We start from the raw sequence: 72,089 nt of genomic DNA, 5'->3' as shown, positions 1-72,089 counted from the left end.
TCCTGAGTCACACTGACAAGAATAATAAATAACAATGTAGGAGTGCAAAGGTGTGAATGAAATAAGCCAATGTTAGTCACCCATCATTTTATTTTATTTTATTTTTTAATTTGGTGACAATCCCTTGGAGATAAATACACCTTTCTTCAGGAAGAAAACACACAACATTTAAGTTTAAATCTTATGAAAAACTTAGCTGAGATACTGCAGTCATATATTGCATTGAGGTAGATTTCTGAAGTTAAATTCTGTACAGAGAAACAGATGCTCAGTAAATAATACAGATTTATAGAGGAGGACCTGAAAAAAAAATAGCTGTTTAGCATTATTTAAATGTATATGTTTCTATGAAGCAGCTATTTTGGTGCCATTAAGGCAATGCTTGCATTCCTTGGGGAAGAGTGGGACCAAGGCCAGACATCAGCAAGTGGGTCTTTGTACTTTCCATCCTCATCACTGGCTCCTGCCCCATAATTTATCTACTTTGGAGTGCTGTAGGAACTGGCAGTCCATCATTCAGCCCAAACTGGATTATGAATTTGCAACATAATAACCCACACTTTGATGGGTTTTCTAATACATTTAGAAACAACCGGATCCTCAGACAATGGACACGAATGCAGCTATATCTGAGTGACCCTGGATTGCATGAACTGCCTCCTAAGGCAGAGCACTCTCATTGGAAATGCAGTTTGAATTGAATTATTTCTTCTGAAAGCAACGTGAGCTTTGACAGTGACCTCAGTGAGAGAAGGAGCACGCAGTACCACAGGCAAGGTTTGGTGCAGAATCTCAAAACCTACCTTAAAACTATGAACAGGAAATTTCGAAGACTTTCAAGAGTCCAAACCCTGATCCAAAGCCAGCTTCAGTGAAAGCAGTGTGCGCTCACCTGGGAGGGAAGCACTGAGCCGCGCCGTGTCAGAACTAACGGACAATGACAGCAGCAAACATCCAGACATCAGTAGAGCAACACGGGTCCTCTTGCCATGACACTCTAAGAAACATAAATATCAGTCTTGAACTAGCATATAACACATTTTAACCTGTAGAGAGAGCATAATATTATCTGGGGATATTTACAGCAAAGATATTGCTTCTCATCTATTGATATAAAAAGTAATCTTTTCTCAATTTCAGTGAGAGCAGGATCAAAACTATGTTCCTTCAGCAGACTGAAGAGAATTATTTAAAGAATGTAGTAAATATTTGCATACATTATTACTATTTTGCAGGTGTCATAAATGACATTATGAGTTCTTGAATGTAAATCTAATAAGCTGGTTGATTTTTAAAAGTATATGTTATTATTGTTCAATAAAAAAAAAAAGACTGAAAGCATCACTGTTGCGTCTATCCATTAGTGACAGAGTAAGATCGGTGACGGCAGAGCCACTACGCATGCAGGCTCAGCACAGTTTTGCTCCCGAATCCATAGAAGTGATTTTACACTGCCTGCATCTACTTGGGTGAATTTGCTGGGGACCATTCTTTGCTGAAGCTGAATGGCAGGGAACGGCTTGTGTCCAGGATGGCTTGTGTCACTTTCAACCACCTCCACCTCCAACACAAGGCATCTGGGCCCAGGTTGCCCACTGGGGATGGTCCCTCCCTGGCCGAGCACAGGAAAGGTCTGGGAGCCCTCTTGCTGGTCAGGCCACTGCCATGCCAGACACCAGCAGCTGTGATTCCTTGCCACTGTTCGATTTACCATATGGGTGTAACCTATAGATTCACACGTGGCAAATAAAGGATGAAAGGAGAAAGAGGGGGACATCTGCAAACTGGTTTGGGATGCTTTCTTTTATTTTCCATGCAATTTATAAAATGCTTTTATATTTCCTCAGCTGCTCTTGTGAGAGATTGCTCCACACACAATAGCTTCCAACATGAAATTATAATGGAAAAAAATTGTACCTGTTATCATTTGAAACTTCTACCTGTTAGTACTAGTGGCAGTGAAATTAATGTCGTAGAAGAAATGATGAAATGATGATCATGGGACCAAGGGCTCTTAGCCTGCCTCTTTATTTTCCACCCTTTCATCTTCTGACCTTTCTTTTCTTGTCTATCCTGGTTTCCCACTGCACACTCCCCTGTCTTTGCACATGTGGATTTTCTTACACATTTTCCCTTTCTTCACCTAACCCTGTGTGTTTCAGGCATTCTCTTTTTAGCTGACCTTCCCTTCCTTCACAAGCCTCAAATTAGGTAGTGTCCTGGTTTCAGCTGGGATAGAGTTAATTTTCTTAGTAAGCAGTGGGGTGCTGTGCTTTGGATTCACGATGAGAATAACTCTAATAACACACAGATGTGTTAGCTGTTGCAGAGCAGTACTTGCACAGAGCCCAGGACGTTTCAGCTCCTCGTGCTGCCCTGCCAGCGAGGAGGCTGGGGATGCCCCAGGAGCTGGGAGGGGACACAGCCAGGACAGCTGGCCCGGGCTGGCCAGAGGGGTGTCCCACACCGTGTGGTGCTGTGCTGAACAATAAACTGGGGGGAGCTGGCCAAGGTGTGCTCTTCCTTGGGATATGTCTGGGCATTGGTCAATTGAACAATTACATTGTGCACCACTTGCTTTGTGTATTCTGGAATTATCATTATTATTGTTGTTGTTGTTATTATTATTATTATTACTACTATTATCATCATCGCTTCCTTTTCTGTCCTATTAAACTGCCTTTATCTCAACCTATGAGTTTTTACCCTTTTTTCCCCCACTTCTCTATCCCATCCCGCTGTAGGAGGAGGTGAGTGAACAGCTGTGTCATGCTCAGCTGCCTGCTGGGTTAAACCACAACAGTCCTTTTTGTGCCCAATCTGGGGCTTGAAGGGTTGAGATAATGACAGGTCTGATCACAGCATGTTAGAACAAATTTGTTCTAAGCGTTATATTAATTTAATAGTTGCTGGTCACAATGCTGAGGTTTTGCTCTCTGAGTTGTACTTGTTCTCAGAGTTCTTAGGTAACACCTTACTGGCCGTCCACACTCCCTGTCATGCTGTTTATCACTTCTTAGGGCTGATTTATGGTTGTCATTTACTGTATTGTGCAACACTGGCTTATGATATGTAAGTATCATAAAAAGTACCAGTCATGCTGGACTAAAACTTGTGTGAAGTTGCAGGTGGGCCACCAGTTCATGAAGTGACCAGGCCGAGGGCTGCCCAGCCTCTCCACTCACAGCCAAGTCTTTCAGGGTTGTTTTGGGGCACAGCACAAGCATCCCTGCCACCTCCACTGGTAGGTGCCACGCACAATGGTTCCCTACCTGCTGGGAAAAAGAACGGCAGTCTGGCTGGATGTGAGAGAGCTAAGCGCCATTATGAAGAGGATATGGGGCTAGAAGGATCTTCAGCCTGTCCTAGTACGACCATTTTAACTCTCTCCTATGTTATACTGTTCACTGAAGTTAGCAGCAGTGTTGAAAGATGGCTCTGCTTTAACTAATACCAGAACGGAGACCACCTACCATGCACTTACTGTGTGAAATTTTCAGGTTTCTGGTGTCCCATTATTTGCCCTTATGCGTTGACCAAGCCCAATCTCACCTTCTGCTTAGTGTGAGTCCACCCTGGCAATCAATAAAAGCTTTTTAAAGTAAGGGGAGGAAAGGTTCAGGAGGGAAGCAGATACCTTCACTTCTTTGCTATGTATTCCGATTTCATAGTTACTGTTGGACAGCATCAATATTGCCAGCCCCAAGCTTTCAGTTTCTGTTGGGAGCCAAGTCCTAGAAATCATGATACCAGTTTCAAAATCTTCCAGTTTTTGTTTTTGTTTTTTAACACCTTTTGGACGAAACAAGTGACTACAGATTTCTGAGTCTATTTGTGCACACTTGCAAGCCTTCCCCTGCAATTAAGTTTATTGTGGAGGAAATAAAGTCTTTTCCCCACCCACCACCCCCCAAATATCTTTTTTAGACCTCAACTGATGTTCTTAACAAATTCTGTGTGGATAGGTCCTGGCCTGAAAGCAAAATAGTCAGAAATAGGATATTTGTAGTACAGTTTTTAGGAGTGATAACATCTCCTGTTCTAAGACAAGCTGTATGTCTGTACAAGATTGCAAATACTTCAATATATAAATAAGAAAGGAAAAAAAAAAATCATAATACAGTGTTTTAAAACCAGAACCATTTTTGTTCCTTTTTTTTCGTTAAATGCTGTCCTGGAACTGTAATGTTGGTCCAGACACCATCAGTTTCCCAGGTGCAAAGTGGACCAGGACATACCAAAGTGCGGACTTGCATTCTCCTTGTGAGCTGATGTTTTTCTTATTCTTATAAAGCCTTATCATGTTCAAAGCTGAAAAATAGCAATGTAAATTTCCTAAATGCCTTCAGAAAACCAAGAACTCAACCACTGCCAGAAGAAACATAAGTTCCTGAAACTGGACAGTACTGCCTGGGTTTCCTTTGAAATAAATAAATAAATAAATAAAGAGAGGAAAAAAAAAAAAAGAGAGAAAAAAAAAAGCCATGTGCCTGAAATATGTAAGAAAGAACTATACAGGAGTTAAAGGGAAGCTGCATAGGAAGCAAAGCAAAGCCCAAAATAAAAAGCGGGAATAGAAAACTAAAAATAACAAACAGGAAAGTGTGACACAGCTGCAAGGGCTCTTGTGCATTCTCCCTCAGTATTGTACCTTTTTTTTTTTCAGGAACATACTAATATTGTGTTTGGATTTCAATGGCATTCCAATCCATTATTTGTTCTTCAAAAATAGATGTTTCTCTTGTGAGGAAGAAAGATTTTTTTCAAGTAATGTTCATATGATTTTGGCTGTCCTAATTTATCAAATAACACTTTTGTATGCCTGGCGTTTGCTCAGAGCAGAAGGACTGTGTGAATTATGTTGTTTCATGAAAAAATCAAATGAGTCTCATTAGAACAGTGAAGATCAGCTTACGCACAATTAACTGTTGCTCTGAATTTCAGTTGAGTATTTACTTGATAGCTTTCAAAAGCGAGAAAGAGCCAGTCTGAACTGCGACTGCTTTGGGAGCGTGGTGGATGGGAGGGGATCAGGGAGGATCAGGAGCACAGCATACTAATAAAGTTAAGGAAATCTCTGCCTTGTTCTTCATCCAAACACAGGTTTGTTTGTTTACACGGAGCATCTTGCCTAACCCACAAATGCACATGGTGCTGCTTGAGAGACAGGAAAGAATGCTTCAGCTTTCAGAGATCTTGCTGTATTATCACCTATATAATTGCTATACTCACCCATTCTGCGAAAATTAAGCCACGCAGCTGGGTTTTGCATCATTGGTGGCTGCCCAGAACATAGATACACAAATGACTATGCTTGAGTAGCACTGGTGCCTATTTTGGGAGAGCAAGAAAGCAAGAACATGCTGTTTTGTCAGCCCAAGGATAATCCAGGATTGTCCAGCCCTTGAACAGTCACAAACCCCAATGGAAACCACATTAAGACCTGCCAGACTGGGGATCATGGTGCCTGTCAAGTTGTCTGTTCCAACTTGTAAAATTCCTATTTTCAACAGACACAACAAAAACAGGAAATATTTACCAACTCTGCAGGTGTCAGGAAATACCTTCAAAACACTGCTGTGACCTGACAGTCCATTTAAATAGATATCAAGCATGTACAGAGGTGATAATAAATACATTTTCCTTTAAAACATATACTTTGGTGTGTTTGCACTAATGCATATGTCCCAGTAGATCACAGAGGCAAATTTATACTGTTAATCACACTCTGGTGATTAGGTAGTGATATGTCTCACAACACTTGCGTGAATGTATTTGTAAAAGGAAATTGAACTTGAAAGTGCATTAAAGATGTTTTGCACAGTTGAAGCCGATACAGCTGTTTGTCATTAAAAGTTGGTCTATGCTGGAAATATATTTTTGATGTATTATTTGAATTGTGGATGGGATATAGGCTTTTTTATTCCTCTGTGAATTTCAGATATCACTCTAAAAAGGTATATTGTTTGTACTGTAATGGTGTCTGCAACATCCTATTGTACAGGCTGTAATATAAAGTATTATATTGCATTGCAGCGTACTTATCTGTGTCTTTACACATCGGGGCGAAAAAAAACGGTAAGAGGTAGTAAATATATTGCTGGCTTACTGTTCAGTAATTGAGAAAATTAACGACTAAAAATGAGACCTACGGGTCCAGACCAGAAATAGAGTGCCATTCTTTTTCCCAGGACCTCTCCAGTACGCTGGTCAGTCTCTCCAGTGACCAGGTAAAAACATACCCGAGAAGGTAAGGAACCATCCTGCGTGGCACCTACCAGTGGAGGTGGCAGAGATGCTTGTGCTGTGCCCCAAAACAGCCCTGAAAGACTTGGCTGTGAGCGGAGAGGCTGGGCAGCCCTCGGCATGGTCACTTCATGAACTGGTGGCCCACCTGCAGCTTCTCACAAGTTTTAGTCCGAGGCAGGATGGCTTCCTGGAAACCCTTGTTTTTCTGGTATCATAAGTGATTTATCTGGGAAAGAGGCACCATCCAACCGTAGCCCCCAGCCCCACAGTGTTCATTCTTTGACGTGATCCCAGTAAGCCTCCCAGCTGCCCACAGCACATCAGCAAACACAACTGTGGGGCCTGCAGCCGGCCTGTTCCCCCTTGCCACCCGGCTAGGCAGAACCCACCACGCGGCTTTGTGGGTGCCTTTGCAGGGGGGTGGGTACTGAAACTCCCTTTCTAGCCACTTCAGTTTAAACTTCCTTTCTATTTTTTATTTTTAAACTCTTCTTTCTTTTCCTTAGGCTCTTAACTTTGCAGTAATAGAAAGAAAAGTCCAGGCTTTAAGGCAGCTAAAAGGCTGCATTTCAGGGGCAGGCCGCAGCAAAGTGACACAGCAGTGGCTGGAATTAATGTGAGGCAAGAAGACAATAAACCTAATTCTCCACATGAGCCTGAGCCTATAACTGGCTCAATGGCCACACACTGGCCTTTCTTGTGATATACTGGATAAGTATTCCTTCTTAGGACACTTAATTCCCTAGGATCAAATTGATATGTCAAAAACATCTCTCTTGGCTGATATATATGTATTACCTGGTTCAACATGTGAGAGTTTATGCCCACTCCATGTGTTACTATCCTGGAAACTGCTGCAATACCTTAGTTCTAAAATGTCTCATTTAAAAAAAAAAAAAAAGTTATGTTTTTAAACACTGGGATGGAGAGAATAGCTCTTACCTTTGTAATATTTTCCCCCATGATGTTAGGAGAAGCTGAAGAACTGAAAAACAATGTAGAGAGGAGATAAGCATATCGTGTCACATACGGGGACTCTTGCTCTACCAAGACATGATTAATTTTGTAATACATGGTGAATTTGGTGGAAGAAAAAAAATAGATATAATAAGTGATATATCCACATAAACTGACATTTTACTATGTACAGCATCTATCATCTTCCTTTTCCATTTGGGTTTGTAGGTTTCCAAATCCTTTGACTCCATCCTGCATCCAAAAAAGAAAATAGCAAAATTGCTGAAAGAGAAATAATGGGATCAGTAGCACAGCCTGAGGAAGATGAAACTGTCCAGAACTTCATATATTGTTAGTAGCAGGGAGAACCTGCTGCATGAAATGCAACCATAAACCTGTGTTAAACATTTGATTGAGATAAATGCCCTTTACTTGCATTTATGTGTATTTATTTGTGTTTATTACTTGGATATTCTTTATTTTCCTGCATGCATTTGAATATCCTTACTATCCCTTTTTTTTTCTGGAACTCCTTGGATTTTCAGCCAGGAGTGAGAAGTACGATCTGTCCATTATGTTGTGCAGGGAAAATAATTTTTTTTATGAATCAAAAAATGTGCTCTCTATTTAGAAAAACACAATATATCCTCACTCTATGTAAACAATCTGATCCTCAGGTGGAATGCAGCCAAAGGGTCTATAAATAGCATCCTTAATAAGGAAGGAGACAGAAGCGTTTAGAGTTCATCTGGCAGCGCTCACATACAGAGAAATAGCAAATGAGCTACCTGTAGCTCTTGCGCTCTAAAAAGCACCGAAGTGATTTATAAAGAAACTCAGATGAGGCTGTGCTGACCAGACAAGAACATTTTACATGTGAAAACTACCGCAGGGAGCCCGATGGATAATAAAAACCTTTCATCACGTTATGGTGCTTCCTTTAACATTTCATGAGCATCTCACCGCTGTTAGAGTGTTCCCCATTGCTGCTGTCATAGACAGGAAGGCACTACAGATTGCAGATGGCAAACCGAGGAAGAAGGAGGCCAGCTGTCCCACTCATGACTCCACTGGTACCCTGTGCCAGAGCAAGGTCTCCCACCAGACAGCAATTGCAGGTGACCTTTATGTTGGATTATCCTCTTCCATGAAGTGCTTGCAGAACATTTGTGAGGCAAACCTCCAATACTCTAATAATAAGAAGGATGCGTATTAGTCTGACTTCTGGTTTCTATGGTTTGGCATGGGGGGACTTGATTACAGTGGAGGATGTGTAGTTACTCTGTACCTTAGAGCCTTGCAATTTTAATGAAGAACCTCTAAGCAAGACATGGATAATGTTGGTTTGATTTATTTCAGCTCAGTAAGTTTGCAAAAGAGTCACGAATGCTTTCTCCAGCTCTGGCCAGATGTTTGCTTCTAGCAGGCTTGTGCATTTACAGAACTGTTTCTCCAGGAAGATTCATGTGAAAGCATTCTTGTTCACATAGATATTTTGGGACCAGCATTTCTTCACACAAATATGCTTTTAGATAAGACAGAAGGTATAAGTGAATTTTGCTAGTTGTCAGCTGCAATTAAATTTTATTTATTTCTTGGGGAATATAAATTAAATCACAGGAGGATCCTCTCTACTCCAAAATATATCCCTGTCCAGTATATCCTCCCTCCCTGCCCAAATATATCTCTGAGCCTGCTGAGACTTCAGAGGTGGAAAAGTCTAGAAGGACAGATAATAAAAACAATATCTGTTCCTGTTGTATTCCTCAGACATGCTGTAAAAAACACCACTGTATGGCCAATGTTTCATTTTATTTCCCAAACCATTGCAGTGGCATGGAAACCTGGAAGTCCTACTTCCCTCTTCAAAACCAGGCCTCCTTCTTCTACAAGGCAAACAACATCCTCCACATCAGAACAAAAACTGAATAGACAGACCATCAAAGCTGTGTAAAAGCAACAGCTGCCCGGACACATCCCAGGACAGTAAAGCTATTTACCCGAGGAGCCTTTCAGATGATTCAGGTCAGTTCTATTGTACATGGAGTTGACTCACGTAACTGCGAGACCTCATTGTCCCTTTCCCTCTCTGCTTCCCTCCTTTTGTTTCATGCCATTGTTTCTACGTAGACATTAAAATGCTTTGGGACAAAGACCATGTCTTCCTGTGAGCTTATGGAGTGAAGTACAAAGAAGTCCCAGTCCCGTGCGGGGCTGTTCAAACCCCATGCTGCTCCGAGAAAAGCACACACGTATTAACCCCAGTAGCTGAGCATGCAAATGTGTGCATACATACACTCGAGAAGTTAACATGCATGGGGATTTATCACACCTATAGCTCATAATCTTTATTCAGTATTCCTGATATTCCCTCTATGACTCAATAGCATGAGTTGCAGACAAGAAAAATCAGGCTAGCAGTATGTTCACATATATGGATAACGTTATATTACTGTCGTCTGTATTGCAGGAGCTCTTCAGGGTCCTATCCAGTGTTCTCTTCTTGCCTCTTGCTGTGCTAAAGTAAATTCAGTCTCTCTACTACGCTAATTTGTTTCTTCCTGCCTGATTTTTTTTCCTATTTCTTGTTCTAAAAAGATCTTTTATATTTTTATAACCAGAGATGTTTTTTCCAAGGTGTAGAGAAAGTAATTTCAGCAGAAAAACCATGTCTCCTTCACCTCAAATTCTGTACAACAGAAAGACATCATAGTCTAAAATTCATTATCTATTTCCTCTCCCACACCACAAGTTTAAATTATTTACCTTAATTTAATTTAATTTAAAATGTTTACTTTTTATTCTATTTCTGTCCATTTTTTCCTGATAAGGGTAAGTTTCCTTCCATGATCTGGAACACACAGTAAAGAAAACAGAGAAAAACAGAAAAATATTGAGCCAGTGTTTGAAGCCGAGAAGCTTTTAACGCTATAATGAAAAGACTATGTCCTGCACTGGTAATAAAAAATTGTAGCCATATCTACCTCTTGTATAATAACTACATCTTTATCTCTAAACCACATTTCCCTTTCCTGTTTAAAAAGAAAGAAAGTGAGACCCAAAATCCTGGTGCATCATAGCCAGGTTTACCCATCAGATGTGGGAGAGCTGGAAACAGACCCGGGTCTCCTGCTAATCCTTCAGATGTTGAAAATTGTCATTTTTTTAAAAAAAAACTGAAGCCAACACATTAGGATTTTTCTCCTTGAGAACAAATGGGTCTGTTTCTGCAGTGCTTCCCCCGTGAGTGCTTACAGAAGGCCGAGTGGAGTTTTGTATCAGGGAGTAAAGACTGCAAGAACAAGTCCCTTGGCCATGGTGCCAAGTTTCCAAGCAGCAGATGAAAATGTCTCCAGAATCTTCTCATTGCCATCATGCCTTCATGAAAGGTAAATATTTTTCTTTCTGATTCGTACACTTAGCACTTTCAAATGTTTTCATCAGCCCCATGATGTCCTCCTGTTTGAAATAAATGATTCAGTCACAAGTTATACTTGAGAAATAGTCTATTAATAATAAAGTACATTAAAAAAAAAAAAAAAAAAGCCAGACACCTTGCTTGAACTCAGACGCGTTACCAACTAAACAGCAAGTCTTCTTGTGCCTGAGGTTTTTCATTTACTACTCATTTTGTTAAAATGAGGCATCATTTTGTGAAAAGAACTGTCTTTGTGTCTTGCAAGTTGGAATTTTGGAAAATCCCCAATCCTGCAGAGTATTTCCAAGTTTGGAAGAAAACGGACTTCCATTGAGTACCCAACCATCCTTGATCTTCTGAGAAGAAATAAAAACATGCAAATATGCTTCCCAAACCTGTGCCCATGCTTCCCCCTTGCACCTCATTCACAGCCCTCCTGAATTGCTTTGGGCGTAGCTACATGAGCTGCAGAGGTGTTACCCCCCAGATGCAGCATACTGCCTGTACGTACCACAAACCCACAGTCCCACGTGGCCGCTCCTGGGCTGGAGGTGCCACCTCTGCAGTGTCTGGGCACCGCTGTGGGGTGATGTGAGCGCAGACAGCAGTGCTCTTGTGCATGTGGGTTGAGGGGAGGACGACCCATCCAAGCAGCCTGGCTGGGACGTGACAAGTGGGTCCTTCTGAAGTCCACCTGAAGCCATCTCTTAAGACAAAACAGACTAACCAAACCAAGAAAAGATTTCACCAACAGGCTGCGGTCAGGGTAGGCACAAGGGACGACCGTATTTCTGTGATGTGCTTTAAGACACATCCACGCTGCACATCTTGGCAGGGGACCAGCTGGGCTGCATGCCTCCCCCAGGGCTCACCCCACGGGCGTGTAATGAGAGCACGCTACAGGGCTATCTACACCTCGAAGGTGTTTTGTTTCAGCAATACTGGCACCATCCCTTCACCTGAGCAAGAAAGTACTTTTCCTGGCATAGTTGAAAACAGTTTGAAAGTGGAATAAGCTCTGCTGGCAGGAGGCTTTTTCCAGAATAACTGCATACCCATTAAGGCTTTTGTTGGCAATTTTCTTCAGGTTCAGAGCCAATGTCACCATGACGCACCAGCCCACTGTGGAGTGGCAATTTGATCAAATTATAACACCAACAAAGCCTGTTTTCCAAGGGGAAGAACCAAGTGCTCTGCTCTCTTCTTGTCATTAAGAATGAAATCATTTATTTACCTGTGCAAACTTCCCTGGGACTGTACTGTACAACCTCTGCTGAAATGTATCGCTTAGCTCATGCTGATTTAAATCTCCTCTTTAAATTGGATTTTTGCTGGATAGCATCACAAGAGTCCAAAATGCAATGGAAGACAGTGGGTAGGATCAAACAAAGAATCAACAAGCGATGCAACCTTGAAATTATGAATTATCAGTTTGGTATTTTTCCTTGAAATCAGCAGCAAAGGGTTCTGGGAACACTGCAGGTTTGAATTCTGCTGGGCATTTTTTCAGTAGTGGCTTCCTGAATTTTATGTGAAATTCAGTGAAAAAATAATGAAAAACATATATACTTGTATCATGACATAATTCACTCTAACTGCAAATATGTACTTTGTGCTTTAAAGGGAAGTTCTATAAATAAAATCAATGCATATTACTGTGATTATATATATATATTTTAAACTAAGGTCTGTTTTAGTGGCATCTATATTGTTCTTCATTTTTCCCAGAATGTTTTTGGTAACATTCATGAGTGATTTGTGGTTATAATAACAATGGGTAACTATTTACTTTTGAAAAGAAAAAAAAAAAAAGACAACAGATAAAGGATTTTCTGTTTCTCTTTTCATTGGTTTGTTTTCTGTGGAAAGGAAGAGTTTAATATTGTACTCAGAGCCAGAATCATTGTAAAATGACATTGGCACCAATATCTGAAAAATGTTGGAGAAAAACAAAGCTTAGGAAAAGCAAGAATAAATATTTTGCAAGAGAAGAGATAGTGGGTTTTTATGTTTTAAAAATGGACTCTCTGTGGTAGACCTAAGTGACTGGGAGTGCAGTTCTCCATTGGGACCATCTCTGACTGGTGTGTTTAGGTTTAAGCATATAAGTAATATTGTAATCCTTACTCAAATGTGAAACTTTAAAAAGTATTTGGACATTTCCCTCCTTAAGATGAGAGTGCTTTGCAGCTCACAAGTGTAGGGCACCATGAACATCTCTGGAATGAATGGACAGAGTGTCTGCACACAAACACTCTCATTTCTGTGTCAATATTCCTATTGTTATGGCTCAGCTCTCATTAGCTAAATAAGTCAGCAGAGGACATCACCGCAGCTGAGATGTCTTCAGCACTTGGACTGGAATAGACCTGTGTTCTCCTTTCTCAGCTAAAACTAACGCTGCTTGGAAATACTGCATTTAAGCATTCAAACTGGCAGAGTTTGACAGAGACTTTTTTGGGTCCCGAGATCACTGAAATCCTTAAACGGAGCAGAGTGAATTTATATCCACTTTTCTTTTTCTGCGTTGGGTTTGAGCAGTGTCTCAATGCGACCTTGATGTCTGCTGGGAAACATTTACTGGCAGCTTTGAGAGCCTCGCTCAGTAGGACGGTAACTCTTGGCTTTACGCTTTGCTTTGCTTGACTCAGGTCAAACTTCAGCCCACAATTATCTTCAAATCAACCTGTTCTGCACACTAAGGGACACTGTCTTCAGCCTTTCTCTTTGCCAACAACACAGTAGATGAGGGGAATGCACGTGTCACCCATGGGTATTTGCATATCTAAAATCCCACCTGTGTAATTGCCCTTTCAGGTAGACAATAGATTTTTTAACTGTAAAACTGAGATCTTATTTAGGGATTTAAGTCAGCACACAAGTCCACCTAAGACTGGTCTGCTGTTCTTACCCCACACTTTGGATGCACTGGAAAAGGTAATTGCCATTCTTTATAACTGTGACTGAACCCTCCTAGCATTGATTTCAGAACCTGGAGAAAATGTTTGCAGAGAGAGCACTCCATTTGCACTGCCTGTGGTGTTCTGGGTACCTCTGCATGCTTGAGTTCACAGCTAAATCACACTTACTTGATGAACAATGCAAAAACAAACAAACAAACAAACCAACAAAAAAAAAAACAGCAATGATGAAAAACTGCCAAAATGAGAAGAAGGGAAAGCACATACACTTAGAGGAACCAGAGTGGGACTTACCGCCCTGAACAGAGAGATGCAACGGAGACCAAGGGACTAAGAGAGGTCAATGGTGTGTCCAGTTTGTCTGTGTTAGTCCTAGGTCTACACATGGCTGCACAAAGCTATGGATGACCTGATCTAGTGATACTGAGCCTTGTCTGGAGTGGATGGGACTCAGGTGCTCCAGATGTCCCCTCCACCCAACACTTCTGGGTGTAAAACCTCCATACAGCTGCAGCCACAACCTCATTTACTTTCATGCTAAATCTCTATGCTCCTAAACCCACAACAGAGCTGTGATATCTACACAAATCTTCTAACCTATTTTTGTGTCCTCTAGAGGGTGAGAGGATTGTTAGCTCAGAACTCACTCTTCTTTACAGATTTTCAGCAGAACAGAAGAATAGATGGGCCGTAGATGTCAACTCTGCAGTTGTTTGAGCTAGGTCACATGAATACCATCCAAAGCTTTCAACTTAGATATATACCACTGCATTCTTTTCATTTCTGTGGTAAAATAGCTTTTGTAGGTATATCGAGGTTGGAAATGGTGAACAAATATCACTAGGGCATCGCTGATTTAATCAGCTGATTTAACAGATAAGCGTACATCCTGTGTGAAGTTAATCTTTCCCCACAAGATAATGAACTGTGGAAACAGGAGAGACTTGTGAGCGTTTAGTTTCCCAGAATTTGGATATATCTGAAAATTGGAAGGGCTTGTGAATCTAACATTTCTTTTTATCTAACATTGCTCTCCAAATACCTTCTAGCCTTCATCAGTTATCTAGATCATTTGTCCTCCTAACTGTGACAAATATGAGAGCAAACAGTTGGTCAAACAAAACCAACGGAAGTGGCCACGAGCATCTATGCAGAGAGAAAGGTGTCCCTCTCTGGTGCCATGATTTTGTCATGATCCTAACTGATGTCTTTGCTTCCCAAAGGCACTTAGCAATAATAGAAATAACTTTTGACCATGCCAGGAATAAATAACAATTAAAAAAAATAACAACAAATATCTCCAGAGAGATAATAAAAATACCCAAATCACAGACCATGTAGATATATAACAAAGTACAATCTAGTCTCACCATCTTGGTGGCAACGGCTCCTGAGGTAGCTAGCAGAGAACAAGAACCACAGAGCAACAACAACAAAATGGTCAGTGACTCAGAGAAATGATGCAACCTTTCCCTTCCTCTCTGCTGAGGACTGGGCCCAAATACCAACCCCAAACATTCAGTCCTGGAGGAACGAAGAGCCTGAAACTTCTTGGATGAAATGTAATTCCGACTTCCTTCCGTCCTGTCTGGAACTTAAATAGAAGATCTAGATTCCTATCTTAAACCCTTACCGAGGAAGGAAGAACTGTGTTAAAACTCTGAGCGTTCAGAGGGTGAGTAACTGCGGATATGACAACTGAATATGGAATTTCATTCATTTGTAAAACATTTTAATGGGGTCCATCTTCACCAGGTCGATCAGCTCTGATGGCAGGTTAAAGGACACTTCAACTGTATGAAGCAAATGCTAAGTCACAGTTTTACGCAGACCACGCTGTTGCTCAACCATAGCTAGGCCATTGAACTAAGTAGAAATCTGAACAGGTGCTAATAAAAGGGCAATATGCTGGAGAAAGTAAAAGGAGAACCCATTTAGAGGTCTCCGTGTGTCTCTCCAAGCAAACAAGGTCTTCAAGTGTGATATAAAAGAGAAGGAGGTGAGCTTGCTGGTGCATGTGGGAGTTCCTCTGTCAGTGGTGAGTTTTACTTAGGATGGAAAGAACTTCATTTGTGGGAATGCATGCTTTTATGGTTTGAGTGATAAATGTGCTTGGAGAACAAAAACAGATAGGAAGCTTTGTTGTGGATTTCTTCATAATTTTATTTTATTTTATTTTTTTTCTAGTGGGAATTTCCAGAAAGAAAAAGGTTTCTTTTGCTCAGGTTGTGAAATCTTAAACTGATGCTGCTGGGAGGGAATATGTCTGAAACAAACTGAAACAAATTGTTTTCAAGGCCTGGAATTACAGAAGATAAAATGTCACAACTAGAATAACCTTTTAACCTGAGATTTCTTAGAATTTCCTCATCCGTGAAGTGGCCAGATAACACTTGGCTGAGTTTACAGACGAGGACAAATTCACAGCAATCCAGTAGAAGCAGGACTGTGCTCTTAATGTGCTTAGAGAAAATTTTACAGAGCCTTTTGCATTACTTAGACTTCTGGAGAGAGTAAAAGTGAGTGTTTAAAGAATTTAGATAAAATCTGCAGGTGATCTAGAAGTTAAATACTCTGAAAGGAGACAGCAATGTACTTAAAAAAGTCATGTAACATGGATTTTTCTTCTGATTTTATCACGTACAGCTTTTGTTGGCTGATCCTTAGTAGTTCGCAGTGCTAGCAGCAGTAGTGAAGGAACATAATGGTGTCCGTCACTTAAAGCACAGCTATAAGCAGCAAACATGATGAATCTGCAGACACTAATAGGATACGGACATGTAGCCTTGATTGAGAGATTTTGCTCTAAATCTTACAAGACAATTTCTCAGAAAGATGCTACTTACCAAGACATGAACCAAAAATATAAAACTTTGAGGTTTTGGTAGTGAACCTGAATAGCTACTGTGTTGCTTGTGATATTCCTTGAATGACTTCTCAAAAGAATCTGCTGGCCAAAGCCAGCAGATCTATCTGTCCCTCGGTGGTCTTGCTTGTGTGGGTTCTGTGGGAGATGCTGCCATTTTGCCTCTTACCACAATATTTCTACAATCATTTCAAGGAAAAAAAAATCTAAACTTTCCAAACTCTGGTTTGATATTAAATTTCGTGGTTGCTCTGCTATAACTCTGTATTGCAAAATTAAGATACTACACAAAGGTCACTGGATAGGAGTGCAACACAGGTCCACAGAGACAGAAATAAAAGTAGGATAGCCAAAAACTGTGAAAAAAGATTTAAGATTTATGTGTTAGATATGTGTTACTACCCTGGTTATTATGCTGGTGCCTTTTGACATGCTAGTGAATATAATTTATACACTACCTTTCTGTAGAAAGTAAAGGGGCTCTCCACAAATGAAATCTTCATTTATCTATGAAGAAAAGAAATTGGCAAAGCATCTTGAAAAACACATTTTTTGGCCACATTTGCTAGTATTTGCTGAAAGAACTCTAGATTTTTGAATTACTTCTGTATCTGCACACGACCTGTATTATCTCTTCAAAGGACATAAATGCAAAACTTTCAAGGTTGTCTTCATAAACTTTTGAACCTCTTTGGCTCCTAAAAGGGAACACGATCACAAAAGAATTTTTAAGAATTATTGGAAACATTTGTCAGAATAGGAGACTCAGTAAGAAGGAACAACAACCAGTCACTGGTGCTCTGGAAATCCAAGCCCAGTTCACAATTCCACACTGCTAGTATTTGTGAGACCTCCAATACGATACCCGAGGAGTGTGATTAATGTCGTGTGCCTGTTTATTTTTCCCCTGAGAACCTGAAAGGGTAAAAAAAAGATCACAACTAAACAAAAGCATATCAATAACAGGAAACTGTTGGTGAGAAATACCCCGATCTTCCTGTAAATTCACGTCACCACATTCCCCAGGGACAAAGGTGCGTGAACAGCATGGTAAATAATTATGATTTAATATGAGGCCTTGCAATGCTGTTTACAGTTGAACAACAAAAAGGAATTGTTTCTCAAGGCGCAAAATAAGCAAATAATAGAAACACATATCAATATAATCAGGAAATGATGATGTTATGTCTGGGTCAGCTGCTGAAAACAGATTGCAATCTATCAAAGTATCAACCTGATATCTCCATGCAGCCCACAGAGAAACATCAGGGATGGGAGAGAGTCTTTCCCTCTTCTGCATGCCACTCATGTTACTTTGATCCAGTTATGGAGGTGCAGGAGACTGGCGTCTTGCAGAAGGCTCTCCATAGCTATTTGCACTTGCTGATGTTTAGGGACATCACTAGGGAATTTGATATATTTGTTGACAGCATCTGAAAGGATTTGTTGCATTTCATATTACAAAACTGAAAATAAAACACTTTATGTTAAGTGAGGAGGAGAGATTGTAAGGAATAGTAACAGCTGGTCTCTTTCAGGAAGATTATGTTGTTGAATATAGCCAGCAAATAGAAGAAAATCTCATTGCAGAAACATCACAGTGAATTTCAACAGAGAGGAGTGAAGCTTCTTAGTTCCTCATTAAAAATACATTTTAGTGAGAAATATAAAAAGCACATAGGATGTCAGTTTGCAGCAATTTTTCCCTACAGAAATATTTTTAGGGATGCCAAGGCAAAATCAGCTATGCAAAACCCAAACAGAGCAATGAGTCTTGAACAGAAGACTAACATTTTTAGTAGAAGGCTTAAAGCATTTAAAAATGCATTCAGTCCTTAGTTACAGATACATAATTCCAGACTATGCTCGTCAGATTTTAAAGTTAAGCAGGGTCAGGTCAGGTCAAAGCCTGAATGTGAAAATATCAAGAATTTTCTTAGTGTTGTCTGAAATAGCACCAGTGACTGTGGAAGACTTTTCTCCGTCACTCAGGGCTGAAATAAAGCATCAACACTTGCATCCTGTTAAGTACCAGCTTCTGGGACTTATAGACATTCCCTAAAGCTCCCAGTGATGGACAAGTATTTGAAGACTTTTTTTTTTTTTTTTTTTTTGCCTTTATCCATGCTATTATCTTCAGAAGTATTTTGGTGCTTAGCACCTATGTAAGTGTCAGCTCCTGCTGAATGAATCAGCGCATCAGCACAACTGCCATGAATAGGATGTCTAGGAAATAAGCAACAAGCTTTGCACAGCCTCCTTGAATTACACCATATGCTTTATCATACTCACTGCACATTGAAGCTGATGTTGATTTTGTTTGGATTGTGCCTGCTTGCCATCCCAAGCAGATGATTTTTACACTGTTGTCAGGATAATGCCAATCATCTTAACAGATGCTCGTGCTTTTATCTGTGCTCTGCATCACATTCCTCCGAGAGAAGGCTGCCAGCAACAAACAGGTTTTTCTGAAAGTACATAAGGGAACAATGGACAATAGGAGCTGTTTTATACCACTGGGTATAAACAAGAACAAAACCCAGTTCACATGCAATGAAAAACACGATTTATCAAGATGTAAGTTGGTGGCTGGTAGGCTGCAGATGACTTTCAGGATCTGACAAATCACTGGAGCAGGCTGCAGACATCCAGTTTGTTAAAAAAGTCACTGCTGGGGCTGGATGGAGCTATCTGTGTGTTTTAGGTTGATTCTCTAAACAGCCTTGGAATAAAAAAAAGCAGATGATTTCTATTCTTTTAGAAAATTCAAAATGCGTCATTTAAAAATTTTCCATATTAAACTTTTCAAATGTTCTTTTGAAATGACACTTCAAGACACTTCTCCGTTCTCCAAATACTGGACTAGGAAAAGGATATTGGTTTAAAAGAAATTAACGGTGGCTAGCAGATAAGCCGTCTTCCCCCTCTAAGGCAGGCAGGATGCTTAGAAAGTATATAACGATCAAGAGAAAACATCTCTATCCTCTCCATACCTCAAATGCTTTCATCTCCTCCCTCCCCAGCTGCCTTCCTGTGAGCTTCCAGGCCCCAGTCCCAGGGCTTGGTGGAAGACATGGCTGGATAGAGGAGAAAGAGAGGAAAGGAAGTGCTTTTCAGAGCTGGTTGGGAAAGGGAGGTGGTGTTGGCAACAGAGGTGTTATTTTTGGCTTTTGAGTTCTTAAAAGTATTCTTTCAATTGATTATTTGTCATGATCAAAAACCAAAGCTGAAAGTCATGCTTAAGGTCAAGCTCAGCTAAATGCAATTAAAAATGTTTTATAGCTGCCTGCTATCCCCTCTGCCCCCGAGAAACAAGAAATTAGTGCTGCTGTGGTAAATGAAGTTTGCAAACTCATCTGCTTGGTATTTAGGAAAAATGCTTCAAAATCCTTATGCTATAAGCAGACCAACTCTATTTCATCATCCTTACATTTTTTTTTCAAGGTAGACCCAAAACATTTTTCCTCATTTTTTTACTTATTTAGTCCCTGAATTGAAAAACCAAACAGTTCACACCATTCTGCAAGCATTTGTGGAAGAAACAAATACTTTAGAGCAAACTGCTTCTTTGACTGTTTTTAGTGTTTTTCAGAAAATCATTAACAAAGAGAGATAAACTATTTCAAGTTAAGCATTATTCTCCAGTAGTGGAAAAACAATGTGACAACCCTGCATGCTTCCTATGAATTTCTTAAAGCACCTAGTGAACAACGCCTAGGTATCAAACCAGCCCTGAGAACTAGAAAGGACAGCATATATTTTCTGATTTACATCTGTAGAAGTCAAGATGAGGAGAAGAGGGGAATGAGTCATCAGAAAAACTAGGAATGAATCACATACATGTTGGTAAATGGATGGTATATAATACCCTTAGATTTTGATCTTTTGCCAAGAGCTGTAGGTAGTAGATCCTGGAACACACCAAAATATTTGCAGACAAATGTGGTCAAATATCCCAGCTTGCTGTGCCTATATCTCAACAAACGCAAGTTTGTAAAAGTTACTCATAAAATATTGTCTCAGTATTTCTTACCCCTTTTTCATGTTACTCTTCCTGTTGCTTGTAATATTAACAAGACAAAGAGAAAATGAAGAGCTCTCTCTTTTCTGTTGGTAGGATCTGTAATTTGACTTAGCACTACTAGAAAAAAATAAGAATTAAACCCCAGAATGCTATGTTATTCAGTTAGCTCTCTGGATCAAACCTTTGCCACCATGGTAACACGTGGCAACACCAACACAGATGCTCCGATGGGATAAATCAGCATTGCTGCATTTGCTGGAGCAAAACTCAGTCAGTTTCTGTCTCTACTGGCCTTGGGATCCTGTTAGTCTGATGCACAAGTTCTGCAAGGAAAAGCAAATCACTGTAGAGTTCAAATGCCAGTGATTAATTATTGGACTTTTTTTCACGAGTCTAGATGATTCCCACAGCATCGCCATTCATATTTACAAAGATTTCTTTGCATGATACTGCTTTGATGTCTGCCACATCCGTGCTGGCTTGTGCATATCTTCACTAGTCAGTTACCAGTTACTCTAATTTTAAAAGCAGAAATACTGGATGACTTTGTGGTGTCTTTGACAAACTGCAAGTTTAGTACAAGTTCTTCCACTGAAAATTAACATAGGAGGGAGGTGTTAAACTGTCAAAATACCACAATTGCTTCATCTGGCCATCCGAAACAGCAGCAGCCAGGGAATATTAAGTTCCAAGACGTCATACCCTTTGGTTTCGATGTGTACAACTCCTAACGCCATTCTCTCAGCAGGTGAAAAGATTGCCTGGGTTTTGAAAACAACTGAGCACACAGCAGTTTGATTTGGAGCTGGAAGGAGCTGGTGGACGCTCAACAGTTCAGGGAAAAAGGGCTGGAAGCGCTAAGGAAATTCTTCCTTCTGCTGGACGATAGGGAGCTCAAGCCTTGCAGGCCCTGCATGGTGGTATTGTCAAAAGAGGTGAATAATAGAATAAGTACATTTCCCTTTGTTTTTCTTTTCTCTTGAGTGCTACTACACAGGTGTGGGAGTATCATACAGAGAAGATTATATATCAGGGAAAGGAATGCTCTCACTGGGTCTTTTTTTTGAAGTCACATTGCATTTAGAGGCTTCTGAGCAGTTGCAAAATACAGCCCCAACTCTGCCCGTACTGGTAAAATCCCTATTTGACTATCAGGTGGAGGATTAAAACTACCTCGGTGAGTAAAACCAAATGTTATGAACATTTTTACAATAGATGGATTCTGATGGTCAAAACAGCAGGTACTCATGAAGTCAAAGAAACTTGGACTGCTATGATCCATAGGGATTCCCTTTCCTACTTCTAATTATTTTCATTGGATCACATGGCTAAAAGCTGTGGCTTTTTTTTTTTTTTTTAATTAAAAAAAAGCCTCCACACCATATCTGAGGGAAAAATGACTATCTGCAACATAACACTATTCAAATGTCAGCTATCAAATGACTAATTCTGTTTTTTCCATATGAAAAACCACATTCACACAAAGGAAGGCAACCAATTGCTTTCTTTCAAAACTCTTCACTCTTTAAGAATTACAAAAATATCTCACTTGATCTATCAAGCATTTTATTTTATGAGCATCAGTTTTATAGTCCTGAAACGGAGTCAGAAGCGGTTTGGAAAAAATTACTCAGACCTGTAAAATGCAGAGCAGTGGGGGGTTGGATTCTGCTCTTGTTGTCAGTGGATTTTGAATAGTGGGATTTGACTGGATTCAGTGGTGCCACTCGAGTACAAGCGAGGAGGGAGTCAGGCAGTCTTCATGGGCAGTCTATTCTGTAGGAACCACCCACACAAGGAGTTAGGCTTGAGAAGTCCTTGCAGGGATCATATTAGATTTGGCTGACCTCTGCCACTGTTAATGGGAAAATTGGGACGATACTGGGAAAACAAAACTTGTTCTAGTTTTGGGACATTTTGGTCAATATCTGCCTCAAAGGGGTCTCACTGGCAGCACAAGATCAACCCTGCCAGAAGAAGCAACCTTGTCTCCAGAAAATTGCACAGCTGTGTGCTGAGAACACAGAGCTGAGAAGAGCGCAGTGGAGATGCATGTCTATTTTCCTCATATCCTGGGCAAAAAAGTGTAAGGAAGCCAAAATAAACCAGACATGCTGTGCTTAAAAGTTAAAGTATTTGCAGAAGAAGCATGGCTGGAGTATGCTAAAATAAAAAGTTTTGTTCTTCTACACAAAAAATAGAGCTTCAGAAAATCAAACTTCATGGGCAATGTGAAGAAGAGCGGACATACTTTCCCTGCTTTCGAAGGGAGACAGGACTGTGACTGCCTAGGAAATAATTATAAACTGCCTATGAAATAATTATAAACTCTCTGTATTACCCCAGCCATAAAGAAGATGCTGATAGACAGTAGAAATAAATGATCAGTGAAACCTCTTCTGTTTTCTCTTCTTTCCTGTACCTACATCACAGCCACACACATATCTAGTACCTTCAAAGCAGACAGGAATGAAGGTAAGGAAGGAAACAAGGAAGCAAGCAAAGAGGAAAAGCAAGGAAGCAAGCAAGTAAGAAATTCTTTCACTTCTGCTCCTTTTTCCACTTTTTTTTTTTTTCATTTTCTTGTCAACAACTCTTTCTCTTTATTTTCTTACCCACCACCCACAACCCTTTCCAGACCTCCCTGATTCCTGCAGAAGTTGGACCGACCACGAGCACCCAGGCTCTCTCTGTTTTGAAACAATTCATCTCTGGTTGCTTGTGACTCCCGTGGTGCTGATGTGAAGAATCTTTTAATTTGAAACTGTCTCAGGTAGTGGACATATTTTCAAACCTGCCTGGGTACAGTTCAGGATGTAGTGCTGGCAGTCGGCTCATCTGGCCCTATTTCTGTTCTCAGCGCTAACTCAGGTCCACTTGCCGTCCAGAGTGCTGCTGGGTCTCCAGGCTTCTGTTTCAGCCAGCATATCAATAGGTTGCTCTGGCTGGGAGGACCATACCTAGTGCTTAGCTTGTCACTGCAAGTTTGGAGATCTCGTTTAAAACAAGGACAGAAGTTTTACTAATGCTGATGGTGCTGCTGATGGGTTGAGCACGGCTGGAAAGTGTGGAAAAGTCTTCTGAGATGAGAGCTATCATTTCTGAACTACTGAAGAGAAAAGCAACCCCTGTCTTCATAGGACCTTGAAGGACTAGCTGAAGAACAGCAGGACCACACAGATCTGAGACGACCAGTAAAAGATGAAAGGAATAACTAAATATCATACTATTTGATCAATATTTTGCATTGAAAGGCATTGCAGATTCATCCTACCATCACCTCTGATCAGACAGGGTTTGCACTCACATTTCCTTTTATACAAGCAGTCCTTCGTGAACACAAACGGGTGATTTGGCTATGGCAGCTCTCAAGGGTGAAACCTGATGTCTCTCAGAAGAACTTTTTGCCATACATTGTTTTGTGCCAAACTCTCCTAGCTGAATAACAGCAAGGGAACAAGCTTCCATCAGGGATCAGCCTAAAGCAGATGCACAGAATGGCATGTGACCAGACTCAGTTGGAAAAAAACAGAAGAACAGTGTTACTGATACTGGAGCAGATGCAGCCCCTACCTGAATGGGTGGCTGGGCAGGCGTGTAGGAAATGTGGGACTATGTGCACTGACACTGGGGCAGGTGATTGTTAGGTTTATCGACCGCTTACACACAAGGTGGCTAAGGAATTAAAAATCCAGTATATCTCCTATAGCAGTCTACAGGTATACTACCTCAAGATATTCCATAAAATGGAGTAGGTACCATTGCCACCATTTACAGATGTGAAAGTCTGTGCTTATCCAAAACTGTAACTCATGCTGGTTTCAGAGTATGTCTTTCTCCCTCCCAGCTCCCACAGGGCCACCCAAACCACTAAAACATTCCTCAGTCGTAACAGTGCAGAGTGAACTGGCTCCCATTCAGATGGTCTGGACAGTGGGGTGGGATACAATAACCGGGCTGCTTCCAAAGTGTAATCTCAGGGTTGAATACCACACACCAGAACGAAGTGTTCACAGCGGGTTTATTAGGGCACTGTAGGATCTGCCAGACAGGATGAGTCAAACATGCTTGAAGTGTTAAGAGGTGGCTTTAAAAACTGATCTCCTCCTTCTTAAGGAAATTAAGGGATTAAAAATTAAAACAATCTTGTTCTTTTTTGTACGAGGAACTGACCTGGCTGGGAAACACTGAGAAACCTGAATGGATGACAAGTTAGCCACAGAGTGACAAAAACTGAAACTGTGAAAGGACTTGTCCCTCCATCCTGCAAAATCTCTAGCTGTTTGGAATCAGCTTTTACTGGTGACCACGTCACCTCAAGACCTGCCATATCTCCCTGTTTGTGTGTGTACAAGATTCAGACTTTCTGGATTAAATCCCAGCCCTGTCAATCTCAACGAAAATGCTTTTCCTGGTGTTAGGAGACCTTCAGTTCAGTCCTATTGTTTGTTTTCCCACTCAAGGACATACATCTCTGAGTTTGTAGCGTCTACTTGATCAAAGATGTTAATTTAACCTTCTTTTTGATGTTCTTCTTATCTCTTCTTCAGTCAAAGTCCTTCCTGTACTTTCCCGGATCCTCTCACCTGCTCCCAAACACCTTGGCACTGAGCCACCAGCCCAACCTTCAAATCCCACTCTTCCAAGTTCACTTCTGTGGCAAACCTAAACATATATAAAAAAACATTGCACAAACATATCCCCAACATATCCAAAACCTAGATACTGTTCTAGATACTGTCCACTTTGCAACTCAGTCCCCCACACCTCATTTCAGTCTACCATTTTACTATTTTATTATAGTAACCCACTGGGCTACAGTTGTTTCTCAACTGCTTACCAGAGCACTTCGGATACCCAAGGCAAATAAATGTTTATGATGAAGTGACAAAGGAGAACTGGCAGAGTCCTTGAGATGAGGCAACTTGTTTTGGTATGGCAAAAAACTAACAACAAGGCTTTGAAAATGCATGTGAAATAAACGGTGATGTCCAAACATTAAGGAATAAAGAGGCACAATAGTGCACATGATGCACTGCATACTAAACAGGTTCCAAGTTCCTACAAAAAGTGTGCTAAATCCTACCACGGCACAAGGCCAACACCAGTCCCCGCGGTGCTTCACACATCCAGCTTTGGGAAGCATGGTTGTAGTCTGGCAATTCCTATCAGGCTGAACTGCCGTGGAGAGATGGCTGTCAGCACAGAGAGAGAAAACTGCAGCCTCCGGATAGGAGAGAGATGACAGCCATCAGGGTGATAACGGCAAGGGTATGGGGAGCCAAATTTACGAGAGGAGGTTAGGTGAGCTAGGCTTGCTCAGCCAGGCTGAGAGAAACCACTGCTCTCTACAAATACATTGAGGAAAGGTCTCAACACCAAGGGGCTGGTAACTGTTCTGATGAAAAAGTAGTGTTGGCAGAAGTGAGATACCAGCTGCCCGTAAGGAACTTAAAATCAGAAGTTTCCAGACCATGAAGATAACCATGTCATGTGGCAGTTTTGTAGAGGGGGAGTCAGGCTTGGGACAGGGATGAGACCAAGCCATCTGAATGTTTTTAAGATAGAGCTCAATAAGTGAAAAACAGAGATTATTACATGAGGTAATGTCTGCAGTAGTTGGGATTGGGATTTAATGATCCAGGTGGTCCTTTCCATCCTATGCTGTTATGCTTCCACAGCCAACACTATTCTGTACCCATGGCCAACAGAAAAAAGAGCTCATTACTTCCAATGCAAGTGCTTTAAAAGAGCAAAACAGTCAAAATTGTGAGGACTGTGAAAATACCTAGCATGAGTCAGAGATAATTTAGCAAGCCCAGCAGCACTTGTGTAAAATGGATGCACGACAGGAATCCAATTCAGATGTAAAAGCTACTATCAATGGAGGGTATTGATTTACAGGAAGAGACAGCTTTCTGCATAGTAATGGTGTGAACCTACTACAGCTGCAATTTGGTAAGTAATTTCAAAAGCAAAGCCATACAAAATACATTTGCAAATGCACTTTTTAAAATAGGCAACAAGAATTGGAGCCATGCAAGCATGAGAGCATAATGGCTGTAAAGACAGCACTCATTTCCAACGATGTTAAAAGCAGCACATGCAAAGGCACCAGATGTTTAGACAGGATAACAATGATGCTGAGGACAATTCTCACTAATCTATGATTCACATGGCGAAAGAAAGATATATTCCCATTATTGGAAGAATCTGGATTGTTTGCACAGGCAAATGAGAAAAACAGGTCAGTATAGATGAATATAAATGATTTTCCTAGAGAGTAAGGGTCTGACTGAAGATGTATGAGTTACAAACAACAAAGTTATTGATCAATCGGAGTAGCATAAAAAACCTTCAGAAACCAAAAAGATTAGTAAAACTGTAGAAATCAGTGAAGCAAAGTGCATCAGAAAAGAAAACAAACAAAAAAAAAACAACTTAAAAGGCAACCTGTATGAAAGGTTCTTCTCAGTTTCACTACTTCTATTCAGTATTCTGATACATGTTGCTTGTAAATGGGCTGCTGCAGTGTCTGATCCCTAGGTAGTCACTAAATCAGCCATGCCACGGAATTAGATGATGTTTTTCTCTAAAACCTAAGAACTTAATTTCCTCAGATGTCCTGAGGGAGTCCACGTGCCACTGCCCTGGAACTGAGGCCTTCCCTGGGGATTTGCTTCTCTCTTCCAGCGTGCTGAAGCCAGGGGAATGAAAGCATTTTCTTCAGCACCATCCCCTCAAGCTCCTCTCCCTCCTTTGACCTGCACAAAGGCTGAATTCTAGTCGTCTCCCTGTGCTAAGATAATTTGCATAGTTTTGCTGTAGTTATTTTTCTGTTTTTCCTTTGTTGGACTTCTGGCTGACCGCAGGTTGTTTTGCTTTGGCAGACAGGGGTGAAGACCTTGTTCAAGACTCCCAGTTCCGAGAGATTCCCTCTGGGGAAACTTCTGGAGTCAGAAGCTTTACACAGGTTCCCTCAAAAGAAATGACCTGAGAGTTGCATATGGATCTGCAAAGGAGAGGACGCTCAACTACAACACTTAACACTGAACTTGGGGCAAATAAATATTTTCTTTACGCCAGTGTGACTGTTCAGACTCTTGCACTTATGTCTGTAACTATCTGAGATAAAGAAACACATCTCCACATACTGAAACTGAACAAACAAGAAAAATAACACAAATTAAGGATGCTGCATCATTCAGTGCACTGAATGAATTCCCACATCTGTTTTAATAATCACAGATTTTTTAATAACACTTATTATGCAAACTAATATATTCATTAGTATATCTTGTAAATTAAGGAAATGTGTTGCTAAGAAATGATTAGAGGTTGTGCTCAAAATCAAAATAAAAAGAAGGCAGTTTTAAGCTGCTGTTTTTAAAATAACTCTGGGTGGGCAGATTCTTATGCCTAATTAATTTGAGCTGGTACCCCAAAATTCAGCTGACATCACTAACACCCTCTGATAGCACTACCAGATTTTCTAAGGACCTGATTTTCGGAACCAGTAGGCTGGGTGGGCTGTGATGATCTAAAGATGTTCTGTCCAAACACAGTATCCGGTGTCCCAAAAGAAAGGCACCAAACACATGTACCTTTTCCTGTTAACTCCTGAATGGCCTCCACTCCAAAGCTGCCTATAGGTCACACTCTGGCTCTTGGAGTTTCTTCAGGATTGTCAGGAGAGCATCCCCAATCCTTACCACAGGGGTGAAACCGCTACAGTACCCAGCCATTGCAATTAATCTGGCACTATGGTTGATCTTTCACTAGAAGAGACCACATATAGAGCACCCTGTGTTTGCTAACACATATCCTGTGGGGATTAAAGCAGAGTCTACACCATAGCAGCCTCATAATACAAACTCATGCGTCTTCATGACATGTTTTTTCTAAAACTGTGGTGTGCTGTCAGGAGGTGCGTCTTTCAGTGGGGCAGTGAAGCAGCCATGATAGCTGAAGCACAAACATGAGGAGAGCAGGTCCATCACACAGCCTGTACACACGGATGCAAACTGATTACTTGGGCCTTATTATGCACAGGGAAAAAACGAGGAGGAGGAGAATGCCTAGGCCCACACCCCATGATTAGCTAAAGAGAGAGAAAGCACAGCAGCAGGCCTAGTAGGTGGCTGTGATTTTCCTCTTGCCCTTGTAACGTTACTACATCTCTTTTGGGCTGACCACATGAACAGTCCAGGGAGGGCTACCATTGAGAACTTCTCAATGGCACACCATTGCTGTGCAACGGGCACTGCTGCCCACCAGTGTCATCCCACCAACTTCTTGTCTGTGTCCTGCAACAGCAAAACCCCTTCCTCCTGGTAGCAGCTGCAGCCTCCTGTACTGAGCCTCTCATGTTGTGCCAGTCTGGCTGAACCAGAGGAGTATTTTTGTTTTCTGGATGATCTATTATGGAACGCACCTTCAAATCTCTCTAATAGAGCTCAGTCAACATCAGGAGAGGAGCAAGACCTGAGCTCTCACTCTGTGATGTCTTGGAAAGGGCAGGGATTGTATGGAGAATACCTGAAGCAGGCTAAGAAATCTTGGTTTGAGGCATGAGCCACCAAGGGGAAGAAAGGCCAACACTACCCTCTTCCTTTGTACAGAACACAGCTTATTGCCTTGCTTTAGGCTATCTCACTGGCACAGGATGAACTTTCATTCTGAGCTGCTGAGGACAGCCAGTCCTGGGCGCACACAAGTTTCTCTTTCAGACACCTAAAACAGAATTTTTAAAGTTGCTGAAGTGGTTTAGGAACATGCATGGATCAGCATCCCACAGTAACCTGTGCTCCCAATTCACCTATGCAGTTCTTGGAAAATTATATTTATTATAAATATGTAACCTGATCTTCAAGGTAAATAAGAGTTCAGTTGTCCAGCTTGAAAATTTACATGGTCTAACTTGCGTAGGATCACAAGATAATGAGGGATCACAAGAAGAGCACAGATTTTGTAGAGAGATTTTGTATCTCTGGTAAGACATTTCACAGAAAAAAAATCTAAGAGACTCTTTTACTACATTTTGAATGGTGACTTTAAATATTTTCTTTACTGGAAAAATAACATCCTTATTAACAATGCCCTTTTTAAAATTCACTTGGCTTGGTAAAGAATCATTGGAAAACTTGGAATTTAGAATTTGAATACCATTTTATCCCACTTGAATCGAATGACCTCTTCATTTTTCCAAGAAGCTGTATTTTTAAGAAGCAACGTTTTTATTTATAAGGTACTATTTAATTAAGAAATTGTTACAGGAATAAGATTATCTTGCAGCCTCAGGACTCCCTCTAGTGTCTTTACAGCCAAGCTCTTTATGGAACTGCATGGACCACTGGAGTTTTGTGTCTGTTTTTGATGACTACGGAGCATACATCAGTAACTTCTCATTTGCGTCTAACTTGCCTAGAAGCTTCAGTCCACTGTGTTGACCCTTCACTCAGAAAATCCAGGTGAATATTTGACACCTGATACAGTATTAAATTAAAATTAAGACTGAAATAAATAAATAAATAAGCCATTTTAATGCAATAAATTATTCATTTTCCACTGTTTTTTTTCTAAAGATTATTAATTTCTTCTGTTTAGCTGGAAATCTTTAAGTTATTAGGACAGGACATCTCCTAACTGCTTGCAGGCAGCATTCAATCTTTCCCATCAGAATAATTAATATTTGTCTTCTCAGTGTTTGTTATAATTACACTACTGTCATATCAGCATAAATTAACCAAAACCAAAGAAAACTGATATAATTTTTTTCAAAATGTGGGGACAGTTTTGGCTTCTGAAATTGGTTGAAAACCTATGAGGACCCTAAGAAAGTCTTGGCTGCAGCAACAATTTGCAAAGAGTACTGTTCGTTGAAAATTGAATAGAAACGAATTTCTAAAGTAGTTTCTGGTATGACATGAAACTGCTTTCTTCTCGGTAAAATCTTTATCCAACCGAATCCAATAGAAAGAAATTGATGTGCAGGGTATTATAGAGCTCAGTGATACCATGCATTCTGCTTTAACCAATAGACTGATTGACTGTCACCTGCAAGCAAGCTTATCTTCATTATTAATAGGAAAGAATATATTTACTAGCTGGAAAATTTTTCATATTTTCACAGAAATATCACTTTGAAGACATAAGAAATCCTTCAGTAATGAATGCCAAAGATGATAAAAACAAAACAAACAAACAAAAACCCAAACCAAACCAACAAACCAAACCAACAAAAATAAATAAATAAATAAATAAAAGTTTTTCAGGAACTGCAGGTATAAGGCTTAAAATCAAAGAATTCAGATTTACATTTCTTAAAAAAACCCACAAGTCTCACTGAAAGCAAGTAGGACTTTGGGTTGGAAACTCCTGAAGGACTTAAGAAAATGTGGCTTAAAGCTATAGGTCACTTGGGCCATTGTCAGAATGTGGCCTTTCTTTTCTCAGAAGTCTCTTAATACTTGTTTTGCATGGCATGGAAATACCTGCATGAGTCACGGCATCACAGGACAGCAGAGGCTGGAAGGCACCTCTGGAGGCTATCTTGTCCGATTCCTCTTCTCAAAGTAGGGTCACCTACATCAGGTTTTTCAGGGCTGTGTCCTGCAAAGTTTTGAACATCACTAAGGATGGAGTCTCTCCGGGAGACCTGTTCCAGCGTTTGACCACCCTCAATGTGAGAAAGATTCTTGTATTTAAATGGAATTTCTATTATTTTTTTTCCATTGTCTTTTATCTTTCCACTGGACACTGCTAAGTCTGGCTCCTTATTCTGCACACACTCTTATCAGATATTTGTACCCATTGATGAGATTCCCACTGAGCCTTCTCTTCTCCAGGCTGAACTTTCTCATATGTCAGAGTGGATTACTTTTCTTTGGACAAGAAGTAATGTCATAATGAGCATACTAAAAAATATTAATTTAATGACAAAATTAGTTCAATGATTGCTGAGTTACTTCATAGAGGTACAGACAACATTAACTGACTGAGTACATTTTTGTGACTATATCAGTGTAACTACAATGTGGAATAGACTTTAAATTGTATATACCTTAAAACAAATGTATCATGTCCTCCAATTTCATCCTATGACATGAATCACAAAGTATTTAGAAATAATGTCTAGTTCTACACCTCCGCATGTACAGGATACTGCCATTTACCTGTCTCTTGCCTCTCATCCAAATGTCTTGCTCAGCACTACCTTTCCCCTAACATGGTTAGAGAAGACAAATACTCCTAACTGGGGATACATTGTCATACCTGTGCAACACATGGTCAGTGCAAAAGCAATTTTTTTCCCAAGGTTTTCCATCAGGAGCACAGAGTTTCACTGCCACACACCTGCAGGCCTGCTTTTCCAGCTTCAGTCACATTATGGATCTTTATTCCATGCTATATCCTTTTTGCTTTTGACCTTCTTCTGCCTTTGAGATTTTTAATAAATCTGTTAAATAATATCTGGGTGAAGATCACTCCCTATGATTTCCCACTGGACATGGCTTTCCCCCAAGTACATTATTCTAAAATTGTGAAGACAGCAAAGCCTGCCAAAAATTGCTGAGGAAAATCTAGACTAAATGATGACTACAAACCTCAAAGGAAGAGAGGAACCAGACGGCTGACCCAGAAGAGATTCATTCCATCACAACTTTTCTTATTTCTGCAGCCTTGGAATATTATCTAGGTTACTTATTCTGCTTATTTAGTGTAAGATTTCATCTCACAAATTCCAGTTCTATGTGTAAGTGGAGTAACAAGTTAAAAAAACAACTGACCTGTTGAGACACATTAGAAAGCACCCTGCCAGCTGATTATATCAGAGAAAATTTTATGACTGCAAGGCTGTTCCTGGCATGGATGATGTATGCAACTGAGGGTATGTCTGCATATTTGAATTAAGTATGATAAGTGGCTTATACACAAGTAGTTCAAATATGCTCTTAAAAAAAAATTTAAACTAGAACCTTGTGCTTTCAAGTACATGGCACCATTGATAAGGTGCAAAATGCAGAATTTCCTCTGTCTAGTTTAAGTTCTGTACAGCTTATAATCATTTTACTTTGCTTTGTCTACTTGCTATATATTTATTCGACAATAAAACATGACTTACTTCTTTATGCAAGTATGATTGTAGTTACGTACCATATCTGGTATAAAAAGAATTAGTAAGAAAGCTGTATATAACCTGTATAATACTTCTTGTTTCATGATTATAAAAGGCAATAGTATTTACAAGGTTACAAGTACAACATACCTCGAGTACTTGCTTCTATTCTTTGAAGGGACTTTAAAGGCACTGTGATGTGCTGTTTATTACCTGTTATATGTCCATTTCAGACTTCTTTTCCTTGTATGTATATAGCACCCTCACTAGAGTATTCGATCAGTGTACAGTTTAATTTATTTATACCTAAATAATTTTCTGAAGTACAAAAACCATAGTTTATCAATTTTAGACGTGAGGATCCGAGTCATACAGTGCCACCAGAAATTAGCAATCCAAAACTAAATTTTTGAAACAAAATGAAAACATAAAAATTACAGGTGAAATGTTTACTGACCCACATGGTGTGCTTAAGACAACTCACCTACAGCACAAGGGCTGTGTGTGCCATCCATTCCCAGGACTGTCAGTTAATCATTCCCAGGTCTGTGGTTAATGGGTCGCATATCCTGAGAGCTGGTTAAAGCTGGAGAACCAAAGGGGCCTAAAGGTTGGACCTGGTGACTGGGGACATGGTTTAGTGGGTGACATTGACATTGGCGGAAGGGTGATGGTTGAAACAGTTGACCTTGAAGGTCTTTTCCAACCTTAATGATTCTATGATCTTGTTAGGAATGATGTGGAGGGGACACCAGAACAGATCTTTGGAAACGTGTGAGGACAAGGCCACATTTGGGAGTGCTGACCACCAGTGGCCCCTTCCAGCCCGAGTGATGCGGTGATGGTGGCAGACTTTAAGTGTTTGCTGAGTGTTAGAACACAATAAAAACAGCGAGTGCTCTGCACAGGGCTTCACGTCCTTCTCCTCCTGTGCTCAGCTGGAACAACCGGGGAACCGCCGGCAAGCCCTGCAACGCGTCCCGGGCGCTTGAAGGGAAAGAAAACTATGGAAATAAAGCGCGAGGAGCCACCCGTATTTCGGAGGACGCCCCGGGGCCGGCCCTCCACCCGCACGGTGCCGCCCCCGCCGTGTTTCTGTAGCGGGAGGCGGGACTGGGTGCAGGGGGAGGGCGGCGAGCTCCGGGCCGGGCCCCCGGTTCCTCAGGGCGGCCGATGGTGCCCGGCCGGTCAGCGGCATGGCGGGCGGGCCCAGCGCCCCGCTGCTGGCGGCGCTGCTGCTGCTGCTGCTGGCCGGCGGCCGGCCGGCCCTCGCAGGTAGGGGCTGCCGCCATGTCGCGGGGAGCCGCCGGGCTCCGGGCAGGCCGGCACGGCGCTGGCTGACGGGGAGGGGCGCGGTGGGGCTTCGTCTGCGGGAGAGGAGCCCCCATGGAGGGGCACCCCACGGGGGTCAAGGCTCGGGGGCTGGGTCCGGGGATCGCCCCGCCGCAGCTGCCGCTGCGGCGGGGCGATCCCCGGACCCAGCCCCCGGCGTGTGAGGCCTGCGGTGGGAGCAGCCGGGCTTACCTGGCAGTAGGCGTGCAAAAATACCTTTGTTTTCGACAGCAGGCGTTTTGGGGGGGGAAGGGGGAAGGCGTCTCTGTAAAGGGGAGGCCGAGCCTGTCAGCTGAGGTGTGATTCTCTTTTCGCCTGCTGCAGGGTTGATGCTGGGACCGGACAGAGTCCCAGAGTCTTTTTAATAAAAACAAATACCAAACAACTGGCATGAAATTCTTTTTTTAACAATCGTGAGTATGACTGGAATTATGTGCCATGAGGAAAGCTCTAAGGCATGTGCAAAGATATGCCCTGTGGTTCCTCTCCCCGTTTTGGCTTGCAAAAAGCCTTGATGTTCATTACCAACCAGTGACAACGGGTGCTGGTTTTTGGCATCCAAATAGAGCTTACGTCTGGCTTCCCACACATGCCAAGGGCCTGCCACTCTTCCTGATGGTGGTGCAAGATCAGGTGCTACTCTAGAGCTGTCACCAAAACCACTGGCACAGCCAAAAACTTAAGTTTGAAATTTCTTTGTTTTCATCTTCAAGTGAACTATAATTACAGCATCAAGGAATCATAATCAAATTTACTATTTAAATATCCGCTTAAATATTTGACCAGTAAGCAGTTCTGGAATTGACCTGTCTGGTATCCTTTGCAATCCCATGCGACATGAACTAGTTGCTGTAACTCCCTTTCCTTAAAAATTAGAAGTGTCTCAGTGTCTATGATTGTACTGTGAATGTTTTCTCTAGATCAGTAGACTAGCCAGGAACTAACGCCTAATGTTTAATTGTAACTTTAAAAAAACAATCTTCAGTTCTTCAGAGATTGATCAAGGCTTATTTGGTAATCTTAAAGGATTAACTTCAGATGTTACAAATGAAATATGCCTCTCTTGTCTTTTTGCAAGAGAATTTCAATGTATGTTGTTCTAAACAGTGTTCTTACAGGTTTTATGGACAAGAAGCGTGTATGCAGAGTAGGGAGGATATTTTATTGCTCATGGAAGTGTCTCTGAGCTATCACAGATGTCTGGGAGATCAGATTGCCACTAAAATTTCTCTAGTGCTGATAGCATTGTCATAAATGTCATGGTCTGAGGGTTTCATCAATGATTTTGCTGGCAGGAATATTAGGCCAACCAGTATGGTTTTGCAAACAGTACTTTGAGAGGCTGACAAACCACTTCATGCCTCATTGTTGCGGTAAGAGCCGTCCATGCCTTGCATTCCAGGCAGTGCACGGTAAATCCAGAGCTGGAGAAAACATTTCCAGATTGCAAGGTAGGATGTCAGAATCACAGCCTGCTGCTTGTGCTAGCCCAAGTGCAGCAGCGTAGGATGCTTCAGTGGAGCTGTCATGCTGAGCTCCACCATCCCATGTGGGCTGGCATCTGTACCAGGGCAGAGTGTCAAAATCCAGCTCTTGTCTCTTTACTACAGTTGATGCTATAACTGTAGCCATACTCAGAGACAGAGAGATTCTTGTCCCAGAGATCTTAGAGTGGAATTGAAAAACAATTGAAGGCTGGAAGGAAAACAAAGCACTAACGACTATTAGGCAGTAAATTGAAATTAGGTGTTAAGTGGTTCGCACAATTTTTTGGTATGTTTCTTTGATGGAACCAGAAATTAACATTACCTTTGTTCATTTGATGTTCACTGCTTTAACTATAGGACTGTCTTTTATCTGTAAATCTGGTGTGTGAAGCACATGTGGATGCAACACAGGGATGTGTCTTACTGTGTACGTTTGGCATTACATGCAAGTATCAGAGGCTTACAGACTCTTATTAGCATTTAATTTACCCACAAAATCTCACTGTAAATCCAACAGTGATAAAGTGTGAATCAACCCTGAGAATTCACTTCAACATTATGGTCACATTACCTGTAAATGGCTTTCCCAGCAAATCTGGCAGTCCTTTTCCATGTCCATTCTTCCTGTGCCCCTAAAGTGCTGTCGATGTCATCTGCTACTAGCTTGAATAAGAAATGAAAGAAGTAGTATTTTTCCATTATGAAGTATCCTTTGGCTCTCTGTTTTCTTTCTGTCATTCTGCTGCATTATTTCTTCTGTTTGTCCTCATAGCAAAATTTCATTAACCAAACTCCTGTTATATGAAGTATCGGGACTGTGTGTTGGAGAATGTAGTTTAGACTGTGTGATCTGGGAAGAGGCACTTCCAACATTAACCCAACAGTCCCAAGCCATGGTATTTGTAAGTATCAGAATGTCTTCTGCTTTCAGGTCTTTAATAAATGCATCCTCCAAAGTGCAGTTTGACAGCTTCTGTTTTTTTTCCTTTTTTTTTTTTTTTTTTCCTCCTGATTAATATTTTGATCACCCCCAGGCTGCTTGTGCAGGTGTGATCTTTGCATACCATTCAAGTGGAGCAGAACACAAGCATTTTAATAATGAAATATGTTTGTACTTTTTAGACACGGTACCATGAAAGTGTTTAGGCAACCTTGCTAAAGAGAGAAGGAAGCAATGAATATCTCCATGTAATTTAGTCATCAGGCATATTTGGAAGAAGCGCACCTGAATTCTGAGAGACTAAAGTTTAAATCCCCTTCACCCTGTTTAGAACAAGGTTTTTAACCAGTTTCCCACCAAAGATTTGTGAGCAAACCATATGACATAAGATATTCAGTGGTGCTGATAGTGTTTTTCAATTTCACCAGTTGATTTAGATCATATCTATGATGTAGTAAGTACTTAGTTAAAAATGGAATATTTTAAATATGGTTCTGTCCAGCTGTAAGGTAAAATGAAGAAGACAGGAGTGTATTTTTAATTGTGAAGATAGGTTTTGTGATTATTTTTCCAGGTGATTACTAGTGAGTGCTGCTGAATCAGGCTCGAAGGAGGTTCGCATTTTCCTCTCCCTGCAAGAGAGAGAGGCATTGAGATTCACTGTAAAAGACAGTGTTATCATCAACATCAGATTACACCTGCGTAAGGTTATTATTCACTTCATCGGGCTAATGATGTTCTGGTTAGTATTCTTAAGCCCGTTCAATCTAGTTTTAATGGGCAGACACACTAACGATAAGTTTTTCTAGCATGAGGCCAAGTTTCAATCGGGAATGTGAGAAAAATCAGCTACCGATCTGATTCTTCTTCATTACTTATCAGAAGCAAAAAGCAAATGTGAAATTACTAAAAGTATTTGCTGTCAATTTTTATTTTTCCAACTTGTAGTTTGAGTGAGCTTTGAATAACCAGAACTGACCTAGAATAGTAGCATCATTTAGTTTGGAAAAAACCTCTAAGATCATCTAGTCCAACCTTTAACTTAGCACTGCCAACTCCACCACTAAACCATGTCACTAAGCACCACATCTGCACATTTTTTGAAGACCTCCGGGGATGGCGACTCAACTGCTTCCCTGGGCAGCCTGTTCTAATGCCTCACAACCCTTTCAGTGAAAACATTTGTCCTAATATCCAACCTAAACCTCCCCTAGTGCAACTTAAGGCCATTTCCTCTTGTCTTATTACTGTGCAGCTCTTGAGAACTCCATGAAACCTATAGTTTACTGTAGTGGTAGTTTCTTTTACTATTTGTATTATATTTTAAAAAAAATAGTGATTTTTATCACTGATGTACTATAAAGTATATGTAAACCTTTCCAAAAGTTGCAAGAAAATGTTAGTCATGCTTGTGAATGTTAGTGAGAATATTCTGCCTGAAAGGATTATTTTTTAGTGAAGATTGCTTCATCTAACAAACGCTTCACTTTATCCTAATTTATCATTTTTTCACATCACTCAGCAGGTGTATAATTCAAAAGGTTTAGTATAAATTACTAACTTTGAAATAATTGTTTAATGGTGTTGGAGACCAATATTTATTTCTCTGAATTATTTTTATGTACTCTGATATTAGGCTTCTCCCATAGTCACAGTGATTTCAAATTTACTAATGGCAGCTTCAAGGTGAAAGGAAGTACAACTGGATATGAAAATAAATACATGAATCACAAAATTTTGGAAAGGATGCTTGCAGCATGTGAATGAATCACTTCATCTCCGTTGTTCTGATAAATGGTTCTGGCTGCCTCAGCACAAGTGGAATATGCTAAAATATGCTATAAAATCTTGTGGGAGTAGAGTCAGTATTTTGGACATTACGGAATTCCCTTTGGAGAGGACTGACATCTCTTCTGGTGGTGCAGTAGCTGGATTCTCGGACCTGGATGTTAAGCTCTGTTACCTGGAAGCTAGAGAAGTTATTTGTTTTTGTGGGCCAACTTTAGGCATGTTTATAGTGCAGACCATGTGCAATACTTGCAGATGTGTTTAATCCTTCATTCTGCTTTGTTTTGTTTTCTGGTGGAGGGCTATAAGAAGTTTCGGACATTAGATACATGGAATTTGGTACACCTTCTCCGAAAGCATCTTCCTTTTTAATGTCTTCACTTGTGCTGTGCAATCAGAAGAAGCAGAGCTTTTATAAGTTATTAATATCACAACAGCTTACATTTGGTATTAATAGGCTCTGAACACTTGCTTCCATCACTCAAATTCTATCCCAGGGTAGAGACTTCCTATTATATCTATGTGTAAGGTTGCATGCTGTTTTACCTCTAGCTTAGTAGAAAAAGGGTTGGGACCTGCAGAATGTACAACTAGCAGTTCAGCCTGCATCTAGGGATATTTGGTGTTTATCACATCTGTTGATACAACTCTGCAATCCAGTACCAGGAAGAAAAAACAAAACAGTAAGACGTAGTAAGGCACCATTGTTTTTTATACCCTGCGTGCTGATGCTGCCCATTCGCTTGCTCTCCCTTGCCAGGCCGTTGTGTTTTTTCACTGCCGTTTTTCTCATCTTAGTTACAGCAGAAGCACTTTAGGACTAAAGGTGTCTCCATTGTTTACCTCAGTTGCGTCACTGAGGGCATTTAATGGGGCTTCAAGCTGTACTTTCATAAAGCCTGAAAGTATTTTTACCGATAACTCCTGAACACATTGAAGACAAAAACATGGTACAAGTACTCTCTTGTATGAAAAAGTTGTCTTTTTCTTTTCTGCCTGAAGATCAAATCATGTATTTCAAGATTTTCATACAAAAGGTGGCAGGGAAAGCATCTAAAAAATGCCCCTCTTTTTCAACTGGCGTGAATTTAAAAACCTCTGTGGCATGACTATAAAAGCCTTTTTGGGTTACAGGTCCAAGCCTAAGCCTTCTCTTACAACTTTCTTTGGGAAGAGAGGGTACAAGGGTACCAAGGAAGGGTATGGTTTTGATACGCAGAGCTTTAGCTGTTTTCTGCCAACAGTGGAGACTGAAAGGTGTTGAGCAGTGTGAAGCCTGCATTAAATTACTTCCAGTTACGAAGTGAACATTGGATTGTGATTCCAAGATCAGTTCTTCCTTATACATTGCTGAGAAGATGTGCCATTGAGTCTGAAATGAGAAATACAGAAAAATGTGGAAAAAATAGCATCTTTCACTTAGGTCTTTTGTCTTGATTTTGGTTTTGGATGTATGCGCACTGCACATGTAATAACTGTGTAGTGAGTTTGAGTTTGTTTCTTGTAGGTACATTTTGGAGGTTATTAGTTTTGGAAATGGAAAAGAGATGAGGCTTTGATTGCGTTGCTCAATGAGGAGAGAAACCAAGAGAAAAATAATTCAAAGTGTAGCTGAATTCAGTAATTTTTTTCAGCAGCAGAGAAAAGAAGCTGAGCAAAAGGTTAAATAGCCAGCCTAATGGTTCCTCTAGGTTACAAGAGTGAAGACTCCCTTGCTCTGTGATTCTGAAGCCTTTTGCTGTGTCTGGCCTGGCTTCTTGTGTTTACTTCTAAGAAACGTTTTATGGATGGAGCTGGACAGGAATATTCAGTAAAATTACTTGAAACAAAATTCTCAAAACTTACGGTTTTCATATAAGTGTAACTTGTCATGATGGAAATATTAGGAAGGATTTGTAGCCCCTGTGTGTTTTTTCTAATCAGAGCTGGGAGTGTGCTCTAGTGAAGAAAGAAAGGAGATGGAGACCACAAATTCGCCAGTAACTCAGGTTGAGCAGATCTTTAAATTTGTGTCCCAAGTGATTTGACCTCTGTTTTTGAGGCCTTGTGTATCTGCGTTGGGAGATGCCAGTCTCTCTCCCTGGTAACTGGTGGCAGGATGCACAGGATAGGCACAGAGCTGCAGCAGGGGAGGTTCAGACTGGACATTAGGAGAAATTTCTTGACCTTGAGCATGGTCAAACACTGGAACAGGCTTCCTAGAGAGATGGCTGATGCCCCATGCCTGTCTGTGTTCAGGACATGTCTGGACAATGCCCTCACCAATATGCTTTAACTTCTGGTTAGCCCTGAATTGGTCAGGCAGTTGGACTTGATGATCTTTGAGGGTTCCTTCCAACTGAACTGTTCTGTTATATTGTATATATAGTATATATAAATACCCGCAAGGGGAAATTATAGTTGAACTAGATCAAACTCTTACTCTCAGCTGCTTCCACCCTTCTTTTTCCCTTTGGGCCATGGATTGATATTGCAAAATGGGTTGTCTGCCCACGCAGTCCGAAGGAATTGTTTCCTGTATGATATGCTGAATGCATGTGTTACGGTGTCAAGGGAGCTTTCGGGGATGGTATTGCTGGTGAACTCCACCTATTTTCCATGGTGGTACAAGTGACATCAGATGGCTCGGGACATAATGTCCCCTTTTCTAAAACTGTGGCACCAGAGTCCTTTTGAGGTCACTCATAATGTGTTTTCAGCCAGAAATCATTCTAAAAGAGGAACGTGATTCCTATATTGTAATAACATGCTGCCTAGTTTGGTGGATACTGAAGCAGAAATCATGCCAAGGCACAGTAGGTGGTCTTGGCCAAAGATCTCCTTTGGTGTTGGATCACTGCCTAGGCTGATGTTGAGTTTCCAGTCCCACCTTCAGTGATGGATTCTGATGCTGAACTGTTTTGTGAAAGGCAAAAGCTTTAGCTTACATTTATTTTTTTCTTTTTCAGGAAATGCAGTTTAAACACCAAAGTGTTGCCCAGTGTCACACTGAAAAATATTGTCTTTCTGCAACTTCATATCTAGTTATTCTAAATGGCACTGAGTGATAAGTTTTAGATTAAAAGGTAGGAAGAAGGGGTAAATTATATTTTGCATAGAAGAGAAGTTAACAGCTGAGCTCTGCAGGAGTTGCTCTTGCAGTTTGTGCCGTTCAGTAATAAAGGAGATGGCAAAGGCAGTGAGTAGTCAAATGAGGAAGTTTACTGATATTACTGTTCTTCAAGACAGTAAAGAGGGGAGAAGAGAGTGAAGTATTGCAGGAGTTCTATACAAAACTGAGTGACTGGGCAACAAGGCAGCAGGGATGGTTGAAGGCTGCATATAGGAACCAAGAGAGCAAGCTAGGACTCTTCAACCTGAAAAGAGACAGATGAGAACGTCTGGAAGGATATGGTTCTGCAGGTGGCAGGAGACCTGTGCGTCTTCTCATCAGAGGTGACAGAGGATGTCTCTGATAGAGACATAGGGAAACATCCTAAAGATGAAGATGTTTACATATGCCCAAAGAGAAACTAGATGAGTACTTCAGAGAGAAATCTTGTGGCAATTAGAAAACAGACGGACTGTGACAAGTTCATGAAAACACCTGAAATAAAAAATAATTGGAAACTAGGAGAGTATTTGAAGGAAAATGTTAAATATGCTTCTGCCATGATTCCCTGTGGTCATTGTTGGAGATATTATACTGGGCTATATTCAGTTCTTGTTCAAACTGGTATGGCCACTGGGCTCTTACCCAGTTGCTTGAACTGGGTGAATTTAATATATGAGGTCTATTTTTATACATATATAAATAAGTATATAGAGAGTTGATAAGAGTTTTTAATACATGTATAAAAGAAACTCTGCATGTGTGACTAAATCTGCTTGTTTTCCTTTCTTTTAGTATCATTTTATGGTGATAGCTTTGTGGCATTGAAGAAGGCAGAAACATCCTCACTGACAACCTTACAGTTGCGGTTTCGAACAAGCAAGCCACATGGAATGCTCTTTCTTGCAGCTGGGAAGACAGATTATTGTTTGATAGAGCTACAGTCAGGAAAGTTGCAGGTAAGATTTGTAGCTATGGTAAAAAAGAAATGCATAGCCTCTGTTGTTTAGTGTTTTCTTCAAGCTGTCGTCTCTAACAATTCTCAAAGCTTATGTTAAAAAGAGTGGAAATTTTTATAATATAATTGATAATTTCAAAACATGGTGTGTGTTTCTTACAATGATAATTATTAAAAAGCTAGTTATCTCTAGAAGATCTAAGATCAAGATCACTGTTCAATGCATGAGGTTCAGTAAGGACAAAATTTCAGATTTAATGCTGTTAGCATCTTAGATAATGTTGGTTCCAAATAATAGTTATTCTGCAAGGCAAGTTCTTGAAACATCAGTGTTATAAGGGTTCTCAGGAGTTGTTGGTCCTAGCAGAACTGGACTGTAGTTCATTCCCTCTTCTGCAGTTACCCAAGTCAATTTTGTGATGGCAGGTAAACCCAGACATAATTTTAATGGGATTTCTTTTTTTTTTTTTTCCCAATTACATTTAATAAATGATATGCTAAATATGAAAATTTATGAAAATCAACTGTTTAAGTCTATATGAATATATGATTGTAACAAAATATGACATTGGATTTTGATGTATTTTTAATATTCTGTCTCTTGCAGTTGAGAATTAACTTTGGCATGGAGGAGCGAGTACTGCATTCTCAGCAAAGACCTCAGCTGAATGATTTAGCTTGGCATCTGGTTGAACTGCATCATGAACATGATAATGTCACCTTGGTAGTTGATAAACATGATAGAACAAGTGCAAAAATGCCTGGAATTCTCCATGACTTAAATATTGATCATGGCTTCTATGTAGGTGGTACTAGTGAACTTGACATTCCTTACCTTGTTGGAGAACTGCCCAACTTTCGAGGATGTATTGATGACGTGTCATTTAATCAGCTAGACATCTTGATGCCCCTGAGACCTTCTCCTGGCTTTAAAAGTATTCATGAAGTTTCGGTGGGATGCAGTGATGAATTCTTTGCAGGTGAAGATGAACCCATCAGTTTCTTCAGTTCCAGATCTTACGTTTCTTTCCCGTTGTGGAATGTTGATGGTGAGGGAATCTTGGAGTATGCATTGCAAACCTCAGCTGCACGTGGCTTGCTGCTTTATCATCCTGGACAAGCAGGAGATTTCATTGCAATGGAAATGGAAGATGGATTAATTAAAGCCTGTATTGGAAGACATCAAAGTAGAACCCAGCTTTCCTCTCGTATGCCAGTCAACGATGGTCATTGGCACTATGTGAAGCTGAAATTTAGCACAGAATATTTACAGCTGACATTGGATGAAGAAACTGTGAAAGAATCATTCCCTCTGCAAAGCAAGCTGCTTCTGAAGGGGTCTCTCTTTGTAGGTGGTGTAGATGACAGTACACGATCAGAAGCGATTAAGTTAGAGCTAGCATCAGTGTCTGGGAAATATGCCAGAGGAGGGTCCTTCAAAGGTTGCTTAAGAGACCTAACAGTCAATTCAGAAAAGAGATCACTGAAGAATGTTCTGGTAACAAAGGACATTTCAGCTGGATGTGAAACGGAAAGTGCTTTCAATACAAATCTTTCTTTAGAGATGGCATTAAAATATCCTACTGTGAAAGCAGCCCCAACATTTGCCATTTCTCCTGAAAGCTCTGTCTCACTGGGCCAGGGAGATAAAAGTCACCTTTTAGTTCTGAGTAACTTGATTGTGCTAGAGGGTGGACAAGCTTCACTTGAATCTAAACATATTAAAGTCAACTTAGACTTTCAGAAACTTGGGATCCATCAATCACAAGTTCTTTTTGAAATAAAGGAACCACCCTCACGTGGGAACTTGAAATTGGATATTGAAGCTGTGCAGGAGGTAAATAAATTTACTATGCAGGACCTGTGGCAAGGGAAGGTTCTGTATGTCCATGGTGGCTCTGAGGACACTTACGATCATTTTAATTTCTCCGTTTCTGCCAGCAGCAGAAATACTCTGCCCCTGTATTTGCAAGGAAATGAGCAGTATGTGTTTGGCATTACTATCATTCCAGTAAACGATGCTCCTGAGATCACACTGCCTGAGGGAAACGTACTTCTTCTGTTAGAAAACTCAAAGAAATGTTTGACTAGTGACCTGATAAAAGTTTTAGATAATGATACAGATCCTCTGGACCTCAATCTTTCAGTTCTTGGAAATATGAATGCAGATGCAGGATTTTTAGAAAATTCAAAGCATCCTGGAAAAGCTATTGCTACTTTTTCTAATGAGGACTTAAGAAAAGGCAGTATTTTCTTTGTTCACACAGGTGTCAAGAACTCGAGGATTGTTCTGAGGGCAAGTGATGGTGAGAAAGTGAGCAACACTGTTGTGTTACGTGTTATGGCAGTTCCTTTGGATTACAAAGTTGTCAGCAGCTCAGGAATAAAGCTGTTGCAGGGTTCTGCAGCTCTGATCACACCTAGGCATCTGGCAGTTGAAACAAATGCCAACCTCCAGGAGCTGGAGATACGGTACGAGATCACAGAGCCGCCCCAGTTTGGGGAAGTCCAAAGGCAGCATTCAAGGGGGGAATGGAAGCAAGTCAGCTCTTTTTCTCAACGCTCTGTTCAGCGCAGCCGTGTGAGATACTGTAGCACTTTCAAAGAAGTTCAGCTGGAAAATGTTACTGACCAATTTAAATTCAAAGTTAGCTTAGGAAACAGAATTGGTGAAGAGTATGTGTTTCCAGTCCAAGTGAAATGGTTAAGGTACAGCTTAGTGAAATATACTCCTCTAGAAATTGAAAAATCAAAAAAGAAGTACTTGAATTCAGATAATCTTTTTGCTGTGCTTGTGGATCTAGAAATACCTGAAGATGAGCTTCATTTTAAACTACTGTCCCTACCAAAGAGTGGACAAATGCTGCTTAATGACCAGCCTTTGAAAAAATATTCAGTCTTTAGCCAGAAAGACATTACTGATCAAAAAGTGGCATATGAATTAATCAGCAGGTACCATGAAGACAAATGTGATTCATTTAAATTCCTCATTTCAACAAAATATCTGGAATCAAATGTCTATGAATTCGAAGTCTGCATCAAATCAGATTTCAGAAACATTATGTTGACTAACAATGGCTTGACTGTTACTGAAGGTGAGGGAGAATTAATAACAAGCACAAAATTGTTTGTGCAAATGCTGGATAATAAAACTTTCAAATATAAAGTTTTAAAGTTTCCTAAGCATGGGAAATTAAAACTCATTAATTTTTCAGGTTCATTTGAGAGTAATGACAATCTCACCACTTTCACTAATGAAGATATAAGTAATAAGCGCCTTATGTATGTGCATGATGATTCTGAGACAGTGTTTGATGAATTTGTTGTCAGAGCTTTCAGTGAAGAATCAGGGGAGTGGGCAAACTTTGATCCAGAAGCAGGATCTTTGTCAGTAGAAATTAGATTCAACATTTCTGTCCAGCTGAAGAATGATGAAAAACCAGTACGTGTAGTTGATAAAGTTTTTAGCGTAGTGAGAAATGGTCAGCGATTGTTAACTTTGGCAGATCTTTGCTATCACGATCCTGATTCTGACTTTGAAGATGGACAGTTGCTGTACACTAGACGTGGCATTTCCAATGGGGATTTGGTGCTAACAAATGATACATTGCACAGACTCTACCAATTCAGGCAAGCAGACCTGGAGCAAAAGCAAGTCCTGTTTATACACCGTGGTGCAGATTTTGGGCGTTTTGTGCTCTTTGTGACAGATGGCAAGCACTATACATCTTTCCTTCTAGAAGTTAATGCCACTGATCCTTATGTTAGGTTGGCAAATAATACGGGCCTGTTGGTTCAAAAAGGAAAAGAAGAAATTGTTACAACAGCTAACCTAAGTGCTGTTACAAACCAAGACATCAGAAATGATCATGAGATTACCTACAAGATAACCACGTTCCCAAAATATGGAAGAATATGTGTAAATAATTTAATGACAGATTACTTCACTCAACTTGATCTGATAAAGGGATATGTGACCTACAGGCATGATGACAGCAACAACCTTATTGACACATTTAACTTTACAGTCCATGCTAAAGATGTCCTTCTGGATGCTGGTGTACATGTTCGCATGTATTTGGAAAGTCATCAATGGCCACCCAGGATTGTGAACAATAACAATCTCTTAGTTGAAGAAGGAAAACCAGTTAAAATCAGTAAAGGAAAACTGCAAGTAAGTTAACTGTATTAAGTTAGTTAACTGTGTTGTCCATTTCTCCAATCTTGTAGTGAGTTTTCTTCTCTCCTTTCTCAGCCATTGCAGTCTGTACTCTCTCTGTTCACCAAAACTGTCTTTAGTTTTTAACTTTTTTTGTTTTCACTAACTTGTCTTTGTTCTGGATGCTTGATTCTGTAAGGAAACTGACACTAGGTAGCTTCCATTCCTAGGAAAGAAATCCAGTTATGTTAAAGAAAGAGAAGGACTGACTGTATTCTTTGACTCTGTTACATACTGGTGCTTGAGAAAGTTAAGATTTGTAGATGCTTTACTTGTGTATTTGCTTTAGTTGTGGCAACTATTTGTATGCATGTTCATTAGTTGAACTGGTGGGATATGCCAAAGAAGAAAGGATTTCGTTTCATTCAGTTTGGAGCTATCCCCATTAACATGGAGGATTGGATATAAGATTTTAAAAATATGAAATCATTAAGAGATTGTATTTTGTTGGTTAATACTTTCCTCCCTATTGTTTGCATGTAGCCTTACAGTAACCACCACGAGGGGGCTGCTGCAGCACATTGCTGTGCTGGCTGAGGTCTTCATTTCAAGCAGGAGTCTACAGGTCTTAGGCAATTAGTTAATTACACAGTGTGTTCTTTCAAAATCTACAAAACATATTCAGAGTTACAAAACACTCCCATGCCATTTAACGCATGTGTACTTGAAGAATTTTTATATATTAGAAATGTGCAGATATGCCTGTAACCAAACTAAGGATGCCAATTAATTAGGTAGACAATCCCAGCGTTAAAAATGAGAAATTCGGAAGATAATTAAATAATTTCTCGTGTTTCCATTTAAATAATCTTGGGGTGTGTTTTTCAAATTTAAGGTTGCTCATGAAAACAGCTCTTCGTCTGAGATTGTGTTCACAGTAAGACAGCTTCCAGTACATGGATACATTCGGAAATTTTCATCAGAAGGAAGTTATCTCGGTGCCGACCAAAAGCCAGTTCTGACCTTCACACAGCAAGACGTTGATGAGGGCAAGGTTCAGTATGTGCAGACAGTTTCTGACCAACTAAATGACCATTTTTCTCTGGATGCGACCAATGGTGTCCAAACAGTGAGTGGAATAGAAATATCTGTCGACATCATTCCCAGAGTGATTCCGTTGGAAGTACAGAACTTCACAGTAATTGAAGGTGGCTCAAAAGCCCTGGTGGAAGACTATCTAAAAATTTCCAGTAGACACTTTGCAGGACTCAGCTGTGAATTTATTTTAGTTGAGCAGCCAAAGCATGGGTATATTGAAAATTCTCGTGTTCCTGGAATAAAGTTAACCAAATTTAGCAGAAAACAGGTAATGCATTTAGATTCACTGTGCTGTAGTAGCGATTCTTGTTTGTTTGTATTGCTAAATGTGAATTTTTGTCTCAGGTGGGAGGGTTCACAGAATCACAGAATCACAGAATCGTCTAGGTTGGAAGAGACCTCCAAGATCACCCAGTCCAACCTCTGTCCTAACACTAACAAGACCTCCACTAAACCATATCACTAAGGGCTACATCTGAACGTCTTTTAAAGACCTCCAGGGATGGCGACTCAACCACTTCCGTGGGCAGTCCATTCCAATGCCTAACAGTTCGGTGGGAGGTGGTGAGATGCATGAGTTTGAGCTTTGCTTTTTTGTACCAGAGATAGTGCTGCAGTTGCTCTCTTGTCAATTTGAGTAGAGAGGTAGGTGGCCAGTTTTAGTGCTTCACTCCCTTGTGTGCCACTGGTCACACATACTGGTGTGCCATAATCATAAGAAACCAATGAGCAGCTCACACTAGGTAAAAGATGTTGGAACTCTGGAAACCTAAGGCAGGCAGTGAGTACATCTTGGAAAAAGCTGACCAGAGGAAATGGTATGTAGATTGAACAAGGAGAGAAGTGGAAACAATATGTATATTTTTAAAGTTATTTCTTTGCTCACAGAGAATGTGTATATAATAAGCTAATTTTCAGTTTGTTAGTTCTAAGAAGCAAAACTATATAATAAGTTACCATCTGTTACTACTCACTATTTTCAGTTTATGACTCCAAGGAAATGTTGTGGTAAACACAGTGGGATTGGATTTTCCGTTTTTCCTTGAAGGCGAGTGCAAATGAATTCTTGGAAGTCATAAAAAGTTGAGGCTATAAATCCAGATGGGCATGACTAGATTTACATGCTTATTTTTTTTTTAATGTCACATTCATTTTTTTTTAGCTTCCTCATTTTTCAGTTTGTTATATTTTTCAGGTGGAACAAGAATTAATCTACTATATTCATGATGACAGTGAGGAGCTGACGGACAATTTTACTGTTATAGTAAATAATACAGAATTGTGGAAACGAAGCTTGCCCCAGACTGTGTTTGTAACAGTTAAAGCAGTAAATGATGAAGCTCCTGTTATAAAAGTTAACAGAATTCTTCAGGTATGTTTGTCATCATTTTAAAATGTTGATTTCTAATCTGGTATCATTGAATTTACTTTCATTAGCAGAATGTGACGTTTGCATCGCTTGGAATTTTCAGTGCAATAGTATTGGAATATTCATTGGAATGCAGTCCTGGGATTTAAATCAAATAGTTTTAATGAAGGGATACAGTACATGGATAATTTGTGTTTAGGGTGAAGAATGAGGAATGTTTAGGGGAGGTCATGAGGAATGTTTTCTGATGCTGTAGTGTAAAGTAGACTAAGTTTATCTAGAGGACCCACTGAGCTTTTTTGTAACTTTAAGGATACATGAAGTCTCTTGGGCTAACAGAGGGCTTTTGGGGTTGGGCAGCTCGTACTTTGAGCAATGCTGTATTTCCATGTTCTTCGCTAGGGTGTCTTCAGGGCCGTTAATAAAGACAGCTAAGAAAAGTACCAAGAGTACTGATAATGAGTACAAACATCTTACTGTTGCCTTTGCATGGCTTCCAGCTCCTGTGCATCTTGCTATTAAATATACTGAAGGGCCAGACCTGCTGAGGTCTGAGGAGCAACCTGCTGTTGCTCTTCCCTGAACCCCCAGTGGGACAGAACAGGAGAAGAGAATAGCATTCTCACTTGCACATCATTAGATAATTGACTACACGTTGGGTATTCCTGATACAGAACAGGAATGTTCCCTTAGTAAGACTTTCACAGACTTTAAAAAAGTTCTAATTATGTAATAACACAATGCAGTCAGTGAAAATCTAGGCTGGTAGAGGTCACTGAGGTATTATTGCAGACACTGAAGCTATTATTGTTTGATATGGTGAGGTAAAAAAAGCATGTGATAACTTGTTTCTAGTTCTTCCCCCTGCCAATTACTGAAGAAAATTATAAAATTGTAGGCTGATGCTACGTTTTTTGCTCTTAAAAACCATATCTAGCTTTTTAATCTTCTGGTCATGAAAAAAGTCACTACTGTCACTTCAATGCTTTTTTGGTTTTGTTTTCTTTCGTTTTTGCTCTTTTGTTCTTTTATCCTCTCATTCTTCCTCATCCCCCTTTCTCTCCCCTTCCCCATCAGGTTATTTTGAGGCTGCGTCATTCCCAGTGCTGCAGTTTAAAAATTGGTGGCACCTAAAACAAACATTTAATTTTACATGTTTAGTCATGTGTTCCTTAGATAGAATGGATTACTGTGGAGATGACCATAGCTTTGAGTTGTGTATGTAGCATTTTTGCAGGAGAAAAGATGTAATTTTTAAGCAGTGATAGCGGTAATACCGTGCATCTTCACAGTGATGGCAGCAAGCCTGTGATAAGCTGCAGATGCCCACAACACAGGACACCCTACCCTATGCAGACAGTGCCGGTAGAAGGGCAAACTGTCTTCGCAAGCATTCAAGTGGTAAAGTAAAATCTTCCTTGGTTAAATTAATCACATTTGTACTCGGTAGATATCAGCACAGCACATGGTAATGTTTAGTAGCAGACAAGGGGGATATATGTCAGTCTGATCTCTTTCTGTGTCTCCCCTCCGGTACAGTGCAGGCTTTGAACTGCCGTCTGTTCAGAGCACTGAGCCTGTGTACTGCACTGCAGTGCATCCTGTGGCTTTTTCTAAAAATGGCTTTTAAGTCCAGGCTTCACAAGAACAATGGTAACACAGCCGAACTTAGCCAAAGCTGGTCCTCTCTGCTGTGCAGGCAGTTTGCAAATCCAAAGCCATGATGTTGCCTTTGTGCCTGTGGCTCTGCTGGTCATGCGTAAGCTTTTGCTGAGAAATAAGCTTTAGTTTTGTTATGAGTGTGTACTAGTAACACACATGTTGGATTTGTGTGCACGCTGAAATAAAGGTGGCAGTTGAGTTACGTACTGGGAGGAATACGCTAAAATCATCCTTCTTCAAAGCAACCTTGCACATCCCAAATAGGTGGGAGAAAATGGATTTCCCATAGTGCTGCTAAATACTGAGATGAGCTGGGCATTCCTGTGTAGGGTGGTACTTGGTGGCCTGATGTTCTAGCCAAGCCGACTCTGCTCCTCAAGGACACTGCTAGCAGTGAATGAATGCTGAATAATAAACTGTGCATTGCTTTCAAAAAGGCAGTACTTCTGGGCATCTATAACATCCCTTATTCAAACCACTGCGTCACAGAAGCACAGAATCATCTAGGTTGGAAGAGACCTCCAAGATCACCCAGTCAACCTCTGCCCTAACACTAACAAGACCTCCACTAAACCATATCACTAAGGGCTACATCTAAACGTCTTTTAAAGACCTCCAGGGATGGCGACTCAACCACTTCCCTGGGCAGCCCATTCCAATGCCTAACAACCCTTTCAGTAAAGAAGTTCTTCCCAATATCCAACCTAAACCTCCCCTGTCGCAACTTTCGCCCATTCCCCCTCTTCCAGTCACCAGGCACGTGGGAGAACAGACCAACCCCCACCTCTCTACAGCCTCCTTTATGGAATCTACAGAGAGCGATAAGGTCGCCCCTGAGCCTCCTCTTCAACCATTGTATATGTTGAGGTTATGAACACCACAAAGGGTTTTAGAAGGACACACAACCAAATATTTTTGGGGTTGTTTATGGTATTCTTTAGGAAGTGAAAGTAATTTATTTATTTTTTTCCTTTGGCTGAGAATTTATGACATGCTGAAGTATTTACATTAACATAACATATGAGATACAGAAAGTTTTATTCTAGTGAAAGCTTTTGTTGTGCGTGCTACTAATCCTTGCATTTATTTTATAGCTTTTCCATTAAAGCAATAAATGCTTGTGGGATTCATATACAGCAATTTATACATCATCTCCTAAAATTCTGGTTGGTTGTATTGTTGTTTTTATGTTCTGTTTGTTTGCTGTAGTGGGGACGGGAAAGGGTAAGATAATCAGCATCCTGGCCTTATTTGCTCCATTTATTTCTGCATTTAAGCATATTTATCAGTAGTGATGCTCTGAAATGACTGCATCATCTTGTTGCCACAAGAGGGCCATATTTTCCTAATAATAGATTTGTTTTAAAAAAAATCAAACACTGATATTTTTTTCTTTTCTTTTCTTTAAATCATTCACGTAGTAGAGTTTTAAAATGGCTGTGAATACAGAGTGTCTGGTGGAGTATGTAGCATGGAAGGAATAACTGATAAGCTGAATGCTCTAAGCAGAGCAGAACAGATCATTTCCCAGCGGGCAGGGTCATGAGCCTTTTTTTGGACCAGGTCTGTGGAATGTGTTAGGCAAATGCACAATTAGTGTATTGCTACATCCTAGAAGTTCAGATACAGTTTTCATGGTGCTCTTCAAGGAGGACTTGATCCCAGATGTGGAAAATTAGCCACTTGCACAGTATTTGCAGCACTCTGAGTGTCCACTTCCCTGCAGCCCTTTCCAGCTCTTGTATCTCCTTTCATTCCTTGAGGATCATGTTACAGGTCACAGAGGACCTCAGCATGTACAGTACTTTAAAAAGCATTGTGTGTTAGTGTGCTGGAACAATTGAAATAAACACTGGCTTTATAGGAAAAAAAAGCTGAATTTTTCCTTTAATAAGAGATTTTTTTTCGAACTTACATTTAACCCGAGTCATATGTAATAATATTTGCGTGGTTGTTTCTTATGCTTTTGCATATTCTGTATGTGACGTCTTATTTTCTGTGCGGAATAGTCTGAATTGGGTGCTACTGGCATGAGTCAAAAGCGTCTTGTTATGAAACTAGTGACACTGATGTACTCATTTGGTGCTGCTTTTGGTCAATCAGCCTTTGCTTAGTTCTCATCCTGTGTTTTCACAGGTGGCATCTTCTATCAAACTTAGATACTAGTAATTGCATTTCAGAGAAATACATATTTCAAGGGAGAAAACAATTTCCTGGTTGCAAGATGTTTTCTACTACAAAATGTAACACATATGTTTCCAAACTTATTTTCCTAATTAGAAAATATGTAATTTCATCTTAGTATCTCTTCTCCTGTGGAACATTTTTTGTGACACAATCTAGGCCAAAATCTTTCTTCTATTGAAGTGTCATGGAAAAAATCCCAGTGCGTTTAAAAAAAAAGCCCACAGGGTTTCATCCATAGTTTTTATTAAAAAGTAATATTGATACTTAAGGAAAAATCTGACTGATGATTTTGTTTCTGGCAGAAGTAAAATGCCCTTTTTTCAAGGATCACATTTCCTCTTTAATCACTTGGTATGATGTTTCTACCAAATATTTGTTATGTGAGGCCCTATGAAGACAGAGAGGAATGATGCAGTATGTGTTTTGAACCTCAGTATAAGTTTTTTAAAGGCTCAGACTTTTAAGATTATACACTGTGATATGAACTCTGAATAGAAAGAATTGACATGGACATTCTGAATATTTAGAAATTTTACTTCATTTCGAGACAAATACATATTGTCCTTTGTTAGACTTAGTACTTTTGTGTATATTCTAACTATATACAGAAGAGATGAAGAGTAAAGTGAGCTGTTGCTTATCGTTTCCAAATAAGAAATGATCTAGTGAGATGTGAATGAAGCTGAAACATCAGTTCTTTCTGCTCCAAAAAAAGGATCTGTCAGTTTGTATGTATCTTAAGCTAAAAAAAAAAAAAAGAAGCATGTTGATTTGCTAGAAATAAGTACTAGGTTTTGTAGCATCTTCCCAAATACTAGTTATTTATTTTATCTGTCTGCATGACCTCGCAAAGTGCTAAGCAGCTGTTAGAGGTGATGGTTCTTTCCTCTGCCACGAGACTGAGCATCCCTGTGGTTTGGTACACTAAAAAAGGGCTTTTAGTGCACAGTTAAAAGGAAATAATGCAGCAACAAGTGTTCCATTTGTATTGGAGATTGTGCTGTCCTTGGACTGTTTTTCTTTCTTCGTTTTTTGCTAGTGAAAGCGGAGTGTATTGAATGCTGTGACTGCTGTGAAGTACATGACTCCAATATTCATGTGTATGTGTTGGATGGGAACTCCTTGACTCAGTTATCAAAATACAATTTTGCTATGTTTGTAAGAGTTTGGGTAGTGCTTGACAAATAGTGTGCTTGTGCTTCAGCTTTCAAAAACCGAAACTGATGGAGTGTATGTTTGCTTGTCTTATTTTGTGATCTTGTTTTCTGAAAACCACATGCCAGCATTAACCATTCCAGTCCATAATCAGAAATTTGGACGGACAGTAAGGAAATCTGTCATAGCTGCTAGTGCTGTACAGCATAAATCTTTATTCTTTTTTTTTTTTTTTTTGTCTTCTGTGTTTCATTTGCATGCATTTCTTATTCTTTATTTTTTATTTATTTTTGTTTTTCTAGGTCTGGGTAGGCTCAGTCACAGAAATAACTGCTGATGACCTCTATGCAGAAGATAAGGACTCCTCACCATCAGAACTGATATATTCAATTACTCCACCTAGCAATGGGCACTTGGCTCTGAAGGATTCTCCAAACAAGAGCATCCTTAGTTTTACTCAGGCTCATATAATGGAAGGGCAGCTGTTATTTGTACACAATGGTATGTAGTTTCAAAAAATACCACCTGTTGACAGTATAATGCTCCTATTCAGTCCATTTGTGTTTGTAATCCTTTGAGAATCTCCTTGTCATGTCACGAAAATCTCAGACTGCTAGTTATGTGATACATGGTCTCACAACCTAGACAGGAAGTGTCTCATACACTTAAACGTATGCTCACCAAGAAAGCCTGGTGTTCTGTTGGAAGAAGTACTAGTGGTTCAGTTGGTAGCAGTCTTCTCACTGAACCCTTTGTCTGCACTAAGGGAACATCACCATGCAGCTTTCAGAGATATAAAATCAATGTTTTTGACCATTGTCATTGAGAATCATGTGATTTTTTTATATTTTTATTTTTGACTTGGTGCACTGCTGAGTTATTCATGGACTGGTAGTCTCTCAGATACATGTCACAGTACCCTCATGTTCCTAAGGAGCTCAAGGCAATAAAGTCATGGCTCACCGAGGTAATGTGAACCTCCCTTCACTCTGTGAATGAAATCAGCTTTAACCATTGACTCTTTTACGCCAGTGGTAAGAGCTAGAGATTGGGTAATTTATGCCGCTGCTACAGAAAGAATGTGTGGACCGTATGAAAGAAGTCAGAGTAGCCTGGATCCTTAAGTGGCAGGCAGTGCTTAGAAGCTGCAGGAATGAACATCCCAGGGGGGTTCCAGTCTGAGGAACACATGGGGCTTTTATGAGGCAGTAGCTGCTATTCTCCTGGCCCAGCTCTATTACTGTATTGTACCAGCTGGAAGGAGGAGAAAGGAGGTGCTAGAGAAGGAATAAACCTTTCTGCTGTGGGCAAGGAGATGTGGGCAAGAGGTCCAGAACTGCCTCACCAGCCCTCGGGTGAGCTGGAATTACCTCCAGGGCTCCCTTGGGTCCCGCAGTCACTTTCAGGTCTGTGTTGTGGCTCCATGAGGCTTGCTGCAGGTTAAAGTGCTCTGAAGTGCTCTTCCAGTGCAGTATCTTGCTGAGTGCATATGTGTTGTTGAGGTTGCTTTACAAGCAGCTGTTGGTGAGCTGTTACTATCCTACTCAAATAATTTGGTCAGGAGATGAAAGGTCAAGAACATAGCAAAAGTGAGCCAAGCTGTTTATGTTGTTCCAAGAGAGGCTTTGATATGTAAAAACCTCAGTGGTGGTAGGAAGATGGTAGCCTGAGTGTGAGGAAATGAATTCACTCTGTGTTCCAGAAAGGGTGAATGCACATCTGTAGCCTTAGGAAGTGAATCTTGATTAACAAAAGTAAAAACAATAGCAAATTTCATTTTTCAGTGAGTGGGAGTGTGGGATGTACAGTAAATTTGAAATGTAAAATTTCCCAGGTCATGCATCAGCTCTTGCAGCTGCTCTGGCAGCATCATCACCTTCAGTGTTTCAGAAAGCACTCTTGACATTTCGCTTCTTTTCCTTCCTCAGTCTGCAATTTTCTTTCCTCCTTCAACCTGGACTGTTGTTGTAAGTGTGCTTGCTATGCTAATCTTATTCCCAGCCATGTCCTGGAGCCTTCCCTTACCTGTTGGTGTCACGATGCTTCTTAACCTCCTTTTCAGCTGCTCTGTCCCTCACCTTCAGTCTTCTGTTGCCTATGAGCTTCCTTGGCTCCTCCTTGGCCCATTTCATGTTCTCCACAGCCTGGCTTCTACTTTTCCTACTCACTGTGAGCCTTTCCAAGGGGAAGAGCAGCAGCATCTCGGTTGACTGGCTCTTCAACCCACTGGCATTGCTTGCTCCAGCTGTCAGAGGGCTTTTTTAACTGTACATGGCACTGACTCTCTATCCTCAGGGTCTTTTACAGTACAAAAGAAAGATTGCTTTTATGCCTTTAACATTAGTCTTCATAAATTTTTCCCTTCATCTTTGCTGCCTTGTGAATTACATTAAGCTGCTTATTGTCTTCTGTGAGTTTCAAATCTGCCCCTTTGTTCTTAGGTTTTCCCCTTAAATCTTTTGCTTGCTATTGCATAATGCAGAACCAGATCATACCTTTCCTTTTCTGTACCACTCTTTCAGTGTGAGAATGCCTTCCCTTTTCCACCCTTGCTTCCCTCCAGGGTGATCCCATCCAGCTTTTGCAGTTTGGGGTCAGCCCTTAAACCCTGCCGCTGTTTTTTCTTAGGGCAGAACTGAACTGACCTCTTGTGAGTTCTGAAGCCTCAGTGTCTTCTCAGTGCAGTTTTTACAACACTCATTCTGGTGTCCTTTTTATCACCTCTGATCAGATATCCCTTTAAAAATTAATTGTGTTAAAACAATACATGCTCCGCCCTAGCAGCAGGATTTAGTTCTCTTCCTGACTCTGTCAATGACAAAATGTCTGATTGTGTCAATCAGACAGTTGCTCTACATTAGCCAAAAAAACAAGTGAAGCTGAGTAAGCCTTTTTCGACCAACTTGAGGCAATTAGTAGACTCTTAAGTGCCTCTTTAAATGTGCAACTGCTTGTACATTTTTATAAGAAGAAAACATTAGAGAATAAAGACTTTAAAAATAAGAAAACGATATGGCATGATTTTTCAGAGCTGCTTTGGTGCCTGGCTGAATATAAGAGCATTGCCTAGGGGAGTTGTGAACTATAATCTTAGAACCCACATTTGATTCTTCTGATAGGTTAATTTAGAGTTAGGCAAGGAGTTCTGATCTTTAAATTGAAATACGTGGCAACATTTCACTTTCAGGATACATATTCATGTGGCAATATCTCGTAGCTACATTAGGCAAAACAAGCAGGAGGGTAATGGTAACCATTTGCAACTGTTAATATTTTAATTTTTCATTCTCTCTTTCTACCTAATTAAACACTCTGGGCACCGTCAACATAAAGCCAGTCTTAGGAAGCACTATACACCTCAGTAAGTCAGTTTTGAAAGATGCACTTTTACGGGAATCTGCCCAGTCTCCTGGAGGTATTTTGCCATTACTGTGTGCCAAAGTACATATAGGTCCTAAGATTAAAGAAAAAAATGTGCATTTATTATGAGTAAACATAACCTCTGAAATAATTTAAGCTGTGACAACATATCCTATTCAACAAAGCTGAAGGAGAGCAAAGAAACAAAGCAAACAACCTGTGATTTGATCCAGTCCTTTAAATGTAAATTGAGATGAAAGAATATTCTGGTAGTTTTTCTCCCCAAATTACTTTTATGCCAAAAACGACTGCTTAAGTGCTTGGGCCCTTCCTAAGATGTAAAAAGAGGAGAGAATTTGGGAGACAGTGTCTCTCCAAATTTAACTGGGTATTGTGTCTGCTGAGGTCAGTGAGGGAAAAAGGGAAGGGGCACTCTGCTTATTTGTAGCTGTGTTATATATGGCTTTCAGTGTAAGTAATAGCCAGTAGTTCTTCATTGGTGTGCTGTTCTCTGCATTATGAATTTATGTAATTCTAGTTAAGATACAAAATTGCTGATCAAAAACTGCTTTAGAAGGACTAGGGATTTATTCCACTTGTAGCCTACAGCAAAAGGTGTCCAGTGTGCATGTGTTTGGATGAAAAATAGAAAAATAAAAAAATAAATATAAATATAATTAAAAAAAAGAAAATAAGATTAAAAAACAAATAAATTTATGTTTTTGTTATCTACAGGAGCAATGTCTGGAGGCTTCAACTTTCAGGTAACAGACGGCTTGAACTTTGCACCACGACAGATTTTTAGCATCACAGCTCGGACTTTAGTCATTAGTCTTGAAGTGAACAAAGGACTCGGAGTCTTTCCAGGTCTGTGTTTAACACCCTATCATGATTTCGTGCACTTGATAAAATTACATAGGTGACCATGTACAGCTGCACTTGGAAAAAATCTATCTCTGTGTTTTTTAAAAGAACAGTTATGTTGTCTCAAATGTTTTTATTTTACGGTCTTTACATTTTTGATATGCCTGTGTGCTTGGGGTGATGGAATTTGGCAGTAAAATATATAAGCACGGTGTGACAATAAACACTGTCTGCCTAAGCTCTCAACATTCCTCATTCAGATTAAAAGCTCTATATAATATTCATAGAATTAGAGGTGCAAAGTGCTGCTTAGAGTATTCAGGCTGCTTTAGGTGGTTGGGATTTTTGCCTGGCAAAAGCAGTGAAGCTTGTGTCCATTGAACTCTGAATAGCACACTTAAGCTCACCAGGTTTCTAGTTCACTTTCTTACTGTTTGAGCAGAGTTACGGAGAGCAGTGGAGACTCGCTGGTGGAGCAGAGGGTTTGAACAATTTTAATTTGTATTCATGCATTTGCAACAAGCTGTATCAGCAGCTAAGTAGTATGTTTAAAGAAGTTGTACTCCTTCCTGCAGGAGTTGATGAATACGGAGATTCTCACCAGAGCCATATATTGCTTTGCATTAGCAAGAGTAATCCCTCATTGAGTTAGTAATCTAACATTAATTGCAGAATTAAAGGAGAAAGAAAGATTAGCCTTCTCTCAGTAACATCTTGTATCACACTTCATTTTTGTGCTGCCTTCTTTTTTCTCTGAACATTGTTCATACAGCCAGAGGGAGATGGGAAAGCTCTATAGGTACTAATCTGTCTTATTTATTAATTTCATGCAGAAGAGGATCACGTCAGTTTCTAAGACTTCCTGAACATAAACTGCATAAACAAAGGCTTGCAGCAAAAGCTATTTAAACACAGGCAACAAAAAATGAGATTGTAGCAGCATGATCTTCTTCAGTCGATATAAATGAGATTCACATAAATCCACTTAAAAGGCTTATTAATCTGTGATTTCAGTGTGTAAGGTTGCCTCAGGCACAGGGATTTACAGGAATTCCATCTTAAACCAAAGATGATTGTAAGAAAACTGTGCATGATACTTCTATAGAAGGAATAGTTTCTAGATTTTCTGTCCATTCTCCAGCTTGGAAGATAACAGTACTTCCTTCAGCGCTGCAGGCTGTATTTATCCAAGCCTACAGTTTCTGCTGAATTGTTGCTTGCCTACAGTTAGCAGAATTCCCTTAGTGGTTTTAAAAAGTACTACTAGCTTTTGTACCTGTTCTCTTTCTGATATTTTTAAAGACATTCTGGAGCTGGACAGGTTTCAGTGGTACTTGCTCACTGTGGAATGACAATTAAAATGGTGATGGAGCCAGTTGCTTAACTCCCACACATAAAGACAATAGCCAGTGTTTTGCTATATTTTATAGCACTGTGGGAAATGTTAAGAGACAGCTTGAAGAATCTTCCCTCTAGGGAAGTAAAACTTGAGTATTTTCTGAAGAATTTGCCGTGTTTTCATGACTGGGTATAAACTATTTTCTCAAGCATATTGTTTTGCAATTTTATAACAGCATGTACTGCTCTCTTCTTTTGCATTGAATACAGCAGATTTGTTTATATGGTTTAGAGATTTCTTCTGTCCAACAGCAGGTCATCTTATTCAGTGTGCTCAGTAAACAGACTGATAGATACATGAGTTTGTCTTACATACACTAAATAGCTAAAATGTGAAGAATTGCTCTCTTCAGGGAAGCAATTGACTGAAGAAGGAATGAGATGAGTTGTGCCTAGAGAAGAAAAAACATGCAGGTATTCAGAAGCAGAGCTGTCAAGGCCAGTCAGCACACATGATGATCCATAACTATTTAGCAGTGATAGGCAGAATGCTCATACCAGAGTAGTTTCCCAATTGTAAAAGTAGGCAGTAAAAACAGAGGCCAAAATTATTAGGTACTGATAACAGCATTACGCCATTGTGTTCTGCATGTATACATTAGCTTGGCCCTACTCTGTCACCCATCCCCTGTCTTTGATTCTTTCTGCAGAACTTGGGTGGTGTTATTTTGTGATCTCTCTGCTCCTACGTGGGGGAATAGGCAGGCTGTGCTCTCACTTCCCTTTCCTTTACCCAGCCTGCTGGCTGGCAAATAACCGTCTCCTCCCTGTTGAGGTGCTGGACCAGAGCCGAACCACTGCAGGTGCTGGAGAAGGTTTTTCATGTCTCAGGAGAAAAGTGTTCGTCACTCACAGGAGACAGTTATATCTGGGGAGGTTCCCATTTCACAGGAGAGTGTGGGAGACTTCAGTGTCCACGGCCCTGCTTGGTATTTCAGCCTCTGCTGCGCAGTGAAGTCCCTCATGGTCGAGCCGCAGCTCCTGAGAGAGGTCAGGGCTGTTGGGAAGGACCAGGGGCTTTGTGAAAACTTGAAGTAGTTATATCCATCAGTACAGTGTAACCATGTTTGCGATTTACTCTGTCTTAATTTGTTATGGCACTGGGGCCTGATTTGCATAAATGAAGTTATTGAGAAATAACTCTGCAGATACACGTGGTCTGATGAACTTTTGCTCTCTGTTCTACATTCCTGATCACATCTGGTGTAGACTGAACATGTGGACATGCTTCCCTTTCTGCCTGTCACATAGAAGAGGGAGAAGAATAGTAGAGAGAAAAGAAGGGAGACTTCTTGTATTGGATAGTGTGAGAGGATTTTTCAAGCCCTAAGGGACTCCTTCACTTTTCTAAGCAATATGGATACAGAGGGGCAGGGGAAGGTAAAAATGGGAAAACAGCCAGAAGATTTCATTTTGTAATAGCAACTCCGTTTCAAAGCAGATGTGATTTGAGCCAGGGCACAACTATTTGTAAACAGGCAGAATCCTGAGATTATGGGTGGCTTGCAAAACATTTGCATTCTCCAGTTTGCTTACTCAGTCCCTCCTCCAACCTCAGCCCCCCACTCCCCCGCCCCTGAATTTTACAGGAGAAAGATCTTATTTTGGTTTACTCATCTATAAACACTGAGCTTAAGTGGAGATGGATTGATAATGAAAACCTGAAGGATGTGTATTGCTAGTGTCTGAAATTCTGCATTGATACCTATAAAAGCTTGTTGATGAGGAAAAAAAGTGTAAAAAGGGAGGCAGAACTGGGGTCAGGGAGAACAGGACTGTGTGAATCTATTGCTCTTCTAAAAGTATTAGTAAACATCAGATTTAGTTTTCTGAGTGTATATCATCAGGAAACAGTACATCAAAAAATCACTAAACCAGTCTTTTTTTTTTTTTTAATTTTATTCTAGGAAACTATTAGATTTGGTTTTATCACAGCTATGTCAAAAATTGTCGTGGTTTGGCTAAATTCCAGAAAGCTCTTTATAATCTTTAAGTCAGAAGGTACTGGTTAATGCAGTGCTGTGTATTAAAAGGATCCCTCAGTCCTCCATCCATCTTAATAATACTTTATTTCAGGCCATTATTTCTATTGTACAGTGTCCTTCCTATTTGTTTAATTCAGTATTTACTTTTTAAACTTCATTTAATGAAAATTGTCTTTCATATTAATAATGAGTTGTTCAAGTTTCAGATAATAATTTATTTTGGTTTGGGTGCATTCACTAAAAAATTTGCTTTGTTAAGGCTTTTCTCAGCCAAATCACCCAGCCTTCTGTGGGCAACTGGGATTGCTAAATACATCGCCAGTGGTCACTTCAGCTGGAGTTTGAATTCAGTTCTAGACATGTAATACAGGGACAGGGCTTCTTACATGTGCACTACTCCTTGCTTCGGGTTGCCTTTGCAGGAACTAGAATTTAGCAATTACATGTGCTGAAGAGAACTGTACTTTTTCATTGCTGTAAAACAAAGATACTTCATACTGATGTGCTTTTTGATTGAAAACATTGTGGAAGAATTGTGTTATTTGGAAGTAACTGGAAAAAGGGTAAACCTGCTGATCTTACAAAACATTATTAAAATGCTAAATAGAATAACTAGATGAAAGGGTGATTTGTACATATAAAATTTTACCATTTTGTGAAAAATTGCTGTTGCAAATCTAAGGTACTTTTAATTGATGGTTTTTAGGTTCCAGGAAACCTATTTCACAACATGATCTGAAAGCTGTAACCAGTGATGTGACCAATGCAGGAAACAGAACTATAACTTTTATGATTGTAACTTCCCCCAAACTTGGAAGGCTGATCAGAGTAAATTCTGATAATACCACTCAGGAAATCCTCAGTTTTACACAGTCTATGGTAAGCATTTACTTTATACTGGATAGTTCAGTGGTAGATTGTTACTTCAAAGGGCATCCCAATTGCTTTTTCCTTGCCTGGTCCATTTATATCTGTTTAGTAACTGAGCATATGTGACCCATCAGTGCGATTGCCCAGATTTGCTGTGTCATTAAATATCTGGCATGTAGTAATGAATGCAAGAAGAGCCTTTGTTCCCCTCTCTATGGATACTAGCAGAGTCTTGGCAATTTTCACTGTTTTGCTTGTAACGGTATTTTTTGAGAAGAGCTGTTTTGGTGCCGTTAACCGGCAGTCAGAGGTTGGAAGCCCTGACTTTCTGGCAGAAGGAGTAGCCTTGTGCCGTATGAAAAGTCCAAGTAACAGATTCATTTCAGCTGTGCACAGTCCTCATGGGTGTCCCCAGGAGGACTTTTATTGACTTGATTGGCTGTGATATTAAGTGTTTAAAGAATCTTAACTGTGATACAGGGTCCCGTACTTGAATGACTAAAACATGGCAGCTCATGTAACTTGATGGAAAACATTCTTTTGCAACTGAAATGACTTATGTCTGTGTGCTGAGTCTTAATGTAGCTGTGTGCTCTGCGCACTGTAAGTTGTTCTCAGAAAATCTTAGCAAGGGAGATAAAAGGAGCTCGACCATCTGACTTTACAGAAGGAAAAGTTAAGAAACAATTTGGATTTAATCTACGTTTACAGATTTAAAAAGTGACTGTTTGACCTGGTAAATGAAATCATTAGAAAATCTGTTGTTTAGAAATAAAAACTTGACCAACAAGACCAAGAAAAAAGTTGGCATTCTTATTAGTTATTACCAAACTTTGAAACAACCTGACTAATGACACTGTTTTCTTCTGTTCCTAAAATGAATGTTTTTTATGAGCATTAAATGAAACAGTTAAGCATGTCAGACAAGATCTTTCAGCTGGAGTTTTGAAGTTTAAATCTCTTTGCCTACAGATATAGTCTACATATGTTTATTTGATAGTGCCATGTCAGAACATGCCACTTTTTCTCTATAGCTTTAATTCTTACTAATGTGTAGATAACTTTGCTTTGAACTTTGTAAATTGTGTAAGGATCTGAGCTGTAATAATGTGTGTGTGTCTTTTCTCTGTTGGAGGTATTTGTATTGGCCACTTTTCACTTCAAACAAATAGAACTAAGTGATTTATTGCAGGTAAAATTAAGGTATCCTAACCAGCTCACTGTTTGTTCTGGCAGAGAATGAAGAATAAGAGGAAGAAAAAAGATCCAAAATAAACTTTCACTGTCTAGTGTGTTATAGCCACATGAACTTAAATATCAGTGAAAAGATGACAATGATATTGCAAGCATTGTATATTCTCCATTACACAGAGAATAAGAATTTTGATTTCTGTTTGGTAATAAAAGGCTTGTAAATCTGATTTAATCTGAAAATTTTTGAGTTAGTTTTGTTGTTTGGCTTCATTGGCTTCATTCTGTATTGCAGAACTTGGAATTTTACTTCTGAAAAGTAGTATGCAACTAGATTAAAAAAGAATTTATTACTTTTGCTGAGGTGCATCTTCCTTATGTCCAGTGGCTTACTGCCTTGTGGCCAAAAAAAAAAAAAAAAAAAGATAAAATAGAAAAAGAAGCTGAAATCAGTATTGCATTCCAATAAAGTTTTTCTAGAGCAGTTGCCAATACAAGGAAATTAATTGTTCTTTAAATTCAATTGAATAACAGTAGTTCATGAGTTGTTTTTTCTCTCGGACAGTATGTTCTGTGGTAACTTAGAAGTATTTTCATTTTGCAGCAAGCCACAATTTCATCATTACATTTAAAGTCATGTCAGAGGTAAACATGGCGATGCTAACCAATTCCATTTTCTTGTCAGTGCAGATATAAGCATGGACTTGCGACTTAGTAAAAAAAATAGAAAGATTAACAGTTGATAAGTAAACACCACTGAATTGATAGGATGTCATGCCTATTCTTGTCACATTAATTTGCTTTCTCCAAATTGAAGTCCTAGAGGCATGCTTTGGAAGGTTATCTTGAAACAGCACAACATTTTAATACCACTTCTGTATGTTTTGTCCCATAATAACCATTAAGGATTAAATCAGTATAGGGAAAGCATAAACCTGGTGAAGTGCGTGTAGGATTTTATCACATCAGTCTGAATTCTATGGACAGTATGGTCAGATGGTTTTGAAGCTGGTGAGAAAACTTGCTCCTGGAAGCCTGTTTCCCTAGTGAACTTGGAGGGGTCTGTTTCAGTGGTTTCAGGATTAACTCTGTCAGTAGTTACAGATTCTGTAGTGCTAAAGTGCTTCATCCATGATAGCAGCAGGGATTTTTGGATTTCTTTTTCGTAACTTTCAAGCATATGTCATGGGAACATGTGCTAATAAGTTCCTTCAGGTTGTTTGCGAAGCTGTGTAACCCGTGTTACAAGTTGTAGACTTAAAACTGACACCATCTTAGACAGGGATCTCTTTGGCAACTACAAACTAATACAGGCAAGCCAGGTCAGTAGTTGCCTGGGAAGTTGCCAAGGCTTTAATAGGTAGCTGTCTTTTCTCGAGGTCAGAGAAGAATTACCAGGCAAAGCTGGAATCTAGTGAATGAGATATAGCAAATGTTCTAGTCTTGTGGCTCTTCTGAATCCTATTGAAGTTTCAGTGTATGAAGGTATTGATCTTAAACTTCTGGTGTAGTTTCAGCTGATGAGAATCCTAGTATGATAATACTGGCTTTTGCTTTTGGGTCTGAACAGATGAATGGTTATATCTAGCATAAATCTGTTTTTCAAGTATGCTTGTCTGGCAACACTGAGTGTGTTCAAAGAGAGAAATGCAGGATAAAAAAACTTCATAATATAAGCTACATACACAGCCATTGTGTGTGAACTAAGCTACAAAACCCTTTCTTGAACAATGGTCTTGTATTTTTTTTCTCTCCTTACACTTCTGTATTTAAACTTAATCTCCTCATATACCTATTGCTGCCTTTACCCCAAAACAGGTGAATGAAGGTGTGATCATGTATGAGCACTTAGATGCAGAGTCAGCTGGCTGGAGCACAGAAGATTTCTTTACGTTTACTGTCTCCTCTCCACCGTCAGCTCTGGACCTCCAGGTGTTCCATATTGTCATTTCATATGAAATTACCAGGCACGGTCGGAACAGTCGTCTTCTAGCAAATACAGGTAAAGATGCTGTGCTGTTTGGGCCTTCTGATTGTTTGGGATCTGTCAGCATTCCAACAAACAAATGAGAAAAAATGAAAGATAATTTTTCTTTTGTAGCAAATGACTGGAATACTTTCATCACAGAGTGTAGTGTAGATAGTAGTTGCATCACTGCATCTTTAAAAATGCGATTAACCACCTATGTTAGATTCTTCCTACTGCTGTAGTGGGTATCCTCCATTTTGCTGTAATGATAGAGATAATGAAAGAGAGTCATCTGGAGATTTGAGATACTGATATTTCTTTAATCATGCTCTATGATCAATAGAATATGTAATCTCTTACATGCAATTCTATTTTAAGAATAGTGATAATATATTTCTAGCCATGACGTTTGGGAATCAAGGACACCATGAAAGAGAAATATTTGATTCCATAGTCTCTTTTTTGAGCATCATAAATTTTTGAAACAGATTACCTAATTTCTGAAATGTTGCAACTATGAAACAAGCAGTTTCTAAGACTCTCTTTTTCTTTCTACTAGGTACCATAGTCCAGGAAGGAGGTAGAGTGTTAATCAACAAAACAAATTTAGATGCCTCAAATCTGTTGATAAAGCTACCTGAGGTACAGCGCTCCATGTATGAAGTCTGGTATCAAGTCGTATCTTTACCCCTACATGGCGTGATTATTGTCGGAGAAAGAAATGTTACAAAAGAAAAACCTAATTTCTCCCAATACATACTGGACAAATTTGGAATTGTGTATGTGCACGATAATTCTGAATCACTTAGTGACAATTTCACTTTTGCTGTGTGGTTAAACCTAAAGACCAAGTCTGCAACAAAGCCCCAGAGTGAAGTTTTGGAGGAGATATTTAATATCACTGTTGTTCCAGTGAATGACCAAGCTCCAGAACTGAAGACTAAAAGGCTGCACTTGAAAGTCCTGCAGGGAGATGTGTCAGTGCTGGGGTCAGAGAATCTGAAAGTTGAAGACCTAGATAACAACCCAGCTGAGCTTAAATACACCATAGTTAGCAACCCCAATAATGGTTATTTAGCAATGAAGAGCAATCTCAGTGTCTCTATACAAGATTTCACACAAGCTGATGTCGACAATGGTATGGTTTGGTTTGTACAGGATGGCAGTGCTTCCTCTGGCGTGTTTTATTTCAGTGTGACTGATGGTAAACATCGTCCTTTATATAAACTTTTCAGTCTTGAAGTAATACCAATTGCTCTTGTCCTGGTCAACCTTACCAATGTTGCACTTCCACAGGGTCAGACATCTGTCACTATTACTAACGTGCAGCTTTCAGCTGTCTCAAATGGAAAAAGCACTAATATCATGTATGAAATAACTCAGCCTCTAAAGAATGGGCACCTGATGATTGGAAATGAGAAGGTTAGTAAATTTGAGCAGGCAGATTTGTACTCAGGAAGACTGTCTTACCACCTGACAAATCTCACTGTGTTCAAAGAAGTACTGGAGTTTATGATATTCACTGCAGAAAGTAATCTGACAGGACAAGTACTGAACATCACAATGAAGCCTTTAGTGCAAGTTGTATCTGACATGCAGATTTCAAATAAAGCAGTGTATAAATTCAGAAGCAGTGACCTGGATGCTTCTGAACTAGCTAATTTAACAAACAGTAATCCTAGATTTGAAGTGTTGGTGCCCCCATCTCATGGAAGAATTGTAAAAAAAAGGTTTGTGAATGATGCAGAGTTTGAAGATATTCAGACATTCACCCAAGCTGACATCGAGAGAGGTGTTGTGCTTCTTGACATAGATACAAATATGACAGAAGTTGATCTGTTAAATGATTCATTCACATTTATGCTCAGGGCAGATGATGTTCAGCCTGCTGTCGGCCATTTTGAGTATTCCATAGTGCCATATAGTCCTCCACTTGGGCAGGGTTTTACAGCTGAAGTGCCTTTCATAACCAGCACGACCACTTTAAAAATTCACAGTACCTCAAAGGATGATACACCAGTTTCCTCCCATAATGAAGAAACCACAGTAGCACCACAGAAGACCGTCCCAAGCATGTTCCCAGATCAGAATCTCTGGGGAAATCTACACGAGGAAGGTCCATTGCTGAATTTAGCACTGGGAACGAGGGGATCTGCAGAGACTGAGACCACAGATCGGGCTGATGCCAAGAGTCCCAGAGAGCAAGCAGGTGAAAGCAGCAACCCTTGGTACATCATTATCCCCCTGGTCCTGGTTTCTGTGCTACTCATCATTGCTGTTATTTCTGTGTGCATTTTGCTAATGTGTCAGAAGAAAGAGAAGGCAAAACCACTTGTCAAAAATCAAACGGATGTAATCCTCAGTAGTCCAGGTCATTGTCTGGAACGAAGCTTGACTGTACCTACTGTTACGGTGACCCCTCTCTTGAAGGGAGCTGAGCAAAGTACAGCCTCGACACCGATGGCAGTAAGACACGAACAGTTACTTCCTACAGTGGTTGCTTCGACTGTAGAACAGCCTTTGCAAAATACCTGGTTAAACCTTGATCCTGAAATGATCCAGTATTGTCGAAAAACAAACCCAACTTTGAAGCGCAATCAGTACTGGGTGTAGTTCATGGTCAGTTTTGGTCATGCTAATTGAGGTAGAATGGAAAAGAGAGTATACATTATTGACATATAATTTGTTCTTTATTATGCTTATTTATTATAAGTCAAATGATGCACTGTTTGTTAGGTGAAACCCAAATACCTGCGAAATAATAATAAAAATCTTACTGGTTACAGAGGCCATAAAATAAGATTTCCAGTTCACACTTCAGCAAAATTCCCACCTAATTCAGTGCAGAATTGGTCACCGTAGATTTTGAGTGCATCCTGTGTATACAATATTTTTTATTTCCCATGACAGGGGTAAAGTAGAACCTTCTGTTGTGGATTATGTATATTTTAACATAATTATTATTTTGAAGAACTAAGTTTGCTATAAAGATTTTGTGTACTCTCCTGAACTGTCATTTCTATTGTAAGAACTTTCAACTGTTTTTACAAGTAATTGTCAAGGTGCTAATCTCTTTAATGTCATTTTGACCTGGAGGCTGTTCAAAGGCCAGTACTAAAGAAACAAAGCTGTGTTATTTTGCCAAGTGTTCATCCGGGTCAGCAAACTTGAAATCTAGAATTCATCTCAGCAATAATTCTACAGCAGTGGCAGTGGATAAGTGTTCTGGGAAAACATTATGAGGTGTTTTCTTTTTTGTTGTTTGTTTGTTTGTTGCTTTTTTCTTTTTGTTTATTTTGTTTTCCTTATTTGTTGCTGAAATCTAGTCTTTGATGTCTGCAGACTGGTAAAATGCATCCGTGACCTCTAATCTACATGGCAAAAACTATGTATCTGACTGCCTGTCTGCTGAATTATCTTTAGCCTTAGGTTATGTCTGGAAGTACATATCAAGTTTTCTATTCCTGACTAAGGGCGAAATTCTGCCTTCAGTGAAGCAAGCACATCTCTCTCTGGAGTCTGTGAGTTCAGCTAGATGACAGCAGCATCAAGTCCTTTGCTGCACACCAGCATGTGTTGAGGAACTAGAGACAGAAACAATGCTGTGACTAAAAACACTCCCTTCTGAAGTTTTGCAATTTACCCTTCATCTCCTAGAATGTAGATCAAATGTGCCTTATACCCTATGACAAGTACTACCTACTCTAATTTAGCTCTGCTAATAAAATGTGCAATAATTTCTCTGTAAAGGGGATATTTTTATATTTATGGAAATCCAAGCTCAATAGTGATATGCAGTCTCCTGTTAAGGTCCGTTCTTTCTTCCACTGAAAACTGCAAAATTCTTGTTGACTTCAGAGGACAAATTGACCGCTGAACATCTCATCTATTTTTGTACTTTGCTTTACAGCTTCTAATTAGCTTGCCTGTAAAAACACTGTGCTCAGTACCAAGATGTCTCACTGCTGCATTATTATTATTCACACTGGAATGGCATTTTCATTTGAGCCCAAGTACTGCTGGTCTTGCTTTTATGGAGTGAATGTATGGGACTGAACATCCTTGGTGCTATTCATTTCATGGTACATATTTGTTGTTGTTGCTGCTTGATTGTGTTTTTGACATTTATATATTTCAGCTGAGGGAAATTTTCGCCCATGAGGAGGGCCAGACTAAGTCACTGCTTACTGCTGTGTCCCAGGAACAAAACACACGACCAGTGGGGGCAGGCCTTCTAATCTTTCCCTCTGCCACAGGCAGCCTCAGTTGGCGCATTTTGAAGCAGTGCATTGTTCAGAGCCCACTCCCAGGAGAGAGGTCAGTGTCTATGAGAAATATACAGGACACATCTTCAGCTGGTTGAGTTAGTACAGCAAGAGTGAGTAAGGACGTGAACCCTTTATATGCTCAAACTAAAATATATTTGAACCCGAATACACAGTTTTATTTGTGTGTCATTACCATTTTTCCTTGGTGCCATTGTAAGCAGGCTTGAGCTCACCCAGCACTGCCAGTGTAGAAGGCTGGGATGTTGAGATGTCCCAGATGGACTGCTGCAGCCCTGTGTTATAAAACTCTCTATATAGACCTTTTCCACTTTTCCAAAGAAAATCTTTGGGACCTTTAGAAACTCTCAGTCAGAGGGGTGGTACTGTCAGCTATTGAAAGAACACCGCAGCATCCTTTGTGGAGGTGCAGTTGCACATGTCCTGCCATTTCCTGAGACCTCTTCTGCTAGCAGCAAGCAAACAGCAGCTTCCTCCAGATCCCAGCTGTCAGTGGAGCATTTGCAAAACCCTTCTTCCAAAGCCTTTTAGCTGGTAGCAGGAACCCGATCCCTTTGTACCTCCTTCAAGGCTCCACTCCAACAAGGAATAAAGAACTATAATCCAACACTTCCTGGACACTTAAAGAAGCATGTCTAACACTTCTCTACCACTGAGACCTTCCTGTCAACAGCAAAAGAAGTCATACTCCAACACCTACCGTGAGATTAAGTGATGCGTTTCCAATGCGGTACCAAAATAATGCTGCTGGAGTCTGGTGACAAAGTCCTGTGGACCCCTGAAAAACTGAATATAAATATGGAAGTGAAATACGTTGCTAACTATGTATCATTGTAAAGACGAGGAAGCCCAAAGCTGCTGCGTTCATTGTGCAGTGGAGATGTAACATAAGGCTGCTGTAACGATAATGGCAAAAAATGAGATCACAGCATAATATTGAGTGAATCAAAATAACAGCAATGGATTTAGCACTCCAGAACTGAATGGACCTGCTGAATGTCTGTATTTATATGCCCAGAGCAAGAAATTGTACATGAAAAATACTGAAAAGGTTGCAGAATTTGTGCTGGCTCTTTTTTATGTAAGAGTAATGGCCTAAACCATTGTTCTCTAGTTCAGAAAATGCTTTTGCCTGTCAACAGATGTTCAAGTAGATGTTCAGGCAGTATGGAGTTGTATTTTGAGTATTGGCTCAATTTCAAAAGCACTGAGATTTATTTTGTTTTAATTATTAAAAACAATGTAAAGGCCTAATTCATCAGTGAAGTGTGCCAGCAATCAGTTTGCTCTCTCGGTGCTGCTGTGATACAGCGTTGCCATAATACCTGCCATACGTTGGAACATTCTGATGAGAACTCTATATGGAGAAGTATATTGTATCAGTGGTTACTGGGTTTCATATAAAATATTCTATTGCAAATTGTATTTGATCATTACATATCATTTTTACTTTAGTATCCTATCCTGAATCTGTATTAAAAAATTTGAGTGCCTTCATGTAAGCTCTCCCTGTGGACAATACAGAATAGTCTCTGGCAGAGGAGAGTTCATCTTTTTTTTAACGTAGATATTTAATGCAGGTGAGGTGAGCTGTTTTTCTGAGGTGCCCATCTCTTCTTGTCGACTCTAAATGAGTAAGTCTCATCCTCTGTTTCCCAAATAACTATCAATCAAAAAAGTCTGCTGGAAAACAAATGATTTGTACTTATGGATTCCTTTTGTGATTCCAGGAACATAGTTAGTTTATGGTCAAGATCTGGTTTGAATTTTTTGGTTGTTTCCTTAGCCCTGCAGCTGTGTGTTTTATTTCATGAAGATGTGGTTTATGAAGGAATTTCTTACCAAATGGAGTTTTAAACTGCAGCAAAAAAAAAGTGCCTTGAAAATATATATAAAATCAATAAATTGTTTTGTTTATAATCCACACAGTTAGGTTTTCGTGTTTTCTTTGAAGACCTACAAAGTACTGCAACACAAGAAGAGAACAGGATCCCACTGCCGGTAACAGTGTTCTAACGAGCTTTCAGATGTTTCTTTTTTAAATTAGACACGTGCTGAGGTCTGTGTTGTGCTGTGCCCAGCATTGTGCCTCTAACATAATGCACATGGCCGGAAAAAGAGAGAAACTTCATCATGCATCCACCTGGCGGTGTGCAGCACTGGCATGAACATAACATCAAAATTAACACATTCGTTTGAACTGGCTCAAGCAGCACTGTGTTGGGTGTATTTCAGGATTAAATTTTTTTTCTCTTTCAACGCACTTGCTTAGAAGGTCTTAAAATATCTGTTTCTTAAATGTTAATATACTAGTGCTGGCTTGTCTCTCTTTCATAAGGCAGTAGAGAAGCCTCTCATTACCTGTCAGCCATTTGCCTCAGTAGTGC

The 72,089-nt window shown here is 40.0% G+C and overlaps 2 protein-coding genes and 2 long non-coding RNA genes across 6 annotated transcripts in view; 3 read left to right on the top strand and 1 right to left on the bottom strand.

The window, feature by feature from the left end:
* The window catches only part of ESM1 (endothelial cell specific molecule 1), an 8,617-nt gene extending 7,276 nt beyond the window's left edge, over positions 1–1,341 (top strand). The window contains exon 3 of the mRNA XM_013180486.3: positions 1–1,341. This exon is cut by the window's left edge and continues 520 nt beyond it. The gene's annotated coding sequence lies outside the window, so the exon portion shown is untranslated.
* Positions 1,342–18,136: 16,795 nt separating this feature from the next.
* LOC106035599 (uncharacterized) lies at positions 18,137–33,375 on the bottom strand. The gene is made up of 3 exons (XR_007158613.2): positions 33,038–33,375; positions 30,929–31,046; positions 18,137–18,879 (listed from the first exon to the last, which is right to left on the bottom strand). It is a non-coding gene; the product is annotated as an uncharacterized lncRNA (long non-coding RNA).
* Positions 20,518–25,003, top strand: LOC106035594 (uncharacterized). Its single transcript, XR_001206866.3, has 4 exons — positions 20,518–20,705; positions 21,184–21,370; positions 22,869–22,963; positions 23,074–25,003. It is a non-coding gene; the product is annotated as an uncharacterized lncRNA (long non-coding RNA).
* A 284-nt stretch (positions 33,376–33,659) lies between the features above and the next one.
* Positions 33,660–71,626, top strand: LOC106035653 (chondroitin sulfate proteoglycan 4-like). 3 transcript variants are annotated; one of them, XM_048049412.2, is made up of 10 exons: positions 33,660–33,828; positions 41,987–42,150; positions 42,757–46,323; positions 47,204–47,674; positions 48,602–48,778; positions 54,082–54,280; positions 57,875–58,006; positions 62,093–62,265; positions 65,266–65,449; positions 65,976–71,626. In XM_048049412.2, exons 1-10 carry the CDS (start codon positions 33,750–33,752, stop codon positions 68,027–68,029), a joined length of 7,200 nt encoding a protein of 2,399 aa, XP_047905369.1. In that variant the 5' UTR covers positions 33,660–33,749; the 3' UTR covers positions 68,030–71,626. The 3 variants fall into 3 exon arrangements, with proteins under 3 accessions (XP_047905369.1, XP_066844130.1, XP_013036040.1); XM_066988029.1 differs by lacking the exon at positions 33,660–33,828 and adding an exon at positions 34,140–36,274; XM_013180586.3 differs by lacking the exon at positions 33,660–33,828 and adding an exon at positions 40,870–41,165.
* The last annotated feature ends 463 nt before the right edge of the window (positions 71,627–72,089 follow it).

Source organism: Anser cygnoides, chromosome Z (assembly GCF_040182565.1).
Source record: "Anser cygnoides isolate HZ-2024a breed goose chromosome Z, Taihu_goose_T2T_genome, whole genome shotgun sequence".
In the NCBI taxonomy this organism is placed as follows: domain Eukaryota; kingdom Metazoa; phylum Chordata; class Aves; order Anseriformes; family Anatidae; genus Anser; species Anser cygnoides.
Note: the sequence above shows the minus strand (reverse complement) of the source record. Positions and strands in the feature narration are given on the sequence as shown.

Bases quoted from the DNA above. Each gene is read 5' to 3' on its own strand.
- LOC106035653 (XM_048049412.2), top strand. From the start codon at position 33,750: ATGGCGGGCGGGCCCAGCGCCCCGCTGCTGGCGGCGCTGCTGCTGCTG. The intron at 42,151-42,756 runs GTAAGATTTGTA...TGTCTCTTGCAG, and splicing joins TACAGTCAGGAAAGTTGCAG to TTGAGAATTAACTTTGGCAT. The intron at 47,675-48,601 runs GTAATGCATTTA...TATATTTTTCAG, and splicing joins CCAAATTTAGCAGAAAACAG to GTGGAACAAGAATTAATCTA.